General features: G+C 45.7%; 6 protein-coding genes across 7 annotated transcripts in view; 3 read left to right on the top strand and 3 right to left on the bottom strand.

Annotated features, from left to right (window-relative positions):
- LOC117401246 (protein ABHD8) overlaps positions 1–2,106 on the top strand; it is a 9,003-nt gene extending 6,897 nt beyond the window's left edge. Inside the window, exons 4-5 of the mRNA XM_034001803.3 lie at positions 113–329; positions 884–2,106. Coding sequence (XP_033857694.1) covers positions 113–329; positions 884–1,054 — 388 coding nt within the window. The 3' untranslated portion in view covers positions 1,055–2,106. The remainder of the gene's footprint in view (positions 1–112; positions 330–883) is intronic.
- Positions 2,107–2,273: 167 nt separating this feature from the next.
- Positions 2,274–10,071, bottom strand: LOC131721024 (uncharacterized). The gene is made up of 9 exons (XM_059013893.1): positions 9,943–10,071; positions 8,888–9,040; positions 8,451–8,556; positions 8,215–8,341; positions 5,276–8,068; positions 4,711–4,873; positions 4,300–4,462; positions 3,672–3,804; positions 2,274–3,445 (listed from the first exon to the last, which is right to left on the bottom strand). Exons 1-9 carry the CDS (start codon positions 10,005–10,007, stop codon positions 3,273–3,275), a joined length of 3,876 nt encoding a protein of 1,291 aa, XP_058869876.1. The 5' UTR covers positions 10,008–10,071; the 3' UTR covers positions 2,274–3,272.
- A 1,045-nt stretch (positions 10,072–11,116) lies between these two features.
- On the bottom strand, positions 11,117–16,845 carry LOC131721026 (BRISC and BRCA1-A complex member 1-like). 2 transcript variants are annotated; one of them, XM_059013896.1, is made up of 9 exons: positions 16,713–16,845; positions 15,479–15,822; positions 14,756–14,814; positions 14,287–14,407; positions 14,117–14,195; positions 13,627–13,651; positions 13,223–13,352; positions 12,853–12,939; positions 11,117–12,296 (listed from the first exon to the last, which is right to left on the bottom strand). In XM_059013896.1, exons 2-9 carry the CDS (start codon positions 15,806–15,808, stop codon positions 12,096–12,098), a joined length of 1,032 nt encoding a protein of 343 aa, XP_058869879.1. In that variant the 5' UTR covers positions 15,809–15,822; positions 16,713–16,845; the 3' UTR covers positions 11,117–12,095. The 2 variants fall into 2 exon arrangements, with proteins under 2 accessions (XP_058869879.1, XP_058869878.1); XM_059013895.1 differs by having other exon boundaries at positions 15,479–15,876; positions 16,713–16,842.
- Positions 16,846–17,499: 654 nt separating this feature from the next.
- Positions 17,500–24,610, top strand: LOC131721025 (colorectal mutant cancer protein-like). The gene is made up of 14 exons (XM_059013894.1): positions 17,500–17,716; positions 18,340–18,515; positions 18,814–18,932; positions 19,212–19,375; positions 19,839–20,048; positions 20,212–20,414; positions 20,583–20,723; positions 21,100–21,185; positions 21,336–21,441; positions 21,572–21,782; positions 22,039–22,197; positions 22,418–22,515; positions 22,708–22,830; positions 23,186–24,610. The coding sequence occupies exons 1-14, from the start codon at positions 17,654–17,656 to the stop codon at positions 23,349–23,351; spliced, it is 2,025 nt and encodes a 674-aa protein (XP_058869877.1). The 5' UTR covers positions 17,500–17,653; the 3' UTR covers positions 23,352–24,610.
- A 7,498-nt stretch (positions 24,611–32,108) lies between these two features.
- On the top strand, positions 32,109–38,979 carry LOC117966205 (nuclear receptor subfamily 2 group F member 6-like). The gene is made up of 4 exons (XM_059013941.1): positions 32,109–34,302; positions 35,207–35,301; positions 35,854–36,384; positions 36,917–38,979. The coding sequence occupies exons 1-4, from the start codon at positions 34,037–34,039 to the stop codon at positions 37,189–37,191; spliced, it is 1,167 nt and encodes a 388-aa protein (XP_058869924.1). The 5' UTR covers positions 32,109–34,036; the 3' UTR covers positions 37,192–38,979.
- A 440-nt stretch (positions 38,980–39,419) lies between these two features.
- LOC117401350 (uncharacterized) lies at positions 39,420–60,125 on the bottom strand. Its single transcript, XM_059013935.1, has 13 exons — positions 59,886–60,125; positions 57,836–59,116; positions 56,540–56,727; positions 55,998–56,169; positions 55,711–55,761; positions 55,390–55,509; positions 49,539–50,267; positions 48,862–49,026; positions 43,976–44,109; positions 43,460–43,681; positions 42,659–42,830; positions 42,109–42,150; positions 39,420–41,799 (listed from the first exon to the last, which is right to left on the bottom strand). The coding sequence occupies exons 2-13, from the start codon at positions 59,018–59,020 to the stop codon at positions 41,698–41,700; spliced, it is 3,282 nt and encodes a 1,093-aa protein (XP_058869918.1). The 5' UTR covers positions 59,021–59,116; positions 59,886–60,125; the 3' UTR covers positions 39,420–41,697.
- Between the last annotated feature and the right edge of the window lie 823 nt (positions 60,126–60,948).

Here is a 60,948-nt window from a genome sequence, read left to right on the forward strand (position 1 = left end):
CAGCAGAAAATATTAAGGGCAGTTTGGATAAAGGTGCTTCTATTGTACATCAGGATTTAAAATAAAAAATGCTAATTCTTAACGCCATCTCTCTCTCTCTCTGTCTGGTCAGGGCGGGGTTCGCTCGCCAAGGTGTCAAAGAGAAGCAGCTGCTGAAGGAGGGCAATGCCTTCAACGTGTCGTCCTTCGTACTGCGGGCCATGATGAGCGGTCAGTACTGGCCGGAGGGGGACGAGGTGTACCATGCAGAACTGACCGTACCCATACTGCTGGTGCACGGCATGCATGACAAGTTTGTGCCCATTGAGGAGGACCAGCGCATGGCAGAGGTACCGAGAAACCCTCCTGTTTCTAGACTTTGGTGTTATGGAAATTTCTACTTGTGTAATTTCTACATGTTAAAAAAAGGTTCTTGTTATCATCCAGAGTTCTTAAGAGTCTCACGAGGAACAGTTAAAAAGAAACTAACCAGGGCTGCAGAAGAGTTGCACACACACACACACACACACGACTGGTTTCACAGAGACTGATTAGCACTAAACTTGGACTTTCGCTAACATAAGGTAGTCCAAGATTGGGGCTAATCTTGGTCTGTAAAACCACTTTCAACCTGGCCATGACAATACAGCTAAAAGTATTCTGACGGAACACAAAGCCACTTTTTTTAGGAACAGTGGCTTGAAACCTGGTTCCAGGAGACCTAGTTCGAGCTAAATTTGCTGTATCAAACCCCAAGTCTCCCCCGGTGTGCCCTGCAATTTCCTGAAACCAAGTCCCAAGCCACCAAGTGGCTTCGTGTTCCTTCAGCTTAACAGAAGAAAAAAAATGAGTAGGTTACTGTTTTATTATGATGATGATGATGATGATGATGGTCCTCTTGCAGATCCTGCTGATAGCCTTCCTGAAGGTGATTGACGAGGGCAGCCACATGGTGATGATGGAGTGCCCCGAGACAGTCAACACCCTCCTGCATGAGTTCTTCCTGTGGGAGCCTGACCTGCCCAGCGAGGTCCCTGCCGCCCAGGACTCCCCGCCCTCGCAGGACAACAAGTAGCCAACCGGGGACCTTTCCAACCCAAACCAAACCATGGGCTTGATCGCCGGCTGGCTGCAGCGGGTGTTTCTGTCCGCGGGCTGAGAGCTGTTTTTAGTGCCGACGGGGCTGCGAGCTCCCAGGTGGAGCGGGAGATGCCCAGCGTCTCGGACTCTCCGCGAGAGAGAAGCAGGGAAGGAAGAGAATCGAAGGCAGCTAAACGAGAAGGAGAAGTCAAAGAAAAAGGTGGTTTATTTATTCGCTGTAATCGTTTATAATAAGGCATTCAAAGAACACGGGATTCCGGAAAGTTTTGTGCATCAGGATTAGAACATAACCCTTGATTTAATCTGGTTTAGTGCTTAATACACGCTGGTTCAAATCGGCCCTTAATAGAGATTTTATCATTTTTAAATCAGAACGTTCCATGATCAAACATCGAATCGGTACATGCCTACCTAGTTTTAGGTGAGGTCTTTTAAAATGCAAATAGTCTTTTGGGGTACATTCGATACCCTCTTTTGCTAAAGAAAACACTGCAATCTACCACTCGCTGGAGACAACCGACAAGCGAGTGAAACTGGGTCCCCACTGGAAACCCAGCCCTGGTGGTATAGCCCTGTGACATGCACCCTGGTTTCTGCTTTATTTGTGCAACATGTCGATAATCCACTGTGGTGCCCCTGTGTGGTGGAAACATGTAAATGTCTGTAGCAATTACTCAGAAATAATAATACTTATTCTAAATAATAATAATGAATAAACAGTATGCGCTGACTGCCTGCAAAACGCTTGTGTTGCAACAAAGTTTGGCTCAGCCAACACTTAAAATCTCAACCTGTGCAATGTGCAATAGTGCCATTTCCAGCAGTAAAATAAAGTATATATTCTGTGTGCTGGCAGTTTCTTTTTGGTAAGAATGTTTTCGTATGCCTGCTTAAAGCTGCACAACCCTGCTTCCTTTTACATTGAAACATAATTGATTTGGGTCACTGTGCAACATGCTGCTTTACCATAAAACTGTCCATCCCCTTCCCCTCCCTCGTGTGGTTTGTGAGTGGTAGATGCTGCAGTACCACAGTGCAGTCTGAAATCTCAATAATAAACTGTGTCACAGTATGACCTTTCCTCAATATGAGTATGTGTTGGGAGGACCAAACCCTCCACCTTCATGCAAAAGCTCACAGTAACAGCAGGAAAGGGAGAAGAAGTGCAAATCACAGTCTGTTTCAAATCAATGCACATTTTACTAATTTTTTTTTTTTTTTTTTTTTTATATGAAAACAAATAACAAAATAGAACATGCGACACATCACAGACAAAACCAAAGCAGCTCAGTAAAACAATACAAGATCCAGTTTTGGAATGCATCCATGACTGCTGCTACACCGCTAGTATTGGTTAAGGGATCCTTGAAAAAAAAAAAAGCCTACAGCTATGGCCAAAGGTTTTGCATCACCCTACAGAGTTAACTAATTTTGCTTCATAAAGTCGAATGAAACCGGCTGAAATAACGTTACGTTAACATATTGAATTACACACCGCTTTGTAGTTTTCCACGTAAATACAGCTGTGGCCAAAAGTTTTGCATCACCTAGAATTTTAGGATTGAAACATAATAAAAAATAAAAAAAATAACATGACCATAATTTTGATATTTTATTTAACATCGTGTAAATCAAAGAAACTACAAAATGAGATCGCAAAAGTCAAAAGGCAGCCATAACAGTAGTATTTCATGTTAGATTTAAAAAGGTCACATTTTTCCATTTTTGTCAGCATATGGAAAACTACAAAGCGGTATGTAATTCAATACATTAACGTAACGTTATTCAGCAGATTTCATTCAAAGCAAAACTAGTTCATGCTATAGGGTGATGCAAAACTTTGGGCCAGCGCCTCTGCATTCTGTGCAATTACAAAATCCTCAGTAGTTTATTTAGAAACGTCTTTCAATACCACAGGCTGACCAAGTCCAATCACGAACGCAGTCTAACAGCCAGGAACGGTTTCAGGCAGTTGACTAGATTATCATTTTTTGTAATGCTCTGTCCAACCAAGGCATCCTGCTCAGTTTACTGTGCAACCCAGAAGTCCTGCTACAAGGTGCCAGGGTCAAACTGATTCAGACCGCGGGGCTGTAGTGTAGTGCTGGTGGTGGCTCAGTCACCGTGGCACTCTCTCACTGCTCTGCTTCCGCGTAGCTGCCAGGGTTCAAGCAGCAGGGGATCAAACCATTTCACTGCCCCGCGCGGATGTCTGTCGGCCGCAGCTGCCTCTCCCCCTCCGCCAGAAAGATGTGCATGGCGCTGTGGAGCAAGTGCACGCCCATCAGACGCCGCCGTTTCATTGGCCAGGTCGCCACCACCCCATAATAATCTCCCTTCTTCTGATTGGTCAGCATCTTCAACCCTATAAAAACAAGAAAAAGGGGCAAGGTCAAAATGAAGTTGGGGAGGGGAAAAAAAAGGACAAAGAAAAGTGTAGTAGCATCTGCCTCTTTAGAGCAAAAAGAAACGCAAACAATCCTTAAACTGTCCCGAATACCGAAGACATTAAATTGCTTTGTTCCTGCTGCCCACCCCTTGCCCTGTACCCCCCTATCCCACAATCCCACCTCAACCCTTCTCCACCTCACCTATGGCGTCTACCATGCAGGCCTCGCGGGTATAGGCCTCCACAGGGATGACATTCTGGAAGCAGTGCAGAGAGATCACCCCCTGGCCAGCGGCCCACACCTGCAGAATGTGCTGCACCTTGGAGCACAGCTTCTAACACAAACAAAACCAAGAAAACTCAGGACGGTTTGCATTCAAAACAAAACACTCAAAACACAGGGGGTGTCAAACTCCAGTCCTCGAGGTCTTCCGATTTTTATTCCAACTTAAGCTCTCCATTAACTTCATTGATCTCATTATTTGTTCAATTGGACGTGTTGAATATTTTTTCCAAGGTTTTTTACAAAAAAAAATACATTATATATATATGCAGTTGATTCCAAGGTACACGACCTATAAAACATTTTGAGGTCTGGAGAGAAGTGCTAAATTTGTCCAATTAAACAAAATTATAGTTCTGGAATGAAAGCCAGAAGACACTGCGTCTCTCCAGGAACGGAGTTTGAACCTTCCTATCTTGACGGGGACCCTTCCTCCTCTTCCGCTTGCTCCGTGGATCAGCGGATCTTCTATCCGTCGTCTCCTGGATGCTCTTAACAGACCCCCACCATGAAGTGACCCCCCTCCTAGTGTTCTCCCTTCACTAACCTTGCTGGTCTTGTCCCCCTTGTAGTACTCCAGTGCCTCGTACAGGTGGCTGTAGGGCCGGGATCGCTTGCCCTTGCCCACGTAGAAGACAGCGCGGACGAACGTCTCGAAGCGTTCGCCGGGGCTTATGGTAGAGGAACGAAAAGGCAGGTTCTTTGTCACCCTGGGGGGTAGGAGAGTACCACATTAAAATGATTTAATGGATCAGTGAAACCATGTTTTAAGCTCAATGCTGATCTGCATACTATGCAGCACTGGCAAGTTTAAAGCCATAAATGACTTTGATATTGTATCCATATTGTATCCTCCAGATCATCAGGGTAGCGTCCAACGGCGCTCTGTGGTTCAGGTAACATCATTTCTAAACCTGACACAGCCCTATGACAGAAGTGTCACCCCTCCCCGACTCACCTGGGGTCCAGCAGCAGGTAGTTGAAGCTGGACTTCACCACCCCTTCTCGCCACTTCCTGCTCAGGTCAGGCTGGTCGAACTGCTGGCACAGTGCCATCATGTCTGCCTGGCAGTCGGGCGGTGTGAAAGTGCTTAGGCAGGCAGCCAGCTCCGGACTGTACCCTGGACAGGGGCAGCGCGGGCACAAACAGGGCACTCGCGTTAGCGGTTTAATTTTGAAACATTAATCAATTTTCTTTCATTTTTTTTTTCATATATATATTTTATTCATCAACCGTGCTATTATACCGAGAAATCTGGATGTACTTTTTATTTTATTAAACTATAATAGGTATGAAAGTTAATAAAGACGAGAAGAGAAAAAGAAAAACATTTTGTCAATAGCAAACTTTTGAAATAAATAAAAAGTAACACACACACTCAAAAACAAAAAAAGTTAGAGTAGGTGCTAAGATTTCTTGACTTGACATCTTGTAAACTTCTTAAAACCAAGAAATATTTGCCACTAGGAGGAAAAAGAAATACAACAATACATGCGAGTGGAACTCAAGGCTCCAGTCTCACCTGGGTTGTGCTTGGTGGCCTTCCCGCAGGGCTCCTGCTCCAGACGGGAGAGCTGTCGCAGGTAGACGGGCCGGGTCATGCTGTTTATAGGTCCGGGTTCCTCCCCCAGCTCCTTCAGTCTCTGCCTCAGCTCTCCGTCCTTCAGCCTGCGGATCTGGGGGGGGACCTCTCTGTCGGGGGAGCGGTTCTCCTTCCCTTTCCCAGGACTGACGTGGAAGGACCTCCAGTCGTACAGCACCGTCTCCTCGCTCGCAGAGGTGTCCGAGCACGCGGAGGTGTTGGCGGTGGGAGGCACGTGGCACTCTATAAGGGCGTGGCCCTCCTCCTCATCTGTGTACAGGAACTCCACGGGCTCGGCCACACCCAGGATCAGGGGCCGGCCACCAGGGGTGAACGAGAGGTTAGCCTCAAACTTCCGCAGGGCCTGGGGGGCTCCAGACAGCCGGCTGATGCTGTACCTTGAACCGCACCTGGAGGAGACTCGGGAACCGCAATGCTCCCTCCCGCTGTCTGAAGAACTGGAGGGGCCTGGAGGGTAAAGGCGGCTTGGATTATCCCTGGCAGCAAACTGTAGCCTTTCTTCAAGTCGAGTATTCTCTCCATCTTCAGTCATCCAGCTTTCATCCCGCTGGGCGCTGCTGTCGGAGGGACACCGGGGAGCTTCTTGAGGAGCGATCTTGATCCCGTCCCCACTGATGCTTGAGCAGTCATCCGTCAGGAACCCGGCGATGTCAGTGCCGTCTCCGTTAGGCAGCGTCACCTCATCTTCTTGAAACAGACCCTTGGGATGAAAGATATCATTTACGTCCTCCCCACGGACAGACTCTTCAACGACCACCGTGGCGACCGGGTTGCCTCTATTCCCTGTGCCTTCGGTGGGCGGATTCCGTTCAATCATCACAGTGCTGGCTTGGCTGTATCCTGGTCCACTGATCAGAACCGTGTCAGCCTGGCTGGCTCCAGCCAACTCACTTCCTTCCCAGCCTCTAGACCAGAATCCTGTGCTAGCTGCCTCTTCAGAAGTCCCGAGTCTGCCCGTTCCCGATGCCGTTTCCTCTCCATCGTGGCTCTCCTGGAGAGGGGTCTCCCGGGGGTCCCCAGGGGGGCTGCGTTCGCGGCGACGGAGGCGAACAGGGGTGGGGATGGTCTCCTCAAACAGCGAGGTGCAGGAGGATGAGGCCGTGCTGCTGTTGATGCTGCTGGTTCTGAGCAAGCAGCGGGACTGTCGGATCTTGGACCTGCCCGTGACAAAGGAGGAGGGGGTCAGCGACCGCGGGGGTGAGTTCTGCTCTGCGACCTCCACTCCCATAGGGGTCACTCTGTTCCCAGAGGAGAACTTTGAGGAGAGGAGGATCTCTTTCTCCAGCTGATGGTCGCTGCCACCTCGCAGGCTGACTGCATTGGAGGCACTGATGGGGACCGTATCTGGAAGGGTCTCCTCTCCTTCTGGGTCTTCCCGTGTCTCAGTTTGCCCGTCAGCAGCGGGAAGAGGCTGGGGAACTTTGGTGGACAACATCAGAATCCTCAGCATCTCCCTGAAACCGGCCTCCTCGGAGCCCAGACTTGGAGAGGCCACACTCCTCTGAACCGGGACCGTTGCCTGGGAAGGGCTGAGGGATCCCTGGCTGACCTCCCTGACTCTGGGGGAATCCCTTTTAGACTCCTCCTCCTGGGAGGAGACCTCTCCTCTTGTGGCTGCTCCCCCAGTTGACGGGGACCTGTTCTCGGCTTCCCAGTCTCCTGCCAGGGAGAAGGGAAGGTTGCTCCGTGGATTAGGGCTCCTGACCATCACACAGCCGCCTGACGCACTGCTTCCCTGCTGAACACCAGGAGTGAGAGGCAGAGGAGAATTTCTTCCGTTCGCCAAACTCCCCTCCACCGCTTCCTCTGCTGAAGCAGCCCTGTGCTGGAGGGAAGTGTCCATTACACTATGATAGCACTCACTTTCACAGCTGCTGTATTGACTGCTACTGCTACTGCTGCCCCGAGTTAGCGCCTGGATGGGGGGCCCCCTATCTGCAGCCTGCTGAACCTCCACTACTTCTTCCTCCTCCTCCTCTAGGAAATACTGTTCCACCACTGTCTTATCCAAGCTGGGAGAGGTCGAGTTGTCCTGTTGGCAGAAAACAAACACGTGATCCGGAGACGTGACATCCAAGCCTTGAAACTTCATGACGGTCACCATGCGCTCAGAATCCATGAAATCAGAGTATGTGGAGAAGTCAACCGTGGTGTCCACTGAGGAATCGGGCTGGTCCTTTTCAGAGCCAGGATGCACGGGTGACTCTGCGCGGCAGGCTGGGAAATACTCATCCACTTCTCTGAAACTCACGCTCTTCCGTCTAGCGGGGAGAGGGGCTCTGACAGCAGACACCCCACCTGCATTCTTGTGGACAGGTTCCGGGCTGCCTCGATCTGTGGCTCCTGGTTGAAAATGGGAATCGGACAAGGCGACATCTTCCTGAAGCACGGGCAGAAGCACACGGACAGCTTGGCTGTCCGTTCTGCCCGAGGTTGAAACACGAGTGCTGGACAACACCGAAGCCACGCCGCCACCCTGGTCTGAGCCGCGTCTCCACTGCTGGGCGGGCTGTCCTGAAAGGCTGCCCCTGCCCCCCCAGCTGTTTCTGGCGCTAATGGCAGACAGGTCCAGGTGGTCCGAATCTTGCAGGGATCTCCGGGTGCTGCTGAGGGGACAGTCACCAAGGACTGACTCACTGCTGTCGTCCAGGACACCGTCCTCTACAAGCTCATGAAAGAATGAGCCGTCCCCACCGCAGCTCCGATAAAACGCTGCCGGAAAAAAAAACAAAGAACACTGATCACCCACAATCTTCACGAGGAACCATGCGGTATGTTACGTGCGGCGGTGCAGTATTTTAGAGCAGGAAAAAAAAAACATCATAAAGATTTAATAAGCATGCAAGCCTATTCCTTACAGAACTGGCATCTGGAAGGGTCTTCGTGCCCCGACTCCAGCTGGCTGTAGGAGAGATATTCCTGTAGGATCTGGGCACACTTCCGGTTTTCCTGCTGGCTCGCTAAATCAGCTGCCGTATTCCCTTCCTGCGGAGGAACAGGACGGTCGTCTGTTTAGCAAGGTGCCGTCGATCAGAAACCAGCCAGCAGTGAAGTGATCCACAGCACTGCTCTCGAAACACACAGCTCAGCTCACCTGGTCCACTAGGCTGGGGTCTCCTCCGTTCTGAAGCAGCAGGTGAAGGTTCTGGTAGCACCCCCATAGGGCAGCAATGTGCAGAGGGGTCAGGTCATCCACAGACCTGAAGCAAAAAAGAGCAAAATCAACAACGCTGCCTGCTAGAAAAAACCTCCTTCAACGACAGTCAGCCTGACGTACACCCTCGACAGTAAGCCTTTCCCTTCAGCACCCCTTCTCAAAGACTAAGCAGCTTCAAATGTCATTTTCATGTTTTTTCGTTCTTGCCAATCATTCTGGCTCAGCAATGGGTTATTATACAAAGATCTGCTTTTTGCAAAACATGTTTCAAGCTTGTCTGGAGAACTGCAAGTGCCGGGTCTTAACAGCCTTCCACGTTCCTTTCAAATCACGTGACAATATGACTTTAGGGGAATTGATGCTGGGCGTCCCACCTGACGTTGGGGTCAGCCTGGTGCTGCAGGAGGAGTTTGAGGCAGCAAATCCTTTTCTCGGTCTCCTTCCCAGCAGCGAGGTGCACGGCTGCAACCCCCTTGGGTGACACGAGGTTTGGGTCTGCGCCCCGCTTGAGCAGCACCTCCACCTGTCTGCACAAGGAGAGATCACAGGTTACTAAAAACCAGATGCATAACCTGGAGGCATACAAGCTGTACTAACACAACATCCCCACCAGAAAACACAATGGTTTACCAACCGCAATGCACAACCCCAGCAATACACAACCCCAGCAATACCCAGGGACCTAGAAATTGACTCCCAGATACAACCATATTAAGTTTTTTTTATTATTATTTTTTTTTTTTAATTATTAAATCTACTATATTGCAAGCTTCTGCTCCCATGCTAAGTTTGGGTCAATTTTTTTGTTTCTAAGTGGAATAAAAATGTTTAGAAAATTAGATATTATAACCAGACCTGGGTTTTTTCTTCTGTTTTTTGTGCCTTTTTTCTTTTCTATTTTAGTTTATTACAACTGGGTCAAAAGCTTTGTAAAGTGGCTCTTCATAATTTGCCTGCCTGGAAATGTGAACTGATTTGAAGTGATTGATATTTTGGCTGTATCTCCACGAACGACAAAGTAGCGTAGCAGAACATGTCCAGGCTTGCACACGATGCAGGGTTCACAGGAAATCGAAAAGTCATAGCACTGCACTTACACAGTGGTAAGCTTGTGGCATTGTTGCACCAAAACATGATTTAATCAAAACACAGTGAGCTTGAGTATTCTATTATTATTATTAGATCAATAAATATTGTAAACACTATAATTATTGTACTTCAGTCGCGCTGTGTATGCATGCATGCAATTCCTCTAAAGATAACAGCAAATTATTGAATATCATTTTGCAATACAGTAGCATTTTAAAATATATATGAATGTGCAATAAAGCTGACAACAGCATAAGATTGTTGAATATAATTTTGCAACACAGTAGCATTAGCAGTAAATAATAATTTGCACGCACTGTTTTCCTCCTAACACACTCACCTGGGATCTCCATCGTTCACCGCCTTGCACAGCTGCAGCGCCAGATTCCTGCGGGTAATATTCATGGCAAATTGTGTTTTCTGCTCCAGTGCTCCAGCGCTCGCATCCTGGTCTGTGCCTCAGTCTCAGGATGCTGTGGACGAACCAACAATACAACGTTTTGATTCGACATGACAAACTGGCTAATCTGCTGCTGCATCGTGTTCGAGGCGTGATGTTGTCTTCCCGTCGATTAGGGAATACACGTATTTATTTTGGATCTCCAGCACACGTGTTTGGGTAAGTCATATATACAAACAACTCTAATTGACAAAGCCATGCCACCGTCAACATGCCATCAGTGACGTTGGCACGTGTCTATTTAATGCAGAATTTTTTTCGTCCATATTATTATTCGTACATAGTGTTAAATTGTTTTGCTTATTTACATTTGATTCCTATAACGCATTTATTGTGTCTTTGTTATTTATTTATTGTGTGGCCACACGTCCTGTTTATTTGGACACAGACTCTTTCCTTACGCTGTTAGATTTGCAAGGATTTCTGACGCCACCTTTGAATGTCACCTATCAACGTTTAACGAGATTGCAATTTAAAATCTACAAACCTGTGTAGTGATGTCCTTGTTGTCTGCTTAAATTCACTATACGCGTTTGCTCCCGCCCTCATTTCCAGCAGCTACAGACCCGCCCACCTGTAACGCTTACTGGGTCAGCCCAAGCAGGTCCCTCCGACAGGAACCAATCCCGAAAGACGGACTGTCCAGGCTACGAATCGGTCGGTCTGCCGCGCAGGTCAAATCAGACAGCGCTGATTGGCTGCGACGCTGCTTTTGTTTACGCTCGCTTAATCCGGGGGAGGGGGGGGGAGGGGGGGGTAAATAATTTATCATCCCCAACTATTAGTTTGCATTTTAATTATGTGTTTACCATCATATATAATGTTATACCTTTGTTCAATTCATGGTTATTTGTACATTTTATTTTATTACATTATTATTATTATTATTATTATTATTATTATTATTATTATTATTATTATTATAATAATAATAATAATAATAATAATAATAATAATAATCATAATAATAATTACTACATTAGTATACCACTTATCATAATTTTTTGCAATTGATAAGACGATTCTATACCATCAAAAAATCCAGAGTCACACATATTTTTCTCCAGTGCATCTGTTTATTTAGAATGAAGTTTGACAACTATATAAAATACAGTTCAGTGAACTGAGAGAACAGGGTTTGTGAGTCTCCTCAATGTCACCTTTCTGAGAGATTAGCTTTTCTTAGCAGGTTGCTCTTTTTAAACAGATTCCAAATGATCAAGTCAGTCAGAGTATAGTGAACCGATTTAGACATCTTATCGTGACAGAACCATCTCATGTAAACCCATCTGTTATCTAACAGCGCTGAAAGGTTTTTGCTTAAAGAAAAAAAAAAATGCATTTGTAGCACAGCTATAAAAATAAAATTGTAAAATGATTTGCTGATTCAAATCTCACACCACTTTAAATGGGTTACTTAACATCACCTGACAGTGTGGTTTTAGGAAGAAAAAAAGATTCAACAAACAAGTTATCAGCTGTAGCTCTAGAACTGTTATTTACTGCACATGCACACAAACAGGCAGCTGCTTCACTTCAGGGACATTTCTTCAAACCTCTTGTAGAAATCTGAAATTCCAGTGTGTTCACTGTATTGACATACAGCACCGTACATTTCACATAAGGAGTTTTCAGTTTGCACAAATTATACACAGTGGCTAAATACACTCACTAATACAAAGATTCTGTTGACGAGGCATACTGCCACCTGTCCGAATATTGGAATTACACTATTGTTATTTTTACACACTCTTAAAGTCGAACCCAAGCCGCCTGCACATTTCCAGGTGGGAGATGGCTGTCTCACAGCCACAGTACCCACTGCAGCGCAGGCGAGCCAGTCATTTGTAACGGCTGTGGAAGTTGGTAGCGTCTAACTCTTCTTCGCAGTCAACAGGGGGCGTGGCTTCTGAAGGTCAGACTGACTCCGGTCCCACCACGTTGACCTGTATTTGCCCCTCCCCCTCCAGCAGTCAATAGAGGTGGGGCTATGGAAGGACCGTCTCTGGCTCCACCCCCTTTCCCTCTCCCTCCTAGACAGTGGCCTCGATCTCTTGGGACTCCTCCCCTTCCAGCAGGCTGTAGGAGGCGTGGCTCTGGAAGGGCCTCTGTAAGGGGTGGGACAGCAGCTTGGCCATGCAGTTGTGCAGCTCGATGGCCGGCCCGCACAGAGACACCTCGAACCGGTAGCAAATCCCCTTCGAGTCCAGGTTACAGAATGAGGTGTAGACATCCTGCAGGCACAGGAGCAAAGCCCATTAAGCTGAGGCAACACAAAGCCACTTTTTCAGGAACAGCGGCATGAAAGCTGGTTCCAGGACACAGTTTGAGGCAACTTTCCTGTATCACTGCCCAAATATCCCCTGGTGTGACACAGAGTCTCCTGAAACCAAGTGCCAAACCACACAGTGGCTTCACGTTTCCTCAGCTTCACACCCCTTCGGGACACTGGCAGTGGTTTATCCCTTTTAATTCTGACACAGGACTTTAATGCTTCTGGTAAGGCCTATTAAATAGCAAGATGTGGTTCAGTAAAACCCCCTTTATCAAAACGTCCCCCTTTTCCAGAGATTTTCCACCAGCATCTGCATGGATTTTCACCAGTGCAGCACTCTGAATAAGTCTCAAAGCCGTTAAATTGTAACTGCATTTGCAAAACGAATGCCTGATGCTTAGCTTCAGAGAGTCACTGGAACAAACAGGAATTCAAAGCACAAGTCTTTCCCTTAAAAGAGTATGTCACTTTTTTTCCCCCACTCCCCCGGCGAAGCAGACTCTGCCAGTTCTCACCTTCCAGCTGCTCTCCTCGCCCTGCTCCTCGGCTCCATTGTGAAGGTAAACCACATCGAAAAAGAAGTAGGGAGACTGCAGCATCTTCTGTAGGGGAGACAAACCAGGAGAGGGAGAGAGAGAGAGAGAGAGAGAGAGAGAGAGAGAGAGAGAGAGAGAGAAGAAAATGGACCTTGCAACATAAGGCTCACCGCAACATACGAGTGCAAGACAAAAACCACTTCTCTATCATCAGATTAGGGATTGGCGATCGGGACATTTTTCAGGTTGAATCAAGATTACGAGGGAAGCAGTGTAGCTCGGTGGTCTGGGATGGGGGACTGGGAGGCAGCGTGGCCTCGTGATTAGAGCTGACACGATGAGCACTCACGCTGATGGCGTCGGGGGGGTTGAACTGCGGCTGTCCGGTATGCCGGCCGTAGATGAGCAGCGTCCGCACCACGTAGGGAGGGGGGATTGTCTGGACGTTCTCCGTCTGAGGCAGTTCTATCTTCTGGTGGCTGTAAGGACAGGGGCACAGGTCAGGGCTAACCTTGGTATTGTGTTGCCACTTTGGGTAAGAAACCGTTGTGTTGCATGACGTGATCTTTTATTGTTGGGGAATGCAGCTACTGCTTAAAGAAACACTACATGACTTAATATGTTGTTTTTGTTATTTTCTTGTAGTAAAGAATCTGTATTTCTATCCACTGTCTGCGATACACAGCAACTCAGCAAGCATCCATAATAACACAGACCTTGCAAGGAGATATTGGTAATAATTTAAAAACTTACATTACATTTAAAAGGTCTTCAAGATCTGGAGACAGAGTGTTAAGGGAAAACGAGCAAGAATCCTTTAATGATTAAAATATTGCTTGATTATTAAGAGCATGTCAAAGTGTGATGCTCTATTAATACTAATGATAATAATATTAATATTGAATCCTCAGCAACCGGCACACCTTTTGCATCTCATTACATATTGCATTTTAGTAGCATAATTTGCAGTTTCTGTAAACTACACTGTATTTTGATTTTACATTGTAACCCTGTACTGCCCTGTAACACCTTGGATAAAGGCGCCTTTACATGTAAAGTTAATTGATAACATTAAATGATAATCTTGATGAGATTTGAATCTGTTTTTTATCTCTGAAATTGTGCCAACTATACTGTTAACATTAGTGAAATCTACAGATGCGGCTTCAGTGTTTGCACTGATCTGTTCCCGAGTCAGCTGAGCCAGTCTTCCTCGTGGAGGACTCTGTGTTTCAAAGGATACTGAAAGACTCGCAGACATTTGTTTCCAGGTCGTAGAGGCAGCTGCACAGCTCCCGGGGGTCGGACGTGAAACCAGACAGCTATAGAGAAGGACCAGAGTTTAACTTAAAGGCTCGAGGCAAGGCTGATTAAATCAAATAAATGTGCCTTTTCTCTTTCCACCAGACTCACCCACAGGGCGTCGTCGTTGACCACCACCAGGGCAAACTCGTGACGCTTGTCAATCTTGTGCTTCGTCCGGACGAACATCTCGATCATCTTCTGGGAGACGTTCAGCGCGTTTGTTTTCGACCTGAAAACCAGGCGCCAGAAAAATACAAAAGTGTGTGGCTGAGGGTTACCAACCAACAGAGAGTTTAACCTTATTTGAATGAGCGGTTCTCAACAGATAACCAAAAGCGGAAGTGTGTATCCCTGTTTGAAAAACTACTTTAAAATGCCTATTTTTTTTAAATTTTTTTTTGTAGAATACAATTGTAATACCAGAACAATTTAAAAAAGATGTAGAATACAAAATATAGTTGTCCTGAGATGTCTACACAAGATCCACCTACTGTAGTTAGACCCCACTGGCCAGTCCCTAATGATTACAAGCGTCTGTGTTAATATTCTGGGCTGTGTTGTAAACGGTGTTCCCTACCCATTGAAGGACTCCAGCTTCTGCAGGGACATCTCCTCCGACAGGTCAAGGCAGATTATCTAGAAAAGAAAGCCAGGATCAGACACAGCAATACCAACGTAAGCCAATTATATTCCCTGGACGTCTAGCGCTGTCCTGTGCTATATTATACGATTATAATGAAACAAGCAGCCATGCTCTGCTTCAGCTTTAGCCAAGGGGAACGAGCAAACTCCTTATTAGGGAAGCACAGCGCTCCATTTGCTGTTTTTCTAACATCCTGTATTCCAGATGCAACTGATGGAAGCATTCAAAGGTGCGCTTCCCTCGTTCACTACAGTGAGTCTGAAGCGAGTCTGGGCTGGTACAGGGGAGAAATGATGTTGTGAATCTACACTTAACAATGTATCACTATCTCCACCCCACCACCACACATCTTTTGTCAACTTGTGAGTTTTATCCCCTGCAATGTAATTGTAACTGTAATTGATCCTGGGCACTCCTGCGTAATTGTAATTATACCATATAATTGATCGATTACAGTTCAATTACAGATTTTATTTCACATGACTATATATTATATATATGGTTTTTTTTTTTTTTTTACAGTTTAAAGCTTGATTACAGTTGTTCCAATTATAATTGCAACTGAACATAAGAGGATTGGAATTGTAATTGTAATGGTAATTTCAGCCAACAATTCTGCTGTAATTGTAATTCTACCCCAGGTATGGCCTCACCTACCACTTTCTCTGGACAGTTGACCCTGGGCGTGCGCAGCTGGTACTCTGTGGCTGGGGAGGCAGCAGTGGTCACAGAGGGCGGTGGCACTGGTTTGGCCCGGTCTTTGGTGCTGGTGACGGTGGCGGTAGTGGTGGCCGCAGTGCTGCTGGTTGAGCTGGGAGGGCTGTCGCTCCTGGCTGCCTCCCCCTCTCCCTCGCTCCTGCTGCCCACAGTGGTCTGGGGGTTGCTGTTCCTCCGGTCCTCTGCCCCCTCCGGGTTGGAGCGGGTCCGGGGTCTCAACTCCACCAGCCGCTCCTCCCCATCCGCTGGCCCAGGCTCCGGGACTTCCATTGCAGAACCACAACCTCCGAGGGGAACCAAGACCAGAGAAAAGGGGGCCGTTTACGTCAACCGATTTTCTGTGAGCGTTTAAGATACAGGGATGGAAATAAGGCTCCCATTGCACAGTAGTTTGATTCCTGGTTTTACTATGAGTTTAATAAGACACGCCTGAGCTTGTTACCTATACACTGCTGGGGCTAATCAAGCTTGTATTAAAACCTGGAATGGATTCAACTGCTGTGCAAAAAGGAGTCTTATTTCCATCCCTGAAACATCCTCACTTCCAAAATTTGGGAGCTGGAGGGCAACCCCCCACGGAATTTGGTCAATACCGAAATTCAACATGAATCTCGGATGCACTCCACAATTTTATATAATTTCATTTTTGTAACTTGGCTGCTGCGCATAAGGTGACAACCTGTCTCTCCATATATCTTCACCGGGACACTGTGGGTCACTTATTTTTCTTCTTTTTAACGCATATTACCAATGCATGCAAGTACCTGATAAGCCTCTGCAGCAGTCAAGTTTACTATCTGTACATATAAATAACACGCATCTGTACCGTACAGCGGGGCTCCAGCACTTACAAAGCCATACATCTGGAAAACGAGGTACAATATATATATATATATATATATATATATATATATATATATATATATATATGTGTGTGTGTGTGTGTGTACAATAGCTGCTGCCGCTTTATTAGTTGCTTCATCGTCAATACAAGTAGCTATCGTCAAGCTGTATTACCGTACTTCAGTTTCAGCATCGCTCTCTATACGTACACGCACAAGTTTGACCAATTCTGAACAGAACTCACGCCCTCTGACCCGTCAAACGTCTTTTCAACAATGCAGTATCATGCACAGGCTATTCCAGAATATTAAAATAGCACAAATTCACTCACGGTTTTAATATACCGACAAGAACACCTGGGGAAATGCACAAACTTGTCCAGAAAAAAAGGAAAATACTTTTATTCCATGTAGGCGGCCATCTTCTTTACCGGAAAAAAAACAACAACAGGAAGCTTGTGCGGGATTTTGGGAATTGTAGTTCTCTAAATGTCGTATGCCGGGAGTTGGTGTTTTGTTGCAAATGTTAAAGTTGAAACGCAGGGCAACTTCACAATCAACAACCCCCTGTTTTTTCGTAATAGAATGTTCTTTAAACTTAAGTGTGTATAATATTTACGAGCAAGGGGTCATTGGTTTGTAATTCTTTTTATAATTGGTTGTATTCTGGTATTAAATACTGGTCTGTTATTAATCCCTCATGCTTCCCGTTGTGAAAAGGCATATCACAGTGGAAAAAGCCAACTACGGGGGGGAGGCATCAACAGCTAGGTAATGTGCCGGCTGTTATGAAACTGATCTGTGTTATATAACTCTGCAACCCTCATTTTTTTAAACAGTAAATCTCTCTGTAGACAATACTCCTTTGATAAACTGAATGAACTTGGAGAGAGACACAGACAGAGGGTGTGTGTGTGTGTGTGCAGCAGGTCCTGGGTTCATGTGTGCATGTGTTTGTGCTGGTCATAGGGAAGGGGGGTGCGGTCAGCTAGCTCAGTATCGGGCAGGAAGCCCTCCTTTATGAGGGCGGGGTGGAGGGAGGACTGATGGCACACAGCAGACAGCTTGGAACCATTCGACCAGAGCCATGGAAGATACACTGCGGCTTCTCAGCTGAACCTTCACTGGACTAACACCAGCGCTGGGGCAGAGCCTAGACGCTACTGGAGAAGAATTCCTAGAGCTCACAGAGAGACTACTGGAACAAGCTCCGGCTGCTGCCCTGGCAAAGCAGAACTGCAAGCTCTGGGAGTCTGCCATCCAGGGTCCCCCCATGGACTCTGCAGACGCAGGTGGGGAGAAGGGCGAGGCTGATCTGGAAGCTGCCTCGGGTGAGGTAAGTGAGTACAGTAACTCTTGATGCTGGGCCAGACTTTTTAGCCATTGCTTTAATTTACTTTTACTTTTTTGGAAAGGAGAAAAGCACCTGTTGATTTTACCAAACTGCAGCCAAACTGCTAATCAATACATTTCGATGGTTCCGTAAGCATTGATCCATTATCGCGGAATTGTCTACTTTAAAAAACAATTCAGAATTGTAACACTGCAGTCTCTCTCTCTCTCTCTCTCTCTCTCTCTCTCTCTCTCTCTCTCTCTCTCTCTCTCTCTCTCTCTCTCTCTCTCTGATCCACCCCATAGAGTCTCAGTCATTGTTGTCTCAACAGGAGGTTTTTCCTGTTTCCTCCTATTCCTCTTTCCAAAATACACACACGTTTCAGGAAACACAGACTGCCCCCTTCCTCCACAGAGCTGAGCGCGAGAGAGAGACTTCCCAAAACTGCCCCAAACCCAGCAAGTCCAGCAGTACACGTCTTGTAGTGTGTTTGTTACAGTGAGGTAAAAGCGTACCAAACTGTGCGACAGCACGGTGAATGCATCTTCAAACACATCTAGTGCAGGCATGGGAACAGGCAGAACTGAGTGTATAGACAGTGTTAACTCTTTGCTTTCAATCTCCAGGGCTGCTTGGCAGTGCACAGAATAGGGGAGCCCCCGAAATGCAAGCAGGATCCCCGAGACGCAGGCAGTGACCCCCCTGGTCTGGACCTGCTTCAGTACGATCAGGATATTGACTCGTTGCTGAGGATGGTCGCTGAGCTCAATGGGAAGATTGGGGGGCTACAGGGACCAGCCAGGTATGAGAAGGACCAGACCGACTGAGATCACAAGAGAGAGTGTCATCTCATGAAGGGTGCAGTGCTCAGTGCTGAAAGGGTTTCTGAAAATGTTGACGGTCCTTCTTGTAAAATATTATCAGTATTTAATAAAAAAAAGTAGTTCTTAAAGTATTTAACAATATTTAGGAAGCTTATGTCCCTACAGCTATAATGGCAAACTACAGGAGAATCTATAGACACCTCGGAATTGTATTTTAACTTGGAAAAATTGCTTTTTCTTGTTTTTCGAATTCACTGCCAATGTTCTGTGCTGCAGTGCCAAAGAGGGTGATGCCGTCCCCCTTAAAGAGATGCCCGGTGTTCAGAGCCCAGAGCCTCAGTGTAGCCCCCTAGAAGATGGAGGTCCACCAAGCAGCACAGAGACTCCAGGGCAAGGTAAGCAAGCATACAGTTCACAGTACAGACATGAATTCCATTCCGGTGAAACTAGAGCGCTAAAGAAACGACTTGTTGTGTCTTTTCAGTGTGCTCCTCTAGGGGGCAGCGCTGACCTCTGTACGCTACACTGGTGGCTGTTTAGCTCCAGTGTATTCCACAAGGCGGTGGCTGTGTCTTTCCTCTATATTCCTCCAGGTGTCAGTGCTGTGCTGCGGGCTATTCCGTTCCTACAGTATAGCACATTGCTAGCTGTGTCATTCCTCTGTGTTCCACTAGGAGGCAGCACTGAGCTGTGGACGGAGGTGCAGAGGTTACTGGACGCCCTGGACAGCTCCATCAACAGCAGAAGGGCCAGGGCTGTCCCCTGCACGTTCCAGGACAGTGACAGTCACATCGAGCACCTCACAGCAGCCTGGGAAACCTGGGTCCACGTCACACAGGTGCGACGCATAACAGACTCAGCAGTGTGTCTAATAGCTTCAATTACAATGATACCAGGTGTGAACAGGGAATTGAAAAGGGATTTCCATATGCTGGTGCGGTCCAGTGCTTTACCTGCCCCAAGCATCTGTGCACACAGATCCCATTATGTATTAGAAATGGATCTAGAACCAAATAAATGAGATTTCAGATAAAGGTTAGGGGAGTCACAACTCGGCGGCCTATTGTCGATTTCTCTCGCCACTCACTTCCTGTGTTACAGGTAATAGGAACCCAAGCAGGAGTTCAGATGGGGGGTCCTAATATCCGGAGCACAGGAAGTGAAATTAAAGTGTTGTGTCAGAACGTTTCTGAAGTAAAAATAAAATAAAACCGACTTGAGAACTTCTGAAGCGAGATAAGAAGGTGCTACAGCATTGGTTATTCCGCATTTCAACCCTTCTGGTTTGGTTATTGGGGGAGGTGCTTGATGACATGGAAACAGAGTTGGGGATCCCCTCTGTCCCGGGGCTCCCCCCCGAGGAGCGCAGCTGCCTCCAGAGGGAAGTCCTCGCCTCCCGCCAGGGGAACCGCGACCTCCGCACGACCCTGCAGCAGCGGGAGCAGGAGATTCACAGGTCGAAGGTCATGCTGAGCAGCCTGCAGGAGGAGCGTGACAGACTCAAAAATAAGGTGTGTGAGTGAGTGTGCTTTAACTATGTGGAACTTTGCTTTAGATATTGTAAAAGCACCACAGATTATAGGTTTAATCATGGCAAAGCATCTTACATTAAATTGCTGTAAAAATAAAATAAGTTACAATAAACTGCCTGCTCTCCGGTCCTCCCTGGTGTAGGTAATCTCTCTCCAGTGCAGCCTGCAGGCAGTGGGCAGTGTGCCCCTCCCTCCCAGTGGAATCATGAGCCCCCCTTGCCTGGCCTCACCCCCTTGCCCTGGCTCTCCTGTGCCCCTCCCTGCCCTGGGCAGCGGAGGTGAGAGACCCACTCCAGCCACACCCACAGTCCTTGTCTTTGAGAACGGAATTGAGCAGCTGCACAGGTGACTCTGTCTGTCTGTCTGTCTGTCTGTCTGATTAGCAAGGTCACAACTTTGATGACGTCACAGTGCCCTGTACCTTTCACGGGGAAGAGAACGTCCAGTGATTTCTGTGAGCCCGCGATTGGTTGCTTGTATCTCAGTGACGTCACTCCTGTTCGTCTCGCTCAGGTGCATCGAGAGGCTGAGGTCTCGAAACGATCGTCTCTCTGCAGCGCTGGAGAGAAGGAAGGGGGAGTCGGAGCGGCTCAGCATGTTACTGGGCAAACACGAGTCCAGCAACACAGCCCTGCAACTGGCTCTGAGATACAGGTATGCCATTGAACTGCACTGAACTGACTGCAGTGCCACACAGATAGCACTGCGATATTTACACCAGTGTAGCGAGATGCTGGCTCTCGGATACAGACAAAGAACTCCTTTATCATTCAAACAAGTACAGTAGAATCCCCCTTATCCAAACTGGAGGAGCGTCCCTAACATTTTACAACAATATCAAGCTCCCTGTAATAGGGAAGAGGTGTAGGTTATCTGTAGGCTATGCTTATCTTTTGAGATCGTCTCAGATTCAGAATTCAAACTGGTTTGTATATTCCTAATGCTGTAAATCTGAGATCGACTCCACCTGCTGTTGCCGGTAGATCTGCCCCAGTGTTGTTAATGCCCTCGTCTGTCCTGTGATCAACAGTGAGGACTCTGTGGAAGCCTACAGCGAGCTGTGGTCTCTGTGTGAAGCCAGGAGCGCCGCCCTGCTGGAGACAAGAGGGGCTGCAGGTAAGAACTACACAGAGAACGTATGCAGTGTATTTTCTTGTGAATGTGATCTCTTGAAGGATTACCTACAGTACCTTTCCCATTAGATCTGTGTAAGATTGAACTGTCATTATTCTCTGTTAGACGGTCGTGCTTGTTTTCTTGTTCCAGAGCCGACTGCTTGCCCTGACTCTGCTGAGAGAAGCCCAGAGACCGGAGAGTCCTCTCACTCAGCAGCAGAGGGCGCCGTGGAGCAAACCCTTGCAGCACAGAGCGGGTGAGACTATGCAGAGACACCTGGACAGTAAAATGAATGCTTATTCTGCATGCTCATGCTGATCACAGTGTTTCAGTGGACAGTGTAGTCGGTGTGCAGGAGCTAACCCTGCTGTGCTGTTCTGTGGCAGGCGGGATCGTGACAGTGCGCTCCGGGAGAGAATCCTGCAGCTCAGGAAGGACCTGGAGGCCGTGCAGATTCCTGTCCTTGAGCCAGGCGCTGGGGAGACGGGGGGCAAGGACACAGACACCCTGCCTGGACACAGAGACCCAAAGCCAGGCAACACACCCAGCCCCAAGAGGGGGAAAACAGCCCTGCTCCAGGAGCTTGTCAACGTCAGGGTAGCACTCCCACTTTCTCAATGTCTGCTCTTAAATCATTTTCAACTGCTCAAGACTTTCCTTCTGCTGCTGAAAAAAAGATCAAGGTTTTGGGGCAGAGGTGCAGACAGACGGGCCATTAGGAACTGATTTCAATCTTAAGCTCAGTATTCGAATTCTCTCAGCTGGCCCGTTGTTGGTTCACAGTTTCGCTCCTGGGTCAGGGGACACACAGGTTCAGAGTGTGATGCTGTGCTGTGGGCTTGTCTGTGTGCAGGAGGAGATGGCCGAGCTGAGGGAAGAGATCAGGCTGGCGGAGAAGGAGAGGAGGAGTCTGGAGTGGACCCTGGCTGCTCACAAGACACAGGAAACAGCCAGCAGACTGATACTGGAGAGCCTCCGGGCAGAGCTGGAGGAGGAGGAGGCAGGGATACAGGTACGGAGCGTCGGAGCTGAGGGGCAGGGAGGCAGGGGGGAAAGGCAGGGAGGCAGGGAGGCAGGCAGGCAGGCACAGAGCCACAGGGAGGGGGACTGTGGAGGCAGGGAGACAGACGTTTTCATTTTGTTTAGGTGCTGGAATTCAAATGCTGTTGTCGGAGCCTGCAGTGTTGTAGCCTTGTGCCCCCTCTTCTCTCACCCTCCTGTCTTTCACGCAGATCCCCCCAGAGTGGGCGGCTCCAGCAGCCCCTAGTGTGGGGGTCCCGGGACCCCAAAACGAGCCAATCCTGCAAGAGATTCAGGCAGCACTGGGACGGTAAGTGAGAAAATGTATATATTATGTATTCATGTGGGAATGTACACATTGAAGACATGATTTAATTGACTAGCAAGAGCAACCTCTTGCAAAATACTGTACATGAGTGCTTAGACATATACAGCTCTTTGTGAAAAGGATCCTTGTGTCTCGCTCACTAGTCTCACCTGCGCGGTATTTTTTACTTCGCAGGGAGCTGGCTCTGAGTAAGCGGGTGTCTGCTCTGCGCGGCTCTTTGGAGGTGGTTCTGACGGACAGCGCCACCCGCAGGAGACAGAGTGCAGAGATCACCGCCCAGCTGGCCAGGGAGCACAGGTACCTCCAGACCACCAGGGGTCACTAAAGCTGGTCCGAAACCTAGTTTCAGGATACTAGGTTTCAGGCCACTGCATGGCACATCAGGGGAGACTTGGGGATTTGATACAGCAAACTCAAACTAGGTCTCCCAGTGGTCTCCTGGAACCAGGTTTCAAGCCGCTGTTCCTGAAAAAGTGTCTTTTTGTGCCCTCAGCGTTATACTGACCGGGAAAGTGAAAGGCCTTATCAAGCAAAGTAATCAAAATTTAAAAAATAGGAAACAAGTTGTCTCACTCAAGCAGTAAGCTATCTCTCCGTTCCCTCTCCTCTTCTCATCCCCTCTCCTTTCTTTTTCTCCCCTCTCTCCTGGCAGTAGAGCGACAGCAGCCTACCAGAGCTCCCGGATGAAGTACCGTGAGCAGCTGTGCCGTCTGGAGCGTCAGATCGTGGTGATGTCACAGAGGCATAGCGCCCAGATCGGCGGACTGCAGGGGGCGCTGCAGGCCCTGGAGTGGAGGCGAGCCGAGACCACACTCTGACTGCACCACAGACCCCGAGCACAGTGAAGAAAGATAACCAGGATCCTTTTTATTAGGGCTGTGCTGCTACTCGAATTGCCTTTAAGAAGTATTTAGTGGCAGGTATTCAATCAATCCATTCGTTAACATGTTCAAAACAGGAAAAGCTGTCCTTCCCTCACGTCTGCCTTTTCATCGTCTGTTTACGGACTCGGAACCCCAGTACGGCAGTGAAAATGTCAGCTCCCCAGATCAGAGGAAAATAATCTTCCAGACGGCTTTTGAAACACTAATTAACACTGCAGAAGTTAAGTGACATTGACTGGTATCCAGTTGTAAACGCGAGGGAAGGACAGCTTTTCCTGTTTTGAAATCAGCACGCCAATGAATGGATTTATTGAAGACCTGCCGATAAAGGCTTCTGAATTCAGAGTCCAGGTATCAGCACACCCATTCGTTTTATTGTGTTTCATCTCAGTAAGGGCAATGTAAATTGGATCTAGTGCGAAACCAAAGGTCTTACATTTTTTTCGTCCTTCATTAGATTTTCAGTACTTTTCTGTACAGGTTTGATTGTAATAAATAAATAACTCTAGAGTGCACTGCTGCAGGCTCCCCACAAGAGGGTGCTAGATTATAATTATTATTTTGTTTAATCAGAAACTACAATAGCTGCCATAGCTTCTACGAAGGAGAAAAAAGTATTTTTCTGCACAGATATCTTGTTTAATTTTACACTTCCAAAATAACTCCTTGGTGTCTGTTTGCTACATTTTAACACTTTGTAGATACTCGCTGCCACATATGAAATGTATTGATAATGCATTTATACAGCAAGACATTATGGCATTGTAATATAAGGTTTGTCAGGTTTACAGTTTGTTCGAAGGGTGTTTGGACTCCATGATCCTCTCCCTTAATGTGCATATTTGTAAAAAACTGAATTATGTATTGTTTTTATTAAGCACTGTAAGCTTTTCACATTAAACAGCTACTAAAAAAACCACGTACATAAATCACTGTCTGAATTGTGACAGCTGTAATCGTAGCCCCTTTTACAGTCAATGTCCGGATTCTTTCTGTTTTTTATATACATTCAATATTTTTATTACATTATTTATGTTATAAATCCCCAAATTCCTACTCTTATTTTAAAGGATTAAGTTAATCTAAACTGATACGGAATGATTATGTTTGCCAGCGATAACGAGGACAAGAGGGTTGGCTAATTAATGAAAATTTTGTAACTAACTAAACACATTAACGAACAAACTCACAAAGCAACAAACGTGATTGAATGCATTATCCGGGAGCCTGGGGCAGCTCTGCAAGCAGCCCGGCACCATTTGTTTTCTGTTAGCAATCGCTGAGACACGTTGACTGTTGCTTTATCAAAACATCTCATTGGGATTCCTTTTGGAAAACCTATTGGAGTTTATCAGCAAACCTCCCCTCTCTTATTGAAATGACCCCCGAGCTGCAGGGCAGTGATTGTGGCCGGAGCCCTCCCTCTCCATGTGTCCATCGCTGCCCTCCGCTGATTGCTCTAAATCCTGAGGAAGACCACGGCGGGGGTCAAGTGTCAGGGTGTCGGGTCAAAGGACGCCCCGACAAGGTTGCTGTCCCCACATTTCACATCGCTAACAAACAGAAAGCTCATTAGGGGTTAAACCCTCCCTGACACGGCTGTGTACAATGTATACCCTTTGTGGAAATGTATATTGCATATGCAAAATGCAAGGATTATAATTATAGTTCATACTGTATTCTGCCAGTAGAATGCATGAACCAAAATAATGTAATATTCTGTATTATTCACCTTTTTCATACATTTTTTTTACAAAAATGATATTACAAATTATGTACAATGTGTTTTTTTTGCATTGGTAACATTGTATATGCAATCATTTGGTAACAGGGCTGCCAGTCTCTGCTGCAGCAGAGGTAAAGAGATCGGGATCCATGTGACTTTCATATTATTCCTTTGAAATGCAAAGCCTTTTTTAAGGAAATCCTACAGAAATGATCAGAACAGCACAGGAATTGATTCATTGCCTGGGACTGACTGCACAGAAACCCTTCGACTGCCTGCCTGTCTGCCTGTCTGCCTGCCTGCCTGTCTGCCTGCCTGCCTGCCTGCCTATCTGCCTGCCTGCCTGCCTGCCTGCCTGCCTGCCTGCCTGCCTGTCTGCCTATCTGCCTGCCTGCCTGCCTGCCTGCCTGCCTGCCTGCCTGCCCGTCCGTCCGGAGAAAATGTACAAAGATCAATAGAAGCGAGTGAGAGATTGTTAAAACGTTTAGGCTTGCTCCATCTTCAATGTGAAGCATTTGTCTGCTTGACTTAGTCTCTCATAGTTTTACAAGACAATATTTATCCCGTCAATGCTACAGGAAGCAGGGCGAATCTTTATTTCCCCTGGGAGAGACCCCCCCCCCCCCCTCCCCCCTTTGCAGCCCAGCCGAGGGCCATGACCTCAGGGTGTAAGGTGAGCGCGTTTACTCTGCGGTTCTTTCTCATTGAAATGAGCGTCTCTGTTGTGTGTGAAGGGTGTGAAGAGATCAGTGCCTGGCCTGGCTGTTCCACGGGGCACTTTCTCTCCCCTGTGTCCCTCTCTGCGCGTCACTATCACAGATCTCTATCAGAGACAAGCAGGGCCGTGTCGCTGTGAATGCAGAGGTCAGGAGAGGCCCTGATTTAGGGGGCTCCCTCACTCATGCTCTCGCACACACACACACACACCTCGTCTGTGAGGTCGCGGGAGAGGGCAGCTTGGTGCCGCAGCTCTTTCAACAACAACAAAACAAAAAACGCAGAAGCAATGCAGCAGTTTGGAGAGAGTAGCTCCACAGCAGTGTTGCAGACTATCCAACTCACTTCTAGTGCACTCAGAAGTGTGTATAAAAGAAAGTCTTGCAGATTCTATTTAGTTTTCCCTTTCAGAAAAAGGGTCATGACCCCAAATCCCAAATTGTATAATTATTTGAGTGGACAGTGCATGTTGCTGTCCAAAATATGACATAGCATTTCTGATGTGTACTGCTGCATCAGTACATCACAACTGAAGTATACCCAGGAAAGAAGGGCATTTTGGGGGAACTTTTTGGGAACTTATGCCCTGGTAACAAGGCAGAGGCTGGGCGCGAACCAGCGATCCCGCACCCAGCTAGCATCTTGCAAAACCACTGCAAAAGAGCCGGACTCGTCGGCATTCGTGGTTCTAGAGCTTCTAACCTTAATCTCAACGACGGGGGACAGAATCCGTATCTGCAGTGCATCCCACAAACTCCTTCCACCTTCTTTTCACTGGGTCTCAGATCTTTAACTAGGTTCATTTGAGGAAGTATGTAATAACAATCAGAAACGATGGGCCCACATGGCTAGCTGACGCAGATGCTTCCCTATCTCAGGTGGCGGTGGGGAAGCTCTCTCATTAGAGTTCTGTTTGTTCTGCTCTTCTATTTTTCTGCTTATTAAATGACCCTCCATCTCTCATGAAGCCCTCTGTCACCCAGCAGATGGTTTTCCCTCCACATCATTCACCCTCCTGTTTATTTTTCTCGACCTGTCAGGTCCAGCAAGGTCAGAAGTCAGCCGGGTCCCACTGAATCGACCGCTCCGGGGGGGGTCTGAGGTCATGAAGGCTAATGGTCTTTGTTTGAGGTCGCTGGCTGCTCTTTTAACAGCTAAACTGCAGTTAAAGTTTCAACTTGTTTCCAAGGCTTCACATTCCTGCACACCTGAAATCACTCAAGTCCCAGAGATGACACAGCCAGCGCTGCGGGGCTGTCTGCAGCAGAGCGCTTCACAATCATTTACGATCGCTAGCGGAACTGCGTGACCTGGGCGAGCCTGGAGTTATCGGATCAGAACACCTCAGTGCACACTCACATTTCTCTCTCTCTCTCTCATTCTCACTGCCTGTATCCATTACATATAGGTCAACCCCAATCAATATAATCCTAATAGGCCAAATGCAAACGTGCATTCATTGAAATGTGTGATTTAAAGGCGGAGAGGCTCATTTGAAACAGTGTAACAAATACAAATGACTCCTTGTCTGTTCTGCCTTACATTACCAGCACATGCATGTTTTCAGTGTATAGCAAGGCTTTCATGAAGAGTCTGCTTGTCTTGCTATTGAAAGAGAGTTCTCAAAGCTTCCATTGAAGTTAATTATTAGATGTCTGAATTTTGATATGTACTATTTATTTGACCTTTTATGAACTCTCATTTATATCTGTATGAATGCTGGCAATGCACAAATAAAACACCACAAGCTTTGTATCTGAATATACTTACATGTCCAGCACTTACTGCAAAGGAATTACCATAAAAATGATCCTGTACATAATAGCCACAGTGAGGTTAATAATCATTACAATAACCCTGATTTTATCAATTCTGGTTTAACCCCCAGGTCCGCGCCCCTGAATAACGCTGGCTCGTTACGCCAGGCTCAGACTGGGAGACAGGTGGGGGTAACATTTCACAATCTCCTGTTTACAGAAAACAGCTGCTGGGAGAGTCAGGGTCAGGTTTCAGAGCTCTCAGGTCAGCCACAGCGATGATACCACAACAAAGAGAGCCAATCTAACTGTGGAGCCAGCAGGCAAAGACAGGAACGAGCAAGCACAGCGTTACCACAGCTAGCATCTCCCCAGCAGCCCAGGCCTAGGATCTTTTATTTTTATAAATACTTAAATACTACCATTACTACCAAAGTTTACCATAGTAAAAGTATAGCAAAGTGATGAGGTAAACTTACACTCACTAGCTAATCACCCTGTGTGTGTATATATATGGCTTGGAGTTCAGTATACGATCTCAATGGATATGCACACTAATAGATAAGGTGAGATCCAAAACCTACTCATTTTTTGATTGCTGAACCATATACACTTATTGACAGATAGATGACGAAGAGGATTGTGTGCATCAGTGCTCACTGCAGTATCAACATAGTGTGAAAATCGACTTTTGAATGACTGACTGCTACAGCTAAGACTGCTAATAATAATAATAATAATAATATATTATAGCGTTAGCCATTGAATTGCCAGTTTATGTACTGCAGCTGGGTGAGTGTGTGAAATAAAGTCCTGCTTTAATCGGAAGAAAATGACAAAACGACCCAAATAAATAACTACATAATAATGTTCTTTTCTTGTGGTGATGCGTGTGTAAGTGAGTGTGGTTGCGTGCTACGGTGGTACTGAAGAAGGCACGCCGCTTCTGTGTGTCTTTGTGAAGGGGGGGTGTTTGCTGCTCTAAACCAGGACCCCCTTGGAAAAGGAGACTCAGCTCAGTGATTCCCAGTGGAGAGCGACTGCATTCCTGAGCGGAGATCAAACAGCACCCCTGGCTGTGCAGCAAAGTTTAAAAAAACAAACACTCCAGCCCTGCTCTCCTCTCACACCCAGGACCAGTCTCCCAGCCTGGCACTCTGCAGGGCCATGTGGAACCATGTGAAAGAAATCACACCCCCTAAACCCCACAGAGAGAGCTGTGAGAGCCCACCGCAGGGTGAGCGATATGTGTTCTGTCTGGATACTCATTATTATAGATCACTGTTACAGATTTCCAGTGTATCCTCTTAAACACTGAATAGCGCTGAATTTAGAAATGCTAGATATTCAAACTGATTTAGGCATTATATTATATTGTGTATAGATGTCTTCTCGGGCAGAGAACATGTGACATACGACAAGTTTAATAGCCCTTCCTGAGTACAATCTTGGTTTAGTTTTTGTGTGATTTATGATAAGTGGTGTGTGGGATAAGGGCTCGTATTCACACTGTTGTTCCCGAAGGGGGCTTCATTGTTGGATTTCTGACCACAAACTGTTATAAACAGGCTCTGTGTGGGTCTCTAGCCCTCTGCCTGTCTCTCTGTCTTGCTTTGTGCTGTTTCTGCGGGAGGAGGGGGCGGGGTTATCTTCCTGCCCTGGCCCATCCCCCCTCAGCCCTGCAGAGCTGTGCTCTGCTCCCCTCAGCGCCCCTCTCACGCCACACTGAGCTCCTTTCTCGTTTTACGCCCCAACACCCAGGAACTCGGAGCCGGTCCTGGTTCCCAGAAGAGGTTTGTTATGAGTAGCTTTGTATACCTGTCTTTGTATCTCTTGTTTTAACTGGAGCAGGAAACTAGCAAAAAGCATACTCAACGTACATATGAAATAGGAGCTCAAATGGCAGCCTAATGATAGACACACACACATGCCTGTCTATTGACTGCTTCTTAACATGTAGCTAAGCTTCAGCAGATGGTTAATTGCATATATACAATACCATGCCATGTCTTCTTGTGTTTGTGTAATACACACCCTATCTGAGACACACACTCTGAATATAGCACCGCAGATGCATTGCCTTCAGATCCGCTGTGCTGTTCACAGCACAATCACATTAGGTGCTTGGCTGATCGTTCATGGGGTCCTAATAGGTCTGCCAAGCTTTCCACTCCAGTAATAATTGCATTGATTTCCCAGGCATTGACTTGAAAGCTTTATCTTTATGGAATAAATGGTGGTGCGCTGGTTAAAAATGCACTTGTGAAATAAAGGCCTAGCGCTTGTAAAGACAAGTTGTAAACGGCTATTTTTATTTGCAACGTGCCAGCACTCGATTGCTTTTAGGCATGCAAGCAAAGATCCAGCAGCACCCCTCTATCGATGCGTTTGGTTTCCAAACTGAAGCTCAAAGTTAAACCTTAAAATAGGAATTTGCTTACCTCTTATGAGCTTTTGTAACATTTTTAAACAGTAGAGATTTTCCCCTGATGTTAATTCAGGATATGGAAAGATGTCAGATGCAGGGCTGCAGTTAAGCTGCTGCATGCCGGTGCATTACTTGCAGGCCCCATGATCTAGCTGCAGCTGAACTGCAGCACATGCAGTGGTAACGAAGCAGGAAGCGGACACATTTTTGCATCGTTACAGTTTGAAATATTTGCAAATTAATGCAAAATATATACAGAATTAGAGTGGGCGGGTGGGGGCAGTGGGCAGTGCTAATACCCTTATGAAGGTTTAATCTGCAGTTTTACAATGCTTAATCCCATGGTTACACTATGCATATGCCAGAGTTTACCCTGGTTTGCCATGTTTATTAATACACTTACCATACCTCATAATTCTGTACAGTGCTAACCTACACTTTACCATGCTTTCACTGTGCTTTATTACACTTTGCTAAGGTACTGATTATAAAGGTATTGCTACTAACAGGTAAGGCAATGGATTTTAAAACCTTGTGTAAATCTGAAGGATCACACCCATACTTTCTGTTTGTTTGGTTATTCTGTACTTCCTTACAGACCACACCAAATGACTTGAGTTCCTATCATGCCCTCGCTGTCTGCTTTATCTGGTGCATTGTGAATTCCATGTTGTATTCCACCACACAGAACCTTGAATATGAACAGGGTCTTTTGAGGCGATGTTTTTTGGCCAGCGAAAAACAGACGCGCCAGATGCAAAAAAAAAAGCATTAAAAATGTTCCCAACAGAAGCTCAGACCTGTCACGCCAGACACGTGGATTCCTGGAAATTTAAAGACGGATAAGAGCTGTTCCATTCACTGAGACCTCACTGCTGATGCTGAGCGTTAGAGCTCTATACAAACTGATTGAGTTCAATGGGAACCCCAAAGGACCTTTGGCTGTTGGAAAGGACAGCCAGCTCAGCGTGGTTAAAACAGGGTCAGCGAGGGGGGGGGGGTAACACGGGCTAATCTGGAAATCCCTTTATAATACCACATTCGCTTGCTGTCTGCTTTAAAGATTTGTCTAAAAAATGATAGCCGAAACAGTTGCAGTTTTTTTTTTATCAATAACCTTCCCATAGTAAAAGCAAAGCAAAGTGTAATCAAGCAGAGGTACTGTAAGCTGGCAAAGCATATTAAAAAAGCCTATTACCACGGTGAACTACAGTACAGTAAATGCATAATATATCCATGGGAAAACTGCTGTGCAAATTTCCAGTGGTGCATTACAAAGGGTTCCGATTAGAGCTGTCATTAATCACAGTTAACTTCTGCAATGAACGCGTGAGTCAGGCTACAAATAGGGGTTTTCTAAATAATGCAGTTTAGATAAAACTATAAAGGCAGGTGAGCAAATATGGATAGAGAAATAAGCAAACAAGGGTTTTAGTTAGTGAGCTTCCACACCCTGGACACATGACTCCTTCCTTGGGCCCCCTGACTCAAGGGGATAGGGTGTCTGCAGCCCCAAGGTGTTACTGAGCTTATAGATTCAGCCACGGGGTTGGTGGAGATAAGGGGGTCGCCAGGGTGTGGATCCAGTATCACTACCTGTAATGCTAGAGCACTCCTAAATAACCCAGCAGCACTCAAAACACAGGGGCCTGTGGATGAAAAACAGACTGGTTGTCTAGGATTATTTTTCTTTTAGACGTTTCAGAGTTATGGCATTGCAACTACTCTAACCCCAGACTGTTTTAACATTTTAAAAAAATTAAATTAAAAAAAAAATTGCAACAGGACCAATCAACAGATAGTAAGGTCTCAAATGTAAGTTTTCATATTTACAGATACATTTATTTTTATATAGCAGCGTGCCGGGCTGCCCTGAGGCTGAGGTGTATCCTCAGGAGCACTTTCCTAATTACATTACGAACACAAATCTCTAAATCTGCTGCAACGTTAGTTCTTATTCGAAGAGACCCTGCAATTCAGGAACATGGATTAGAGAGAGAGACATAACACACACACACACACCCAGGCCAAGCCCAGACACTGGAGCACAGCCAGGACTCAGAGCAGGGCAGCGGGGTTGAGTATCTGCACCCAGAGGCCCAGCAGTGTAGGGGTTAACACAGACAATGTGCCGGGCAGGCAAGCAGGCCCGGGGGTCAGGGCCTGGGACAGAAGCAAAAGATGCAGGCCACCGCATTCCTTTTGTGTGTGTGCAGCTCAGCAGCCCACTCACTGCTCTTTGACTCCAACGTCCATATAAGGAAGAGAGCGCCATGGCAACCACAGGGCTTGAATAGCAGTGTCAAATCCCTGAGCACAGAGACTCACTCACTCACACACACGCACACACACAAACAGAGAGCGAGAGAGAGAGCGAGAGAGAGAGAGAGAGGGAGAGGGAGAGGGAAAGAGGTTATCTGGCTGGCCTGTTCTTCTTTTCAGTTCATTTAATTTATTCTCCCAAAGCAAAAAAAAAAAAAAAAAACTAATCTCTCTAGCATTCTCTGGCCACTGGCTGACTCACAACACAACACTGGACGGCCGGCACTACAGTGGCTGCTTCTGTCTGATTAACAGGGACCAGAAAAGAGAGAGAGAGAGAGAGGGAGAGAGGGAGGGTGTCACACAAGGACACATTCGATAAACAGTGAGCTTTCGCCTTTCTAATTGAGAAACCAAGACAGGGTTTGTCTTGTTTTTTCTGTTTTTTTTTTGCAGGGAAGGAACAGAAGACTCTCCTGCTGTGTGTGGAATGAGCTGGAGTGGCTGCCGCAGCGTTAGGCCTTGTTTTATTACAAACAAGCCCTAGAACACAGAAAGGAGTTCCTTGAACTTTGCTCCTGTTTGGACACACACACAGATAGCTGTTTCGCTGGATTTCTGAGGCCCTGATAAGCTGTTTTTTTTTTTTTTTTTTACAATCTTCTGGAGAGAGCTGTGCTTGTTGGGGACTAAACGAAGGCAGACTTCAGTTACTGTGGTTCTCGGAAGTGACCTGGAAGACAAAAAGAAAACTGAAAAAGGGTAGAGGAAGTTTGGGTACACGTAGGATTTTTCGACAACAAACAACAGTGGAAAAATGGAGACAGAATTTTTGTCCTTTTTCTGAAGGGAAAAACTTCCTGGGTGAAAAAAAAAAAAAGTTTTAACTTTTTTTTTTTCCTGTTTTGTGGAAAACAGCCTTTCCTGTCGAGTGAGAAAGGGGCGTAGTAAAGCGATACTGGCTTCTGTCAGATTTCAAGATACTTCTTTCCCCTTCTCGCAGAAGGAACTGGTTTGACTCGTTCGTCAGAGGTTTGGCTTAACCCCGCTGAACCCTGTCTTGCTTTCGTTCAGTTGCGAGGAACTTTGCTGGGGCTGTGCAGTTCAGTTGAATTTATTGTTTCCTGTGAAAAGCAGTTTATGCCTGTTCCTTACACTGTGAACCTGTTGTGCTTGAAGAGCAGAGGGTAGGGGCAGTGAGCTGCAAAGGAGGCCAGCTAACTGACTGCAAAATAAGTAAGTTGGCTTAGGTGGTGGTTTGCTTGTGTGCAGGAGGACTGAAAAAGCTTTGGCTTTAGGGAATCTGCTCTGTCTTACCCCTTAAATATAGTTTTTAGCTGGTGTGTGTGTGTGTGTGTGTGTGTGTGTGTGTGTGTGTGTCTTGGTTCCTGGTGTGGTTGGTATTTAAAGACTGCAAGCTTTGTTTATCCAGAGTGATCTCTTCCTGATCTGAGCAGCACATGTGCACTTAGGCACCAGCGGTAAGCTTGGGGGAGGTTAGAGGACTCTTAACTATGGTGCACTAAGAGCACCTAGGGATTTGGAACACAAGCACAGTTAGAGAATCCTACATTTTGCACTACGGGATTAGACACTAGCTTGGGTCAATTGGGACTTCATTTGGTGCTGTAAACCCCTAGTCTGGACAACTAAAAGAAAACTAAAAAAGGAGCAGCCAGCAGAGACCACCACCCCCCCCCCCCCCCCTCCAGTTTGGACTCGGAGCGGTATGGCAATGGTGAGCGGGGGATGGGGCGACCCGAACGGAGAGACCAACGGCCTGGGAGAGAAGGGCTACCTGCGGGAGGATGAGGAGGGGTCCCCCCAGGCTGGGGGCAGCGATGCGGAGCCTGTGGTGGATGACAGGGGCTGTGTGGTGGACTGCGGGGTCTGCGGGGACAAGTCAAGCGGTAAGCACTACGGCGTCTTCACCTGCGAGGGCTGCAAGAGCTTCTTCAAGAGGAGCATCCGGCGCAACCTCAGCTACACCTGCAGGTAAGCAGCATGGCAAAGGCATAGCCACGCACAGGCTTGGAGGAGCCCAGGGTGGTGGTCACAAGGAGGGAGTGTGTGACAGCAAAAGCAGGCAATGCAAAAAATAAAATGGAAGTCTTTTTAGAAGGGTAGTTTATGCTCCCCCAGGACGGTAAACCAGACTGAGATGTGATTTAACCGCAAGCCTAGATAGACATCTGCGTTACTGGTTTCCTTAACCGTTGAAGGGCATTAGGTCAAACGTTTGCCTTGCTTTTGGTTTCGCCTCCTATTATATCATGCCAGCATTTGATGTTCTATTTAATGTTTCGCTCAGATACGACTGAGAGATCTTTATTAATAAGAACATGTTCGAGTTGCTTATAGAAAAGTGGGGGAATCCGAATGTATTACTGAACAAACCCCAGCATTCCTGTAGCTGCCCCCTTAGTACAGCAGCATTGCCACCACTGTGTCACTGCCGCGCTGCTGTTGAAGATAATTTTGCGAAATCTAAAAGCTGCCTAGAATCAAAGAAGTCTGGCATCAGCTGATATCTTAACAGTATAAGTTGTCCTGTGCCTGTGTTGTATACACTGTATTACTGGCCAGACCCCAGCCTGCTTAGCCTCCAAGACCTGATAAGATCAGAATCAGACAGTTATTGGTACAGGCAGTAAGACGTGTCCTCTGTGCTGGGCTACCATGAGGAAGCACCCATAAGCAAGCGAATAAACGACAGAGGCATGCTGCTGTAACAGGAGGAACGGTGCAGTCTGCAAGCAAGGACAGAAGTAGGCTTTACCTGCAAGGCAGCACGTCATGCAATGATAAAAACAGCTGCCCCCCCCCCCCTCCCCTCAGCTGCTTCTTCAGTGCAGCTTTGCTATGTCGACGCTGAATTTGTTTCTGTCTCCACCCCCAGATCAAACCGGGACTGCCAGATAGACCAACACCACCGGAACCAGTGCCAGTACTGCCGGCTCAAGAAATGCTTTCGGGTTGGGATGCGCAAGGAAGGTACTGAATCCAAAGTATGGTTCTGTGCCCAGACTGGTTCACTGCTTTGGGTTGATTCATTTTTCTCAGATGTTTTGTTTATCGCCCCTGTATGTTCTGCTCAGGCTGTCCCTGGAGAGGGCCTTGTTGTGACACTGACTGAGCCCAGAAACAGGTGTTGTTTATGGACAGCAGGAGCCTTGCTGTTCACACGTGACCGGGCTGGCTTATCTTACCTGAAGGTCAACCCTAACCGGCTGGAGCGAGAGCTCTGCCAAATACCAGAGCCTGTTTGTTACGCAAATAAAAGACAGAGAGACCTTGCGTACTGTTTGAACTCATGCCTGTTTCTCTGAATCACAGTTTTTAGTTTCTCTTTCAAAATTCCCATTACTTTAGTATAACGGTTAATTTAATGAGTTAAAACTTTTACTGCGTCCCGCTCATTTGCCAAGGTTCGTTCCAAATCTCTTGGTCATTTAAAGAACCTGATTTAAAAAAAGCTACATAAAGACGGTTTGGTATGGCGTGCCTCTAATGTGTTAACCCTCTGTGGTGTTCTGCATTCCACAGCCGTGCAGAGGGGTCGCATCCCTCCGTCCCACTTGGGAATCAGCCCCACATCCACCCCAGGGGGGGACTTCTTGAATGGACAGCCGGTCTCAGAGCTCATCTCCCAGCTCCTGCGGGCTGAGCCCTACCCCAGCGGGCGCTACGGCTCCCAGTACAACCCGCAGCAGGGGGGCAGCGTGATGGGCATCGACAGCATCTGCGAGCTGGCGGCACGGCTGCTCTTCAGCACCATCGAGTGGGCGCGCAGCATCCCCTTCTTCCCGGAGCTGCCCGTGTCGGAGCAGGTGGCACTGCTGAGGCTCAGCTGGAGCGAGCTGTTCATCCTCAACGCCGCCCAGTCCTCCCTGCCCCTGCACATGGCCCCCCTGCTGGCCGCGGCCGGCTTTCACTCCTCCCCCATGTCCGCGGAGCGCGTCGTGTCCTTCATGGACCAGGTGCGGGTGTTCCAGGACCAGGTGGAGAAGCTGAGCCGCCTGCAGGTTGACTCGGCTGAGTACAGCTGCCTCAAAGCCATCGCGCTCTTCTCCCCAGGTGAGGTGGTGCTTTCATCGTCACAGATAACTTATTAGAAACAGCCATTAAAGAAGATAGCTTCGGAATATTTCTTTCCTCATTTCTTAAGCTTTCGCGGTCTAGTCTGTGCCTGCTGCTTCACACGTTCCTTTGCCAGGGAGACGTAGTTTAGAAGAGACAATCTCGAAACTACGTCATGTAATGGGAGGGGCTGAAAATAATGACGATGATGATGACAGACAGGAGAGCAGCTCCTTGCACCTCATTTCATACAGTTGTTTTTCTTGCCAATCCTTTGAGAAGGTGACGCAGTGACACCTAGTGGTCCAAAGCTGCAACAATGCAATGTTTTTTTTTTCGTTTCCCTGTGAGGTTATAACAGGCAGTGAATGTTTGCATTACTAATATATATATATATATATATATATATATATATATATATATATATATATATATATATATATATAATGTGTCTGAGTGAGTTTTATGCCGATTCTTACACAAAGCCCTGTTTGGCTGTGTTGTAACCCTCTCTCTCCCCGTGTCTCAGACGCCTGCGGGCTCACAGACCCGGTTCACGTGGAGAGCCTGCAGGAGAAGGCCCAGGTCGCTCTGACGGAGTACGTGAGGGCTCAGTACCCGGGGCAGCCCCAGCGCTTCGGCCGGCTGCTGCTCAGACTGCCCGCGCTCCGAGCGGTGCCCGCATCCCTCATCTCACAGCTCTTCTTCATGAGGCTGGTGGGCAAGACGCCCATCGAGACCCTGATTCGAGACATGCAGCTGTCCGGCAGCTCCATCAGCTGGCCCTACGTCCCGGGGCAGTAACCTGAGGGGGGTGGGAGGAGCTGCCCCAGGGCAACATCAATATAGATACACTTCAGCACACCGGTGCAGTAACTACGCTGCTTTTAGTTTAGAGCGGAGGGGCGTGTGTATTATAAATGCAATTCCTTGGTTTTGTGTTAATTGCATCTTCCCCACTTTAGCCTTCGGTGAACTCTAAGCTGTATCAGACAGAAAGAGCACAATACTGACAGTAAAACTATTTGTCTGCTACATTCCCTAATTGTACTTTCTGAAGCCTACCCCCCCCCCTCCGTATGGTGTATATATCTAATCGCCTTTAAATACATGTTGTTAGAATCAGCTCCTTGAGTGCATGCTTGTATTTAAAAGTGCAAAGTGAATTCGCAGTAGTGCTAAAGAGTAGTTAATATCCCTGCATTCTGAAGTGATGTTGATGATGTCATAAAACAGGCTCACGCAGCTCCCTGAACAGACTTTAATACAGCTGGAGCCAAAGGGCAACACAGAGGGAAACTCTGGGGATTTTCAGGACTGTGATCCTTGAGGATCAGGGACAGTGGTTTGGGGCATTGTCGACCGCAAAAGAACTGCTGATACGAAACTGGTACAAAACACCGGATCTGCTATTGTCCAAACCCACAGGGTCACACAGGTTGGACTGGGGTTTAGAAGTAGGAACGCTGTCCGGAATGTCAGGATTGGTGCCGTTGCTTTGCCAAGATTAAAAGAACACTGCTTGGATTTAGACTAACTGGGAATTGTTTCTGATCCAATAATTCAGTTAATGCACTTCCCTGTTCGTTTCAAATAATCCAACAAATTGTGCTAGAGCTGGCCTTTTTAAAATCTGTATCCCTCTGGTTTGCAATGCCTTCAAATACTGCACTGCACACTACACTGGGCCCTGTGAACTCCCCCTCACTAACACACACCCTCACTGATCTGCACACAGCTCTGTGGACCCGAAGGTCTTCGCATATTCAGGACAGAGAATTTGATTAGCTGTTGCTTGGCTGCTTGATTCAAATAACGGTTGGACAGCTTTAGTAGAAAGTAAAGGGCGGATGGACTAATTGTCCCCTGTGCTTTCCGAGAGAGAGAGAGAGCCGAAACAGAGGCTGAGACTCAGGAGAAGACTCCCTGCAGGCCACACAAGAAGAGAAGAAATACTTGGAATGTCAGACTGACTTTTTTATTTTATTTTAATTTTTAAATCCCTTTGAAGCGATCAGAGGAATGAGCTCAAGAGTTTAAATCAACAGATCACAATGCGACCATTTCACGTGTTTAATACTATGATTGTGTGAAACTATTCATTCGATTTAATGCTTGTTCTTGGGTTTATTCTTTTATGTAAATTGTGACTCAGATTTCAGGGTTACAGGTCAAATGCAGACCCCCCCCCCCCCCCCAAATAAAACTTATTATGTCATTATTTTAGGTAAAGATATTTAGATTGAAGGACACCAAAGCACCCCCTTAGCGTCTACTGAAATGACTCCCTCTTTAAAACTAGACTGTAGCTTTACCCATGAAATTTGCACAGGAATGTTGCAGTTGCTCATGCATCTATCACAGATTCCCATCGTCTTTTACCATGGTTTACTGCACTGCTCTGCTATCATCCTGTACTTTCCCCATATTTTACTACACTTTGATTTTACCATGGTTTACTGCACTACAATTTGCTCAGTACTGGTGTTAAGTGAAGGGGTGTGGTGAGGAATTCACCAATCACATTGTGTGCAAAAGTGACAACTAATAATGTACGACTGAAAGCAATAAAAAATATTTTACATGGAAGAATGTGTGATTTTACTCCGGTGACGAACACATCATTTTGAAGGTATATAACTACTATAGATATAAAACCCAGCCAAGAATATAAATTACAGATGGCAGTAGATCATTACGAAGAGAGCTGAAAGAAAGAATCATGCACAAGTGCTTCCTAAGATACAGCCTCAATCAATAGCTTAGCCAGTCGGGTGTCAGGATTGTAACCTACAGCTGGAACATGTGAAACAGCTGGTGAGCAATTCCTGTGCACAGCTTAATACAGTTTTACAGAGCAGTTCCATTCGCTATACTAGAACGCGCTGGACCTTGTGCTAAGGAGTGTCAGTACCAAGTGTGATCACAATTGCACAGCGGCTTGCAAGACACACAGGCGCCACTGGATATGCATAACCCCCGTGGTGTCTCACAAACTAAAAAAAAATAACTTCTACACACAAAAAATGATCAACATTTTTCATAATGTTTTATTTACAAAGATCTTTGCGCTGATCAGTTTGAAAATGTACATCGGAATTTCATCTGCAATCAGTAATGCTTGGGTTTCTTCTGCTTACACAATGAATGCGCTGTCTTTTGATTATTTTTAAATGTGCAGAACAGTGAGACGCTTTTTACATCAAACTTTCACATTTTCACCATTTTTTTTTTTTCTTCATCTCCAAAATCAAAATAATTGCACTGGGAGCTTTGAAAAAAAAAACCCAAAGCATTATAGAGTTTGATGGCAAAATAGAATCCAACCTATTGTATTTTGTGATCGAAACACAACATTTGCATTCAAATTGCAATAATCTTATCGTAAATAATAAAATGATCTCACTGCACAACCTGTTTCTATCATTGAACTACATGAATGTCAAACAAATGCATCACTGTATCTTATGATCCCTGTTTGCAGCTTTGATTATATATATATATATATATATATATATATATATATATATATATATATATATATATATACATATATATAATTATAAATGTAGTTTTTGTTACTGTAGAGCTCAGATTGAAATTTTCGCTTCATAATATAAAAATGGTCCGCTATTCTAATATACAATCAGAGTGTAATGTTTAAACACAGATCTACCAGTGTTATATTGTCTTCAACTCTTTTAAGCAATTATATATATAAAAAATACAAGCTTTCTTTATACAGTAGTAAAGTTAAGTTTACTGTATTACTGTATTAGTGTTCTTTAATGTTGGAATTATGTTTTATAACTGATTTTTCTAGGATTACAAAAAAAAAGGGAATCAATACTGAAGATAAATGTTTTTATATATAAAAAAGACCCCAGGGTTGGCAACATGATTCCAGTTGCATCGCAGTTGTTTGAGCCATTCCAGGTTTTATAACAAACTTCAATAAACTCCTACCTGAGCTTGCATAACAGAACCCATACAGCACTTGTATAGAACACATACAACGAAGACTCGTACCGAAACCTGGATAATGGTTCAAAGTGCTGGGCAATACATAGGATTTGTCTCTTGTCAAAATATCTTGATAAAACAAAACAAAAATACCTTTAGGTTTTGAGCCTGCTTTGCGTAACATTTTCCCCACGCGCTTTCGTTTCTTTTCACTTGTGCACGTTGCAGAATTATAATAAGATAACTTTATAAGAATCTCTGCACTATTCTTGTTTGTGGAAATAGGAGAATGAACTACAGTAGCCTTGTCTGAATGTTGCACGCTGTACAATAAACTGTTTTACCTTGAAAGATCTCAGAAGATAAGCAAAGTTGGGCTAGTAAATTAATGATCAAGTATAAGGAGCATGAATCTGAAGGACGGCAGCCTTGCCCCGGTATCAGAAACAGAAGCTACCACAGTCAAAACAACCATGACTTTAACCTCCTTCATCAAAATAGCGAGATATGGCAGCAATTTGGCAATCCAGCTGCTCTGTACATGTGGAGTTTGATCTGGATAGGATGCAATCTGAACTCAAACTTTGTTCAGCTTTTTGTTCAGTTGTTTTGCCCATTAAGCTTCTGTGTGTTTTCATTACTCCTTTGCAAGCTTCGTACATTTTGGAAGTGCAAACCTTTGGATCCTGTCCTGCTAATGCCATGGTGACACGTTTGACAGCTGCAGGCTTGAGGACCCAAGGATAGCAGCTGAGTTTAATGTTACAGAATTACAGCAAAACTGCACCCTTGTTCATTTGTTAAAGTCACAACCTCGATTCGTTTTGCTTGCATAGCAAAGTATGGTAACGCACTGTGCACACACGGTGAATCACAGATAAGCACGATGATTGCATCGCACAAGCATTGGAAAAACATGATAAACTAAAAAAGAGTGAGGCTCATAATCTACTCGCTCAGCAGCCTTGTTTCCTTTTACTTGAGCCAAAGAGATTGTGGGTGTGACCAAAAATGACTCCTTAACAAGATGAAAAACATGCATACTGTGTACATAGTCGTATACACAATTGGGGCGAGGGGGTGACTTTAAAAGTCAGGTCAAAGTGCTTTTTATTTTAGGGCTCTGCAATTAAAAGGGCGTGGCTCCGATGCTGTGACCTCATCGGGATGGAGAGAACGCGGTCACACGCAGAGATCTGAACGGGACTAGTGGCTGGATCGGTTTGAAGGGGCACGCTGTGTCAGACCCACCCCAAGAGTTTCTCAATGGTATCTATTTACAAAGCCTTGCCTCCCTCAGGCAGAGGTGGGTTTGAAGCTGCGGCTCTCTGGTTCCTCGAGTGCCCACTAGGGGCGCTGTTTGTCGTAGTTGTTCACCAGGCTCTTGATGTGAAACAGCTTGCTTCGTAGCTGCCTGCATTGCAGCTTGTTGGCTTGGTAGTCAGGGGTCTGAGGAAGGAGGGGGATACTGGTCAGTGAGTGCGGGGTCCTAGACCCCCAAACCACACCCTCTTTCATACGTTAAAGGGTAACTTTCACAGATCAAAAATAATCATACAGTGCACCAATCTTTAGTTCACAACAATAAAATAATTTGTTTGATTCACAGTTCAGTAAAATAATTCACAGGCTTTAATAAAAGTCTTATTTTTGGGATTGTAGTGTTTACTTTATTACTAGTATATATTTAGTTCTTTAAAGTAAAGCAAACTTATGCAAATGACTTCAGGGAGTATATTAGCGATGTTCTCAACTCACCTGTTTCAGGTCCTTCAGTCGGTTATACTCCTCAGCCACTCCCTGTAATACAAACACACCACAAGCAGATCAGACTGGCTCACTAGCACCATCTTGTGGTAGCAGACTTCAGCACTATAATTGGAACTCCCTGCTGCTGCTGCTGCTGTGCGTAAGGATACGATTGAATGAAAGCAAAACCAATGCAAATGTAGTCAATTTCTCTTACCTGTATTTAGAAACATAAAAACAAAAATGAAAAAAAAAGTGATCTATTATTAGACTGACTCATTCTCATCTTTAACTGAAAATACCCTCTGACAAGTACTGGGACACAGAGAGTCACGGTATGATGTAACCGGCAGTATTTTCAGTGTCAATATTCTGTGCCCTGTTAATCCTTTAAGGTACAACGGTGTCCCACAAATACAAATGATGCTAACTTTCTTATTTGTGCAATGAGGTGCACGAAACAGGGTTTCAAATGTACGGACAGGCTGGATCATCCAGTTCCTTGTGTGCCTGAAGGGGTCCAGGCTGTCCAGTGAGCTGGCTGGGGAGTCAGGCTCACCTGGTACTGGGGGCTGCCCTCCTGCAAGCTGTCCAGCTGCCGGCTCAGCTGGTTCATCTGGTCGTTGACGTCGTCCATCTCAGCACACAGCCGCTTGTACACCTTCAGGTCCGAGTCGAACTCCCGCTTGTACTCCTGCCGCTCCTGGTCTGTCCTGATCGGGGGGTACAGGCTGGGGGAGCGAGAAGTGTGCATCAGCTTCTGAAACATTACCCAGTCCCTCAGCTCTAACCACTGCGCTGCGCTGCCCACCTCCCAGTCCCTCAGCTCTAACCACTGCACCACACTGCCCATCTCCCCAGTAATGTTGTTGAAGCTGACACCCTGGGATCCTTCAAGAAGCTGCTTGATGAGATTCTGGGATCAATAAGCTACTAACAACCAAACGAGCAAGATGGGCTGAATGGCCTCCTATCGTTTGTAAACTTTCTTATGTTCTTATGTTCTTATCTCCCAGTCCCTCAGCTCTAACCACTGCATCACGCTGCTTACCTCCCACTCCCTCGGCTTTAACAAATACTGTAAAACATTCCTGAATTTCACTTTTATTAAACATCTGCTAAATATAGCATGTAGCAGAATTACTCAATTCAGTTTATATACAATATATGCACAGTTTAGATGCGCAAACATTTGTTGCTTTAAATATGCCCATAGTGAGACACCAGGAAAATGAATTTCCTGCTTTACACTAAGCCAGCCTTGTTCACACCACTCAGCCCTAAGCAGTAGTCTCCAATGCCTCCTTCCCAATGCACCAGGTCACGCTGTCTCTCTCGGTTCTGGGCTGTGTCTCCTCACCTCTCCCACTCCCCTTGGTCCAGCTCGTCGCAGGTGTCTGCTCCAGTGGTGTACTCCGTCTCGTACTGGGACTCGTCCAGCTCGGGGTTCCTGCGTCGCTTCTTCTTTCCTCTCCTGGCTGCGGGGCGCCTCACCCCCCTGCCCTCCTCCTCCGAGGGGCTGGAGCTGACCACCGGTCCCGTGTACTCTGGGGGGCGGTCCAAGGGAGTCGTGGCCGGGAAACTGACAGACAGACAGACCAATGACGTGAAGTTCTAGTAAGAGCATTGGAATTCTTTAACAAGAAGACTATGCTTATCCCCTACCATCTTAAACAGACTAGACCACATATATCACTGCGTTTGGTGTAGCTAATTTTAATAGACAACGATTTACACTGTTTAATCAAGACACTAGTCCCTTCTTGTGGTCACACATTGCTAGTATGACTGCTTGTATGACTTGGGCATGGGGTTTACAAACATGCTGTAGCTGTAGAGGAGAGCGCCCACACCCTGCCCCTCACTCCCCTCTCACCTGCCATCAGTGTAGGTGCCAGAGCTGAAGTAGCTGCTGGCCTTCACTGGGGTGCTGTTGCTGATCATGTTGACCTTCTCGGAGTACTCCACTGTCTCAGCGTGAGTGCTGTTCCCGTCCTGCACATTGTTAACCTGCAGAGAGAGATGGGCGATCAGGCACCCTGGCTGCAAACTACTGCACAATATTAACGATGCACTGTAGTGACCCCCACACACACACACACACACACACACACACGCTTTGTGAAAACAGAATAATGTGTATAGGGGTCTAGGTGCAAAAAACTAAAAAAAACTAAAAACGGAGATTGCAGAATAAACGTTTATCATTTATAACTGTCGAACTAACTAGTACTGGGTTGTCATGAATCATGAAGCATTTCGTTTTTTTCACAGGCAGAAACGAGAGATGAAAGAAGTCCCGGGTAGTGAAAGAGTAGGTGAAAGGGTTAGTCCAATGAAGTCTCCTAGTCCTTTAAGCTTCAAGGACTTGAAAGGCTCATTCCACCTTTCCTCCCACGCAGCTCAGGCACAGCTAAAGGTCACGTCCAGCTCTGGTGCCCAGCGAAGTGTGAAATTGCTCTGTGATGTCCTGTCTGTGACCTCCATTAACCTTGTAATAACAGGTCCCCCCCGCACTGTCAGAAGGCCATTCCTCACAGGACTCCACCTTGCAATTCAAATTCGGAGAAGCATCATTTCTGTTAGTCATCCTAATTACTTTCCCCCGGGAATCATATGTTTCAGACTCTGCAAGGGGCCCTTGTTACCGATACTCAGTGTTACTAACGCACACCAACGCCACTAATCTGTAACCAACATGAAGGGAGCTCCAGGTAGCTTCGTATTTGACACTTATTTTTTTTTATCTTATTGTTTTGTCCACGTTATTGTACTTTGTAAAGAACGGTGGCCGTTAAGGGTTAATCTGAAATGGAACGAGGGATCAGTTTGGGAGTGCAAGCATTGATGTTCACAGACCTAATGCACAGACCTTGATTTACAGTAGCTGTCATATATGCTTCAAGTTTTCGTGCTTGTTGTTTGAACAACACCAGTTAAGAGTTATTTTTTAAAAATCTTTTGCCGTTTGGGGTTTGGGGGGTATAATTTTCTTACTCATCGTATCCTGAAACATTTCATTACAGTAGACTTTTGTCATCCATTTCATGGAACAGGAAGGCGTTATTGCACACGTTACACCTCTTAAACTAGCAGGGTCTCACTTTGGATTTTACACCAGACTGCACCTCGGTGTCCATTTACTTCATTCTTCCAAACTGTAGCCTTCCGTGCAATCGGCACAGCTGAACAGTTTGTTTATGCTGCACGATGGCAGTTTCAGCTCTATTGAAACCTCTTGTATTTGGCACTTGACCACGTTTTCCTTGTGCTTATGCAATGCTTTCCCCTGTGCTTTTATATGGAAATAACCCTGAAGAGCTGGCTTGAGCCAGCCTTGCTGTAAAGTCAGCACACCTTCCTTGTTAAATCCCCAGCACACAAACACTTAGTCAAGTGTGTCCTGAGGACCAGCATAGACAAGCCTGTTCTTCACCAGCACCCTGTAATCACACTGTGATCTCAGCCCGTCGAAGTGAACACTGCTTGTCTTAATTCTCCGTCTCAGTTATTTTTGCTCAGATGTCTCATCTTTCCCTGCCTAATTGCATACATGCAAGGATGGAATAAAATGCTGTTGGTTATCTCCAAATGATCTTTTGAATTCTCTGTGTCTGGGGCAGCGCTCTGGGTACCACGGGGTTAATAACGTGCGCACAAAGGCAGCTCTGCAGGGAGTGCCTGAAACTGATAGAGGATTTATAACCAGGGGGTGCGCTGTAAATCACACAACTGCTCACAATGAAGACATCTGATTACAGCGATAAAGGGGAACGACACACTGAATCTCAAAGTTTTGTTTACTGGTAAAAAAAAAAAAAAGTTCCTGAAAATACAAAACATATTGCAGTTATTAAAGGTGTCACCTTTGCTATATTGTCCAAATCGTAGCACTACAGTTTTGAATTGTAAGCCGACCCAAGGAAATTGATAGAAATATCAAAACAACCACGATTATGTTTAAAAACAGGACAGAGCAAAGGTGTATGCTTCTTGTAAACACTGCAGGGTGTTCTGGAACCCTTCACGGTAACTTAATCAATTTATTTCACTGCACAGAAAAGAAGACTGCTTTGCCTCCACGTTTACTGTGGTTTATGATGGTTTACCCCACTTTCATCATCTTTTACTAGGTTGTGTTCCCTAGGCTTTTAAAAGGTGGTCAGCTTATGAACCCATGCTGGAAATGTCAGACCTGTAGGAATTTCCTGTTGATGTTATCAGCGCTGCGGAGCAGAAGCTACACGAATAAAGGGAAATGTGCTTTCTGTGCGGCTTCCTGCGTTTTTAATTGAAATGACATTGACTAGTTACTGCAGCAGGAAGGAGTTCTGCACTTATAATCTTTTCATTAACTCTTTCCTGACAGGGGCAATGGTAGCACAAGGGCAGCTGTAACTGTACGAGCCACTAGCATGATACTGTAATGAGATTGTGAGGTTCCAATGGTATTAATACACACAGGCAATCCAGTGGATTAGAAGCTGTGTGGAATATCTGATAAAGAGCCATTGAGTTTCCATTGCTGGTAGATAATGGCAAACACACTGTACTACACAGCTTTCTTACACAAGGCAGTAAGACGCTAAACATGGGCAGCAGGGTGGAGTAGTGGTTAGGGCTCTGGACTCTTGACCGGAGGGTCGTGGGTTCAATCCCAGGTGGGGGACACTGCTGCTGTACCCTTGAGCAAGGTACTTTACCTAGATTGCTGCAGTAAAAACCCAACTGTATAAATGGGTAATTGTATGTAAAAATAATGTGATATCTTGTAACAATTGTAAGTCGCCCTGGATAAGGGCGTCTGCTAAGAAATAAATAATAATAATAATAATAATAAACAAGACGAAGAATGTTTTAAGCAGGTGGCAAGGAATTGACTGGCATATGACTTTAAATCGACATTCCACCACGCCAGCAACTTAAACCAAACAAAAAAAAAAAGAATCATTAAAGGCAAATAAACCAGAAGAGTAGATCGTTAACATTCCACCAGCGGTGATACAAACAGAGCTGGTCTGTTACCGAGATGTTTTCATCTGCAGTAGCTGGGGATTAAGAGGCCAGACTCTGACAAAGCCCTCACACTCAAAGTCTGCAAAAACAGTCTCCTTGAAACAGTTCACCGCTGTCTGCTTGCACGTGAATTGTGTGTTACACGTGCTTATGCCTTGCAGTCCCTGTTCTTTCACCAGTTTTGTTTTTCACAGACCCAGCTGAACAGCTGCATCTCTACTATAAGCCTGTTTGGATTCCTTGTTGCATTTCTGGCTCTCTGTAGTATAAACAGCTAAGCCTTTCAATCGAAGCTGATGTGCTTGGAATGAAAACAAACCAGCCTTCCGCCTGCTTGCCTGCATGTATGTCGCTAAATAAGCAGCTTGCAGCAGTAGGAGGTTATAAACATGAAACTCCTACCGATCTGATATTTTTAATGCGGGGGCGTACAAGAGCAACAGCCAACTAGAACGGTTCAAAACTGCTCCTTTAAATTGGTCTTGCACATCATTTGATCTTAGTGCATAGAGTTACATGTCTCTAGCAGAGATCCCCCTCCTCCTTCTGACACCTTTACAAAGTGGGATAGGTTTAGAAAAACACACACAGGTAGGTATCGGATTTTCATGCAGAAACCAAGCGCTATCACCTCCCGGGTTAATGATTGCATAGACTGAAACCAAATCATATCATAAACAAATAATCCATCAGCTGCCTATAGCCATAAGCCACATGACTCTCATTCAGGGACACGCAATGGGCACACCCACAGTGTAACAGTCCTGGCAGAACTGCTAAAAGAGGGTGTGGACCCTAAATGACCTTCAGGTGTTCCAAAATAATAACGCAAAAATATGAAGGTTGATTTGAAGTTAGTTTGCTATTAGTTTGGTGACGTTAGGCCCTTTTCACAAAGCTAAAGAATGCCTGTATTGATGGATTAGATGTGTATGCTTAAACCCTGGCCTTTAAAATCATACTAGCACTGCACCCAGCCCTGGGATACACAACTACCTGCAATTAAGTGTATTATTGACATGGTCTGGAGCCTGGATGTTAAGTGCGTCGCTCCTCCCATGTAGCTGTGTTCACAACTCCTATTAGAAAACTTACAGCTTTACTCATGCTGTGAAAAGTGAGATCCGTTCAGAGCAGACTGACCAGGAGCCTGACAGTTACCCACCCGGTAATTTCAAGAATGGAACGAAACAAGGGTGCTGGCTAGTGTGACTTTCAGGCCCCCGTGAATGTTTTTACACCAATTCTGCGAATCTCTGTTTTCCATACTGTGTGTGCAGGAGACGCAGCAGCGAGAAAGAAGGATTTCTCTTTAAGGCTGCTGCGTTTCCACTATCGGTTACATTCAAGACGTCTGTTTGCATACACCAGCATGAACATTTACACAACGGACTGTGCTTATCAACGCTTTTATTTTTTGCTTTTAATTTGCACCTGTTTGGCAATGTTACAAATCCAGCGAGAATCAAATCGTCAGGCTAATTGAAGGGCTCCGAATGGAACAACAGGTTTCAGTGTTAACTCCACGTTATGCAGCTCAACAGCACATTCTCTATCCCGTGAGCTGGTATTGGTGATTTCACAACATAAGGGTACATACAGTAAAAAAAAAAAAGTCTGAATGGTGACCCATTCCTCCACCCTACCCCTAACCCTGACACCAGCCCTTGCTCAAGCCTATCCCAGTTGGGCTGTGTACTGTGTACAGTAGCTCAGAAGAGCCAGCCTGCAATAAGACACACTCACCCAGTCCTCCACATCGCGTCCCTCCTCCAGCCCTGCGCTTACAGGCTTGTCCCAGTAGATGTTGTGCTTGCCGTAGCGCCAGATCTTGCTGCGCGTCCGGTGGGCGAAGAAGATGATGAGAGCCTGTGCGAAAGCCACCAGGAAACCACCCACCATAGCCACGGCCTGGAGGTGAGAGAAGGGACAACAACTAGAGTCAAACCCACTCCCCGCGGCGCCTGGGATTGCCGTCAACCCCAATGTCTCGAAAACATCCCTTCTGATTTCAATATCCTGAGGCTTCGTTTGAGGTCATTGGTTCCGAAGAGGATGGTACGTAACCAAATCACCAAGTTCATAAATGATATGCAAGTTGACTGTAAATCACCATCATTTAGATTCTGGTATTTGTGCTATTCTGGTTTACTGCACCATCTTTCATAACAATCAGATGACTGGCTCTCTATAAATATATAGAAAAATGCAAGTGGGACAGGCATTTTCACCCCCAGCACCACGGTTGATAATAACATTCTATTACATTGTTCAAACGGTGACTCGTGGATCTAAGTTACTATTTCTGAGCCACAGCGTGTAGATAAATGAACTGTCTTTTATGAATTACAAGGACAAGATCTAGTTTAGCACTTGAATTTCTCATACTGCATCATGTGATTTATGATTGTACTTTCACTGACCTCCTGGGGATCCACAACGCAGTAGTGGTAGAGGTACTGGTTGACCAAGCTCCCCGAGTTGTACACGGACTGGCACATCATCATCACCTGGCTGTAGTACATGGAGGTGGAGCTCTGGGCCATGGGGTTGACGCCAACGATGAAGACGAAGGTGGCGATCAGCTCCAGTCCCGCCAGCAGGCCGCTGAACACCATCACCAGCAGGTAGAACTTGCGGCCGCGGGAGCTCTGTGACTTGGAGACGATCACGACAAAGACCGCCAGGGCCTCGATGAAAGTGATGGCCGCCATCGCGATCATGAAGCCCTTGGCGGCCTGGGGGCTGGTGGAGGATCCATAGCCACCGTAGCCACCATAGCCTCCACCATAGCCTCCGCCGTAGCCCCCACCGTAGCCCCCGCCGTAGCCGCCGCCGTAGCCCCCGTACCCGCCCATCCCATAACCCCCCATGCCCATGCCCAGGCCCATGCCCCCGCCGTACCCCATGTCCCAGGCCAGGGTGGACGCCACGCAGGCGAATATCCCCAAGCACAGCAGCAGGCTGATGGCCTCCAGGATCTTCATGATCCCTGGTGGGGAGCTCCACTTGAAGAAGTGCTGGGGCTGGTCCTGAATGTAGTAGGACTCGGGAGGGAGGGAGCGCGGGTCCAGGTGCTCCCCTGGGGGTCCGTATCCGTTCAGGGAGTAAGGGGGGCTGTACATGGGCGGGCTGTCATAGCGCGACATGATTCAGGTTGTGGGAAAGAATGACCTGAAATGGGAACACAATAGAGAACAATTGAACGTCCCCCCTCAAGACATACAGGGCGGCTGAATTTCAGATCCTGTTACAGCCTCCTACAGGGAATGTAATGCATTCCAATGACCAGCGTTTCAGAGTTTTCTGCTTCGTACTTGGGATCAAAGAGCTAGCTAATTCATAAAAGCATGAAGTCCTCAGTACTCTGGGTGCCTGGTAGAGCAAGGTACAGTACAAGCCTCAAAAAGTAAACAAATTATTATTTGCTGTGTGCTCTCGGAGTAAATAAAGTAGAGAACAGAATGTAAACTGTGGGACAACCTTTAAGTGCTGCTATACACAATTCTGTCCAAAACTAAAATTCTCATTATTTTATAAATTTACACCAAAATGCCACATATCCTTTGCAGGGCTACATGCACGCTGACTGACGAAACCTTTTGCCTGAATACTTAGCTCTTGCAGTTTTACCTGGTTCTTTTAATGTTAGCATGAGATTAAAAGCAATGGCATGCTCTGTGAAGTTCATTAAATAATACAATCCCATCAATCAGACGTGCAACTTAATCGATAATCTGATTGCTGATCGCCATGGACTTTCATTTGCCTCTAACATTCAGGGATTGATTAATCAGAGCCTGGATATTTTAGACTACCAGCACAGGCATGCTTTCCAGTTGTAACTGAAGGCATCTGTGCTTTTGAATAACAAAGCATTCTCAATGCATCAACCCTTGTCGATTATTACCTGCCTGATTAGGAAATTGGTTTTTCATTGCACCTCTACCATCAATGATGCTAGTGTGTTGCTTCCACAGTACTCTGGTTCTTTTTGCGGTTTCACAACCCTGCCTGGGCCCCTGGTAAGTTACCTCTCGCTCGCTCGCACACACACACACACACACACACACACACACACACACACACACACACACAGATTAGGGCGTTCTAATCAGTGCTGGCTATAACAATGTCCCACTATGGGGTCTAACGATTGCCAATTCCAAGCTTTCTACACTGTAGAGAAAAAAAAAATTAAAAAAAAGTCTCCTCCTTGTGCTTGTTTGAATCCGGAAAGTCAAAGCTATGGGCGGACATCCTGAAAGCTTTTTACACTTATAACTTTAAAGTCTGTTGGGAAGGAACAGAAACGAGCACTTGTTATGGTTTTTTTTTTTTTTTAATCGCTCTTCCTGCAGTGATTTAGAGGACATATCTCAAACCCCAGAGCACTAGAGCAGACACTTTGAAAAGAGCTTTGAAACAGACTTTAAAGTTATAAGTGTAAAAAGTTGTCAGGATGTTAACGATGAAAAGAAAAATGACAGGCAAGTTATTTACACAGCTGAAGCAAAGCGTGGGGACGCATCACGCTATACAAGACCTTCAAGGCATGGATAGGTATTTTACTACAGTGTCCTTTTGAACACTTTAGAGACATAAAAAAAAGTTATTAAGGGGGGTCCTCACAAGCAGAAGCTTTTTTAATAAACGAAAGGTGTTTTTGTAAAGCAGGGTCATTTGGTTTTGTGTTTACTATAACACTGAGCTATCATTAAGCAAACCAAATACATTTTTGAGGGTACAACTCCTTATTGGCAGGGACCCCAGCATCAGTCACTCAGGGATGGAAATAAGACTCCCACTGCATTGCGGCTTGATCCATTCCTGGTTTTACTAGGAGTTTAATAAGACACACCTGAGTTTGTTACCTATACACTGGGGCTAATCAAGTTGCTAGTAAAACCTGGTATGGGTGAAACAGCTATGCAATAGGAGTCTTATTTCCAGCAGCACGGCTGGCCAACTCTCCGACAAACACAGAAAATGTGTCATAGCAGAGCAGACATGCATTCTTCTGAGAAGAACAAAGGCTGCACTATTCAAACATGTGCTCGCCTCCCTGGGAATGGTTCACTGCGATACTGTATCTGTACACTGAAAACCCATCCAATAGGAGGCTGTGTGGTCCAGTGGATAAAGAAAAGGGCTTGTAACCAGGAGGTCCCCGGTTCAAATCCCACCTCAGCCACTGACTCATTGTGTGACCCTGAGCAAGTCAATTAACCTCCTTGTGCTCCGTCTTTCGGGTGAGACGTAGTTGTAAGTGACTCTGCAGCTGATGCATAGTTCACACACCCTAGTCTCTGTAAGTCGCCTTGGATAAAGGCGTCTGCTAAATAAACTAATAATAATTAACTCACTATTTGCTGCCGTTTCTTACTTCCCTGTGCTGTCGGCTTTCATTGCTATAGTTTCGGACTTACCGAATTGAATTCACAGAATTTGTGAATCATAGGGAGGAAGCACTGTGAAAACGCACTTAAAAGTCCCACTTCATCAAGGTCTTGGAAAACAAAGCCATGTACAAGTTATTTTCTGATACAGTGGGACGCTCCAGTAAATGAAAAGTTTGCACGTGAAGAGGAACTCTGTGTTCTGCAGTATAACACTTTAAAGGTTCTGTCTGATGAAAGCCTCTCTGTTTTTGAGCCGGGAAACAAGAGAAACTGTAACTGATCTCCCTCGAAATAAATAATTGAGCTGCTTTGCCATTTCCATGCCTCTCTCAACGCTGGGCTGTGAGAGTGGGAATGCAGTGGACTCCAGGACAAGAAGGATGTTACATATATATCTATGATATGTTTAACATGCCTTTGTCAAGGAAAGTGTGTATGAAAACAAACTGTAGGTATTTACACGCTTGGAATGCCATGGCAACTACACTCACTTATTTCTTTTTAAATCTATCAGTGTGTTTGTGACGTCATTTACTACAAGTAAAGAATTAACAATCTGCTATTCCTTTCTATTTAAAGCTCCTGGTATTGAGTTTATTTATCCATATACTCTCTCTCTCTCTCTCTCTCTCTCTCTCTCTCTCTCTCTCTCTCTCTCTCTCTCTCTCATACTGTATAAACATCCACTGTTTGAGGTGTTTCTCTTTGGGATGTGTGTCAATTGCGATGAAGTGTGTGCCTCTTTCCAGTAACACAGAACATGTTAACCTGAGCACTAATAAGTTTGTTTGGTAATTAGTGTGGAGTGGTGGTTAGGGCTCTGGACTCTTGACCGGAGGGTCGTGGGTTCAATCCCTGGTGGGGGACACTGCTGCTGTACCCTTGAGCAAGGTACTTTACCTAGATTGCTCCTGTAAAAATCCCAACTGTATAAATGGGTAATTGTATGTAAAAATAATGTGATATCTTCTAACAGTTGTAAGTCGCCCTGGATAAGGGCGTCTGCTAAGAAATACATCATAATAATAATTAGGCATAACTTGCTGTGCCTCTCAAAACCAAGCTGGGCTGTGCCAAAATAATATGTATTTCCATGTTCATAATAATAATAATAATAATAATAATAATAATAATAATAATAATATCCTTTTCAGAAAAAAAAAAAAGTTTGCAATATTCCTGCACGATGCGCCCCTCAGTCGCTTGGGTAGTTTCATTGTTTTATTATGTAACGAGGAAACGTTTGCTTACAGAAATGCCATCACCAGTAAATAAAATCAGTGTTTATGCAACATGTACCCTTCCTTTCCTGGTCTCCAGAGGCAGGGTGTGTACGCCTTGTTATCCTTTTTAGCTGCTAAACCAGCAGTTTCTTTACATTTCACAACGCGGTTATTTTACACCGTCTGTAACCTACATTACATTAGTGTCAAATCATGTACAATTACAACTCAGCATTTCAAAACTCCCGAGTCAAAATTTACTCCAAAACCAACGCATTTTTACTCGATTTCAGTCAACAGAACCACGCGAAGCCAAGTATGGCTGGGTTGGCGTTCATATTAACATTAGAGAAGTCACCGCTCACTCACCTGCTTCCCCTGCAGCAGAGACTGGATACAACAAAGCAAGTCGGGTTACACTCTTTTCCTCTGGAGTCAACTCCGCCGGATTTATAGAAGCATTTAAACACGTCCTATGAGTTTACTTCTTATAACCTCTACGTGAAATCCCTTTTCACGGCTCTAGAGGAGTCACGCGACGGAGCTCAACAGTTCCACAAACTTCTTATTTTCGACGACTTTCAGTTTTCAGGTAAGCAACAAGTGCCTGTTGCTCCCTCGCTCTCAGTCGCGCACACACACTCTCTCTAACTCCAGGGTGCAGAACGGGAAACAACGGCCTCTATGTAACCAATGACTCACCACGAGGAATTAAATGTGTGCCTTCGGGGCTGAAGTTCACTTTTGATTACAGTTAATGTGCAAGGCGGCACAACAGGTCGGCCTGCATCGATCACTCCCTGTGCCTACTACTGTGTGTATAGAGACAGGCGCAGCATTTTCTATACATTTCCACTGCAGCACGGTGACTTGCGTGCCAATAATCGAGGCTATATTGGTAAATAAACCATAGTTGCCAAGAAGTAATTGGGCTATACTCACCGGGTAAGATGACGGTACTTTCAGGGTTTGAAGTACCGCGATTCATTCACGATGATAGAATGAAACAACGCAACAGTCTGATATGCACGAATGTGTTTTAGAATTTGTGATGGATTCTTTAACACCAGTAGATATTTTTTAATATATAATATATATATATATATAGCTGTTATTAAGCATGTGGTGAATTATTTAATTAATGCAGCCCAGACCATAATAATACAAGGGTTTTACAATTACTATTACTATTACGTACACTAGTTGTATTATACAACATCACAGTTCAATGCAACTGTTTGAACGTCAAAACCATGCAAAACCTTTTTTTATTTTACATTTTTATCATACATAGACATATTTAAAAAAGGCCACTGTACAATATAAAACGTCAGAAATAACAATGAAAGAAATCTAACAATTACGTCATTGCGGTATTACATACAGTTTATTGATTGGAAGTTTCAATCTTTTTTATTTTTATTTATTTATTTTTTTACAGCTCGATTTTTGATAAAAACTTAAATCACGTGGAGTTTTCAAACAGCTTTTTCCATCAGATGCGCTTGCATGCAGGGGGCTTCTATCTTAAGCGTGTACAGTCCACGCACTAGCTGGTTCTTGGCCTGCCTGTGGTGAGTGGTGTATGTGTTGTGATTGCAGTTTCTAATAAAGAGGATCCTGGCTGACAGTCAGATCTCCGGTCAGATTGACTGGCCGGCACTGCCGCCCATGTTCTTCCGATCGAACTCCTGGATCCTCCCCTTGATGTGGCTCAGCTTTTCCTTCAAGTATTCACAGCGTTCCTTTTTCTCCAAGACAACAGAGTCCTGCAGACAAATATAGTCAATATTGTTTGCGTGTCTCTGTGTGTGTGTGTCTATATATATATATATAAATCCTCCTTACAAACCAATATACACATTGTTACTGCTTTAAACCCACTCAGTACTGCCCCCCACCCACTCCTCCCAAGTATTGCAGCTTTTCCAACTAAATAAAGCTGAAAAATATCCGTGAAACAAACTCACATTCTTTTTCTTTTGGTACTCCTTCATTACCCTCTTGATTCTCTCGTGCTCCTAGATATCGGGGAGACAGAATTAAGAAAATGAATTAGGAAGAATTCTTGTTGAAGGTTATATAAACAAAACAAAACAAAAAAGAAACAGGTTTCATTCGACTTTATGAAGCAACATTTGTTAATTCTATAGGGTGATGCAAAACTTCTGGCCAGAGCTGCACTTAGTACTGAATGTCTGCAAGCGTCCACAGGTCTTTAGGGCACTTGCTGGCTTGCAGGGATAGTGACACTGACTTGGGGGTTGTCTGTGTTGTGTAGAAGCTTGCCCATCATGGCATCCATCTGGGTGAATTTCCTCTGCATGGCTTGAATATCGGCGTGTAGCTCTTTGTACTCAGGGTACACGTCATTGAAGACTGCCTTGTACTGCTCCCGGTCCTCTGGAGAATGGATCTCTGTGTACTTACTGTAGGGACAGACAGACACTGTTACTGGCACCAGCTGTGGGCTCAATTCCATTCAATGTTTTAGCTGGGAATAGGCATGCAGCAAGAAAGTGCATGTGGAGCAATAGTAATTACAGTAGTAATAACGTAGTAGCACACTACGTTATAAAATGTCTCAGCTAAACTGAATTTGGGTTTTAAGAGCTCTAAAACAAGCCCAGAAGGAGATTTCCAGACTATTGCATGCATGTCTGCTCAGTCCCGTTTATATGGGAGCTTCTTCACTGGGAATAGAGCTGTGATTGCGTGGCGTTGCTGCCACAGCTCCTGTTAAACCCTGATAATGGAGAGGTTGCTTCCCCGAGTGCTGGAGAGCAGGGATTCACTTACATGAGGTAGTCAGGGATGACGTGGGGTTTGGGGATGTGTCCGGTGGGGATGGACCAGTTCAGGGTAGCCTGGTTGTCTCCCTTCTCGGAGAAGTGGATCTGGTTGGTGGCTCGTCCAGCGTGGCTCAGCTCGTCCTCAAACACGATCCTCTTGGATCTGGATCTGACAGGAGACGGGGGCGGCTGGAACTAGGGTGGAAATGGCATTCGTTACACTGGAATTCTTTGCATCGTGTCGAATAAATGTTTTGCTACAGATATATTCATTCATACTGTGAGCTTGACAGATCAAACAATTAACACTGTCAAAAATGACAACTTGTTTCGAATAAAGCATGTTTCTTGTATTATTATTATTAGTAGTAGTAGTAATAGCAGTCCTGTTATTGTGAGAGATTGCACCAGCTGCAAAGTTACAGCTGGAAAAATATTCTATTTAGCACCCAAACAGAGGGCGCTAACATCTATACAAAAACCATTTTAAAAAATGACTAAATTAAATATTCATTTGAAGCGATACGGCCAGTCATTAAAAAACACTTCCACTTCCCTTTACAGTTAACGTCCTAATAATTCACCTCTGTGTTCTCAGATACAGGGAGGTGTGCCTGTGGGAGACGGAGGGCGTTCATATATTACACAGTCTATCAGATATCGTCAATTTTAAAATAACAGCCTCTGTCGGTGTGATGGGTCCCAGGACGGCTGGCTTTGATTTACATGTACTGGCGTTTACTGTTCTGTTTTGGGGGCTGGAATGTCCCCCTGCTGCTCACTGGCCCCTGTCAGCGTTATATCGAGCCAGCTCCTCACCTTCCACATTCATCAGCCTTTTGGTAGGTCAGGAAACCCCCCCCCCCACATCAGAGGGAATTAAAATAGAATGCATGGAATTGATTGATTGTGCATGTTCCATGTAGACCTTGACCTCTAAATACATGTAGCGCAAGCAGTTTCTATGAAAGACAACACTGTGTTCTGCTGGCAAGGCTCTTGCAACATGATTTTGTGACTGGTTGGTTTAACGACGAGGTTGATTAAGTTAAATATATAACATAATAATAATAATAATAATAATAATAATAATAATAATAATAATAGCACCTCAAAATGAATTGTCACTCTGACTATAATGACATCTCACTGTTAGTTTCCATGCTTGGCACCAAGAATGGGGAAGTTATGCCAGTGCAAGATGGATTCATGGTGGCCAATCAAACAAACAAAAAAACCAATATCTATAAACCTCTTACATTAACACAAGCCGAAAGGCTTCAGTGATCCCCCCCAGACCCACCTCGTATCCAAACACCGCCGCATGCCTCCTGTCGGCCTCGTGCCTCCACATCTTCAGACAGACGATGCCGCTGATGAGATACATCAGCATGTTGATGAACAGGAAGGCAGTGCCGGCTATCTGGCTCCCATCCGCCCTGCAGAAGTTGGACAGCAGCGGGTTGTTTCCGAGGGTTAGGTAGCACATCCCCCCGCGGTTCATGTCATTGATGTACACGATCCCTGCTGCCATGTACAAGAGGAACATCACCAGGTTGATCACAAACTCCGTTAGAGGCCACCAGTGGGAGTCCAGGAGGATGGTCCTGTAGTACATGGTCAACCCCAGCACTAGCAAAATGATCGTCAGAAGCCAAGCCAGACCGACCACCACCAACACAAAGGGGGTCATGGGCCCGTTATAGTTGTACCCCCCTGCTCCCCCATAATACCCGCCATAGCTGTAGCTTTGGGCTTGGTAGCCATAGAGGTTGTACCATTGGTTGTCTTTTTGGATGTTGGCGCAGACACAGGCAAACACCATCCCTCCGAAGATCAGCTCAATCCCAGCCAACAATCTGAGCAGCCCAGGCCAGGACTTCATGTAGGAGTATTTCTGCTGGTAGACCTCCATCTTCTCCGCGTAATACTCCGCCGGATGGATGCTGTCTGCGGTGGGCTCGAAGGGGTCTCTGAAGACCGAAGGGGTCTCCTGGTCGTAGTCCACGGTGTAGCTATCCGGGAAGGGAGGCAGAAGTTCTTTCGACACGCTTGACCCCCAGGTGTCCAGCTTGGCCCCGTACTCCCCAAAGTTCCTGCGATCCATGAGAGGGCTTAACGGGGGGGTACCCCCACTTCCGTCTGGCAGGAAGTTCTCAGAAGAATCCTGCTGGGAATGGCCTCTCTTCTTCCACTTCCTGAAGAAGTTGCCCCAGGATTGTGGTATCAGTTTTCTGTTCGTTCTGGCCGTTCCTCCGGCTTTGAAGCTGTTCACATTCCCGACGGGGGGAGTGCTCGGGAGAGGGGGGGCCTCGCTGGAATCGCTGTCACAATCCTGGACCCTCGGAGAGGTCTGCTTTAAAAACTGCGATGGCAAAACTTGCCTTTGGAAGGTTAAAGGTTCATCCAGGTCATCGTCCAGGTAGACAACTGGCCTCCTCTGGCTCTGAGTGGCCCTGGAGTAAGAAGGTAGGTCTTCCGAAGTCATTCTAGTTCTTTAAAGGATTTGTTTTCTTGTGTTTAATCACTATTAACTAGGAAGGTAGATGTGGTGATGCTGGCATGCTGTTGTCTGCAGAGGAACCTGCACTTGAATCCGGTCAGGGAGACAGACTGAATCAGTCATCAACACATAAGATCATATTGTGTTCAAATCCAGGTACATTTCATAGGCTATCCTGCAAATAAAGACTTGACCTATTTATTTACATTTCTACCCACAATGAAATGACAGTGATTTTCTATATTTCTGTTTTGAATTGAACCAACTAAACCTCCGTCCAGACCCTGAAGTAGCGATAGAACACCCCTGGGTTAGGCCAGTTTAATTCCGATATCTACTGTGAACTCCAAAGCAAGAGAGTTACATTTCAGGGTGAGATCCTAGCATATACATTCAGTATTAGCTAGAGGCTTCTAGTCACAATTACATGCATGCATTTCTTTTAAAGGCTCGATTCAGCACACACTCACACACACACACTCACACACGCAATTTCCAATGATTGACTTCCTCTTGACTAAGTAACTTATTAAAAATCCATTAGAATCCAATGAGTTTCAGAGTGTTAAAGTCATGCCTAGGGTTGAGCAGACCCCTCCCTCCCTGCCTCCCTCCCTCCTTATTCATTAACGCTTTACTGCTGGTAAATATAAAAACTCTTTTTTTTGTTTTGTAGTCTTAGCTGACAACAGAGGTCCAGTTTTACAGTGTAAAGTTACAAAACTAGTAAGAGTTTAACAATTAAATTATTTATCTTTGTTGAAAAAAAAACTTTAACAAAGGCTCAAGATCTTGGTAAAAGTTCTCTGGAAAGTGACAGGGTCCAGTACTGCATAGCGAATGACTATACCTTGTCCACGGAGGCTGCTGTTGAGGTAACCAGGAGCACTCTCCTCAGTTCTGTGCTGTTTTCTGAGAGACATGCGACTGTTAAAATGGCTGCTCTCCTCTGTCTGCACAGGTGAGTCAGCTGCCTTATCTATGAGCAGTGAATACAGAACCACAGTTTAAACATTAAACCTGAAACTCATTCTCAGCTGTCTGCTTCCTGCAAACACTAGGTGGCTGCTACCACCAGTGAACTCTGCAGAGGGGCGGGAGGCACACAGACTCTCCTCCAGGGTGTTTGTTAGACACTGTGGCAGCTACGCTTAAACTATACCACTGAGCTTCTCCCACACACAGTTATCAGAATTCTCAATGCTGTATGCTTCATTACCAGCGCAGTCCTGAAACATTCGTCCTTGAACAAGAAAATGATTTAAAAACAATTCTCGTTGACGTTTAGAAAAACAAAAACAAAAAAAAGAAACCACTTGTGACAAAAAGACAAGATCATAAAACTGAAACAGAGGTTCATAGCATGCGCCCAACTACAGATGCAACCAATGGAACTCCTATTACACTGTCATGGTTTCACTACTAATGCAAACCTCAAGTGATCTTTAACCCCACCTGGGCAATGGGTCTTACTAATAGAGTGTATCTAAAGCATTGATTGGAGCCTGTCACACTATTAGCTATCACACCCCCAAAAGGGGGTTCATTAATGCATCGCTCTCCATACCAGTGACCAGTTGCGTTAAACAGCTGAAGTATCACAAGATACAGTGATGCATTTGTTTGATATACGTGTAGTTCAATGTTGGAAACAGGTTGTACATTTTTTATTGTTATTTACGATAAGATTATAGAAATTTGAGTGCAAATGTTGTGTTTCGATCACAAAATACAATAGGTTGGATTCTATTTTGCCATCAAACTCTATCATGCTTTTTTTTTGTTTTCAAAGCCCCCAGTGCAATTATTTTGATTTTGGAAATGAAGAAGAAAAAAATGGTGAAAATGTGAAAGTTTGATGTTAAAAGCTTCTCACAAATGAAACTTTTCTCCACTATCCCAAACTGACCAGC

This window comes from Acipenser ruthenus, chromosome 47, assembly GCF_902713425.1.
Source record: "Acipenser ruthenus chromosome 47, fAciRut3.2 maternal haplotype, whole genome shotgun sequence".
In the NCBI taxonomy this organism is placed as follows: Eukaryota; Metazoa; Chordata; class Actinopteri; order Acipenseriformes; family Acipenseridae; genus Acipenser; species Acipenser ruthenus.

Bases quoted from the DNA above. Each gene is read 5' to 3' on its own strand.
- LOC131721024 (XM_059013893.1), bottom strand. From the start codon at position 10,007: ATGAATATTACCCGCAGGAATCTGGCGCTGCAGCTGTGCAAGGCGGTG. The intron at 8,557-8,887 runs GTGGGACGCCCA...TTTTTGCTTCAG, and splicing joins CAGGCTGACCCCAACGTCAG to GTCTGTGGATGACCTGACCC. The intron at 4,874-5,275 runs GTGAGACTGGAG...GCCCCTGTCCAG, and splicing joins GGCCACCAAGCACAACCCAG to GGTACAGTCCGGAGCTGGCT.
- LOC131721026 (XM_059013896.1), bottom strand. From the start codon at position 15,808: ATGGAAGTCCCGGAGCCTGGGCCAGCGGATGGGGAGGAGCGGCTGGTG. The intron at 14,815-15,478 runs GTAGGTGAGGCC...TTTCTTTTCTAG, and splicing joins TCAACTGTCCAGAGAAAGTG to ATAATCTGCCTTGACCTGTC. The intron at 12,940-13,222 runs GTGAGTGCTCAT...TCTCCCCTACAG, and splicing joins ACCCCCCCGACGCCATCAGC to AAGATGCTGCAGTCTCCCTA.
- LOC131721025 (XM_059013894.1), top strand. From the start codon at position 17,654: ATGGACTCTGCAGACGCAGGTGGGGAGAAGGGCGAGGCTGATCTGGAA. The intron at 17,717-18,339 runs GTAAGTGAGTAC...TTCAATCTCCAG, and splicing joins TGGAAGCTGCCTCGGGTGAG to GGCTGCTTGGCAGTGCACAG. The intron at 21,442-21,571 runs GTGAGACTATGC...GTTCTGTGGCAG, and splicing joins ACCCTTGCAGCACAGAGCGG to GCGGGATCGTGACAGTGCGC.
- LOC117966205 (XM_059013941.1), top strand. From the start codon at position 34,037: ATGGCAATGGTGAGCGGGGGATGGGGCGACCCGAACGGAGAGACCAAC. The intron at 35,302-35,853 runs GTACTGAATCCA...TGCATTCCACAG, and splicing joins GGTTGGGATGCGCAAGGAAG to CCGTGCAGAGGGGTCGCATC. The intron at 36,385-36,916 runs GTGAGGTGGTGC...CCCGTGTCTCAG, and splicing joins CATCGCGCTCTTCTCCCCAG to ACGCCTGCGGGCTCACAGAC.
- LOC117401350 (XM_059013935.1), bottom strand. From the start codon at position 59,020: ATGACTTCGGAAGACCTACCTTCTTACTCCAGGGCCACTCAGAGCCAG. The intron at 56,728-57,835 runs GTGGGTCTGGGG...TTTCCACCCTAG, and splicing joins CGGCGGTGTTTGGATACGAG to TTCCAGCCGCCCCCGTCTCC. The intron at 55,510-55,710 runs GTGAGTTTGTTT...ATTTGTCTGCAG, and splicing joins AGTACCAAAAGAAAAAGAAT to GACTCTGTTGTCTTGGAGAA.